This window comes from Peromyscus maniculatus, chromosome 17 (genome assembly GCF_049852395.1).
Source record: "Peromyscus maniculatus bairdii isolate BWxNUB_F1_BW_parent chromosome 17, HU_Pman_BW_mat_3.1, whole genome shotgun sequence".
Classification (NCBI taxonomy): Eukaryota; Metazoa; Chordata; class Mammalia; order Rodentia; family Cricetidae; genus Peromyscus; species Peromyscus maniculatus.
In genome coordinates, this window is record NC_134868.1 from 62,627,092 (window position 1) to 62,699,180 (window position 72,089).

Sequence of the window (72,089 nt, forward strand, 5' to 3'; positions counted from 1 at the left end):
TGATGGACATAGAATGAATGCAGAAAACACACATAGAGCAACCAAGGCACCCAGAACATGCAGTACTTCACTGCAGAAAGGAACAAGGTCTGTCACCTGGATGAGGAATGAATGTTGGTGGCCACTTCATTTTTCTTTACCGCATACCCACATCATCACAAAGAGCTATACAGTGAATGACCCTAATCTGCTGGAGAATACCACCCTTTAAAAAACAGCATTGGACCAATGAGACAGCTCAATGGGGAAAGGTACCGGACCCCAGTCCTGAGTCCCCACAGACCGGGGAGGAGAGAATGAACTTTCACAAAGTTGTCCTCTTACCTATCCACACTTGCTGTGCCGAGTGGCCCTGCCCCCTGTGCATAAACATGAACACAATAAGTAAATAAATGCAGTTAAAACAATGTTACTGTTGGAAGATGACTCGGTTGATAAAGTTTTGTCATGCAAGAAGGAAGAACCGAGTTTGATTTTGAGAACGCATGTAAAATAGCTGAGCACCATGGTACATGCCTGTCATCCCAGCACTGGGCAGTCAGAGACCCCTGGGACATGTTGACAAGCCAAGACTAATTGACAAGTTGCAAAAATTGAGAGAATCCAAAGTAGATGGCACCTGAGGAATGACACCAGAGAATGACCTCTGACGTGTGTGTGTTCACACACATATTCGGCCACACATGTGCAACACACACACACACACACACACACACACACACACACACACACACACACACACACACACACACACGTTGTCATACCCAGCAGGGATACATGTTTTGTATCATTTTCAGGGCATTTGGAACTTTTCCATACCATGGGCAGAAATGAAGTTTCTGCCCTCGTTGCATTAACAGTTCAATAGGATTGAAGTCATAGCCCCAAAGAGTGAGCTGTTCTCTGGAGTATGTGTTCTTTTTTTACTAGGTGGAGCAAACACCAAGAGCACCTATTTGCTCTAAATGTCTTGCATTAAGTTAAGCATCAACGGTGCCTTTTAGTTCATTCTCTCGAGTTTTACAGGGTCATATTTCCCATGACTCTGTGGAGAAGGCAGGACTTGGGAACAATGCTTTCAGATTTTCCCTTTCACCTTCTGTAGTAACATCCAGGGGGCTTAAGAAGGATCAAGATGCTGCAATTGGATGTCTCCTGTGATGTCTCACCTCAGGGCCACTACGTCCACAGAACAGGCCTAGCTGAATCCAGGCTTCTCAAGCTTCCGCACAGACTCTCTCACAGACAGACCCTGTGCCCTGGAATGAGAGCTGCCCCCACCTGAGTTCTCTCCAGCTCATGAGTTCTGCTTCTAGTGCCCTGTGTTTCAGGACCTTGGGAGCCATGTTGTCTAACCAGCCTCTGAGCAGCCAGCTTGCGGTCTCTCTGTCTAACCACAGGAACAGTCCTCTCTCCATGTGTTCTTGCAACATTTTGTCTCCAAAATTTTAGAAGTTTGGCTAGGATTAGAGTTCAGGAGGGTCCTGAAGAAAACCCTTAGCACCTACTACCTGCTGCTCTGAAGACAATAACTCTAACACACAGTGGGAAACAGAAGGTAGCTTGATATACTTTCCCTGTTTTGAAATCCTGGCACGAGTGTACAGTTTTCTTCAATATTCCATGGGGCTGTATCAGATCATTCAAAATTCTTAATTCCTGGAGGTGTTCAAATAAGCACATTTCTCTTTCTCTCTTTTTTTCTCTTACAAATATATACACCTCTTTCTGTGTCATAGACACTGAAGCCATGCGAGGCAAAACTTCCTGTCCCCTGGGGTTGACATTCTCCTTTGAGCAGGAGCAGAGGGAATGGGGGCCGATGAGATGGTCAAATTTGTTCTAACGTCCTCACCTGCTTACTCCAAGACATGTGGGAGCTTTGCTGAGGCTGAGCAGAAACCAAACACAGTTTACTCCCTGGCTGATTGTCTCTGCTAGTCAGTGAGAGTGAACTAAATATGGGCAGGGCCAGACTCGTGCCCGTGGTGGTTCAAAAGTTCCTGTCTTTGCACCATTTTTTTTTTTCTTTTTTGGTTTCTCCTTAGAAAGCCTCTGCAAATGGGGGAAGTATTTCCTTGTGGAGCCCCAGAGAGCTGTCTTTCTCTCCTTTCTCCCTTTTCCACCTGGGAGTTCATCTCCTTCCAGCTGGCATTTATTAAGCTCTTACTGGTATGTAACACTGCTCTGTCATGTGTGGCTTTCAATTAAAGACTACTGGAAAGACCGAAAAGGCATGGACTACAATAATAAGATATTCTCACCGTACCTTCATGTAGATGAGTTCTGCTGGCTGGGGGAAATGGACTTTAAATTAGACCATTAGCTTAGAAACCCGAGGAAACAGAGTTCTCCCTCTTCTGAAGAGAAAAAGTACAAATCTAGGCCATTTTAAGACAACACTGGGAGAGCAGGAGGGGGAAAATAGGACTTATAACCAAGTGTGACAGGCAGTCATGGCAACAGCCGAGGATTCTCCACCCCAGGGTGTGTTCAGTTCAGAAACAAAAGGGCTACCCCACAGATTCAGGGGTGGGGGTAGGATGGGGGAGTCTGGCCTTTTATCTTCTGAAAATTCTGCAGGCATTCTGAAAGGGAACATAGCCTTCCTAGAAGGGGTCTTTTCTTCCAAATTCCACTTCCCTTCCCTCCCTGGAAGTCCTCCTGGCTACACTTACATTACCAGATCACCCACTGGTGTGCTGTGTGGTACATGTGTTGGGGGACACACAGCTTTTGGGTGACAGTCCTGCCTTGGGTTTCCAGGCAGCTACTAAACAGTGCCGGAATTCATGGGGCCAGTGCAGGGCCTCTCCTGCCACACCCTGCTTCTTGTCTCTGGGGGCAGAGGCTAAGTCACTCTAGGACAGGTTCCTCGTCTGGTGTTCCAGTGAAATGGAACAAATCGCTTGATAAGCACTGAGACAGCCCGAAGTGAGAGCACAGAGATGAGATTGTAAACATGGAGGGGAAACTGCAGTCCAGGCTATCCAAAGACCTGTCAGGATGCTTGGCTTTGAACTCTACTGTTGACTTATCCTCAAGGGCCCAGTTTGCATTCGGTAGGCTACAACTGCATTGTCTCATTAGAAGGACATCATCTGTTTTGGAAAAAACCAAAACAATTCTCTGTTTTACTCCTTAATCACAAGGCCTGATGCTATCTCCCAGCAAGGCCCTGGGGAACAATGGCCAGGGAACTCTCACCTCCTCCAGTGCCCAGTGCCCACCCCCTCCCTCCGCAGCCTGGCTGCATTCCACATGCAGAGCTTGCTTCCTCGTCCCAGCCTGCTGGAATGCACAACGATGAAAATTAATGCTATTATTAAAGGATTTTTCAATTAAATGTGCGGTTTGGGGCCAGATGCTGCTTTCTCAAAGGAAGAGAAGTTTAAGTAAAAAAATCTGACAGATATTCGTTCCATCTAGCGTGGCAGAATTTATTGTAGATTGCAGTCTTTGATTTCTGTGGGCTTCGGCTGTCAGGTCCACTTGCAAATGGGCTGTGGGAAAGAGTTGCACTTTGGTAATTTGAAAACATCTGGGGCATCTGGTAGATATTACACCCGTAACTGCTGCAAAGTCTCGCTTCCTTCCAGGCCTCTCTCCATTGCCATACCCTCCAGTGGGTTATTTGCAGGAACCCCGTTACTTTCTACCTCCATTTCCCCCGGAATGACAATTTGCTTTATTCTGATGCTTCAGAATCCCATAGAAAAACCTAGAACTTAAGTGTTTGCATTCTTTCATGTACAAAGGACCACCTCTGACCGCCTTCGAGTTAGAGTTCACTCCAATTTTTATCCTTATGTTCAGAGATAATAGGTTATTTAAAAGTGAGTTTGGAAAAATTCACTTTCATGGTTTCTTTCTGAGGTCACTCTTCTCCTTATGTCTGTCTGGACCAACTACGTAGTTATTGCCAGGTGCATGAGCTGAGAGTCCGAATTCTCACACTTTTCACTAAAATCCAAGTCTTAGGATTTAAGAAACTATGTTGTAATTTGGAAAACGATAAAAGTCATTATAGAGTGCCAAATCCTATAGGAAGTCAAAGGACCGAGTGACCACGCACAATTAGTGTGGTCAAGAAAGTCTCTGTTGTGGAAGACACATTGGGATAGACCTGTGCCCAGAGGGCAGCCGTGACCCACGCAGTGATCCTGTTGGGAAGACCAGGCCAGGCAAGAACAGGAGGGGAAGGATGTAGGGGAGAATGGGATGGAAAAGAAGAAGAAGAGAGGAAGAGAAGGAAAAAGGAGAAGAGAACAGAGGGAAGAGAAGGGCTGGAGGAGAGGGGGAGGAGGAAGGAAAGGGGTGTCTCAAATGTGCGATGACCCACTAGGTCCCCAAGTTGTGATGTAATCGTGGATCCAGACATTTGAATTCCCTCAGGTACATTTTTACCAGGACAGAAATTGTGTGTGAGAATCCTCAGGGTGTGTAGCAGGGTGCCCCCTTTCCAGAAGCTCTGAATTCCATTATCTAGGGGTGTACGACCTAGGAATGAGCGTTACACAGCGTCAGCTCTGGCTGATGTTACTGACAAGGATTGAAAGCGCTGGAACCAGAGTGTTTCACAGTTAGTAGACCAGCCTTGTGCTCTGACCGTCAGGCTGCATCGTGCACCAGCATGAACGTTTGCCCATGACTGCCTCTCACTGAGACTACTGCTGCAGAGGTCTAGTTCATCTGCCTACCTCATTGATCCCAGGGAGACACTGCTAAATGCCAAATCAACCTGGATTAAACTTCTTCAAAGGCTCTGGGTTGCCCCACTAAATATGTGGTCATTAACTGGCTCGGGAAGAGCTGCCTCATCAGAGCCTTCCCATGTCTGCCTCCAGGTCCCCAGTGACAGCCCTCTTGTCTTTTCCTGCTGTGTGCACCTCTCTTTCTCTACCACCACCAACACTCTGCCTCCAGACTCCTCGAGCCCCACTTCCGGTGGGCGTGCGTCCCTCCTGCTCAGCCTAGCCAGAAGGCCTGCCTTTTGTAACCTTGGAACGGTGGCTGAGATTTTAGAGAAACGGTTTATTTCTCTGTTACCCGCTGGACGGTGAGCTCGGTGAAAATAAAAGTTCCCATTCTTCCCTCTGCTTGTCCTTCTAGGACCAAGCACTGAGTCAGCGGTGTGCATTCTGTAAACAGTGTTGAGAGGAAGAAGGGATGAGAGAGGGTGGAGGGATAAGGAAATAAACATATCCTCAGTGAAGCGTTGCCATGAAAGGAGCCAAGGGACATATTTCACCAATGCACCAAAACAGATATCATGACGATGTGCCTAGGATACAGCTCAATTAAAAATTGTATTTGTTTTATTTTCGGTGTAGGCGTGTGTGCCTGAATGTATGACTGTGCACCACATTGGCCCAGGAGCTTGTGGAAGAGGTCAGAAGGGGAGTCCCTGGGAATGGAATTACAGGTAATTTTGAGCCTCCATGTGGATCCTGGGAACTGAACCTGGGTTCTCTGCAAGAGCAGTAAAGGGTCTTGACCACTGAGCCACCTCTCCAGCACCCTAGGAAACAGTCCGTTTTTACTGTACAATGTGGTAAGACCATAACTAAATTACACCACAGGGTTACCTTTAAGTGGCTTTTATTGCTGGCCTTATAACACATTTAAAATATGTTCCTCAGGCTCACAGGCTACCCCACAAAAAGTTTAAATTTTTCAAGCATCTTCTAAGGACTTTATTTTTATTTGTTTTAATTATGTGTATGTATCTGTGTAGGTGTGTGGGGGGGCATGTAGGTATGAGTGTCCATGCCTAAGGAGGCCAGAGGAAGGTGTTGGATGCTCTGAGGGTCAAGTTACAGGAGACTGTGAACTGCCTGACATGGGTGCTGGGAGCTGAACTCTGGTCCTCTGCAAGAGCACTGTGCCCTCTCCTGAGCCCATCTCCAGTCCCCCAGAGGTCATTCTAATTTTCAAGATTGTTGTATTTTTTTAACTTATATTTAGAGATTATTTAGTTACTATTACTAGCAAATGCCTGAATAAATGTTTAGAAATTAAAACAGCAGACTAGTTAAAAATGTTACTATGCCTGGTGATAAAGATGTTGAAATTTTCTATAATAATATATAATATATATTATATATATATAAACTTATAGTTGTGAATATACATGCATACATTCACACACATATGTACATATGAATGTATATATTGTTGGCTCTGGCATTTTTTTAAAATTTTATAATTTAATTTTACATATCAGCCATGGATTCCCTTGTTCTTCCCCCCTTCCCCCAGCCCACCCCCCAAGCTCTGCATTTTTGAGCTGAGTTCCCCAGTTCCTATTTATTTGTCAGTAGGTTTTAAGAAAGGCAAAAGTGTCTATGGGGTCCTGCCACAGTCCATAAACGCCTAGGCCATTTGTCCATGTGCTGTGTCTGCCTGGGATGAGGGTTTGTAGGTTTCATGAGAGTGAAGTCGGAAATCTAGAGGACCAGGTAGCTGAGGTTGACTTGACTAGTTTACATAAAGTGTGTGCTTATCAAATAAATACATGTGACAAGGACATCAGTACAATAAAAGTGACTAAGCTTGGGAAGGAAAGTACAGCAGTGCAGGCTTTATCGCTTGAAATGGCTTTAGGTGTGACAAAGACAAGCAGAGCCAGATGGACATGTCCAGAGAGGCCGTCCTGAACAGGCCCTTGATCAAATTCCTAAGTGGCTTGTCTAGTGGACAGCAGGCGGTGTGTGAGTGATAAAAGCAGAATTAAGATGTAGCTCCCTGGTGTCTTATGGAGCCTAAACACACACGCACAGACACACAGACACAGACACACAGACACACACACACACTATACATACTACATAATTGCTATATAACAACACAAAAGTGTTAGAGAAGGAAAGAGACAACGCAGTGAAGACATATGGAGGGGCTACTGGGAAGTAGTGACTGGAGCTGGTTCTTTCCATAAGTCGGCCGAGGGGAGGGACATTAAGGAAGCAGGAGGGATGAATGCCACGTGCAAAGGAAGCCACTAACAGTGGAAGGTGGAGAGTAGTGGGTCCACGGCAATAACCGACCAGTGTACCAGACATGATGCCTGGGGAGTGAGGTACAGTGAAAGTTCTAGAATGTCAGTATTTGAAGCTGGCTTGACATTTCCCATCTTCCATACATGCAAGGACAGTTGGAGTCTGTAGTGACACCTCCCAAACCTCACTGAGACAGCAATACGTGAACTGGAGACGTCTGTACCACAGAAACCTCTGTGGATAACGTCAGGTGGGACATGAGGAGCAGCTTCGGGGGAAACATCCCCGTGTGGTGCATCAACTCCAGAGTCGGGCTAGTGAAAGAATACAGGTAAGGAAAGGAAACACCAGGGAGGAGGTATCTCTGGTCCCGTCTGACCTAGTTGTCAGGTCTCACGGTACCCAGGTGTTAATCCACAGCTGAGAATATGTGAGTGTGCGAAGATGACAGCCTTGACACACGGGCAGGGGAGCCATTGGAAAACTGGTGACAGTTGACCCATGGAATGCCTAGAATTTAAAGAAGCCAGAGAAAAGAGGGGGGCAGGGGCGCTAGGCTGCAGGGTTCAAATGCTGTGGAGGTCATGTGGGTGAGAAAAGAGTGTGGTCAGTGTGTGAGGTGATAAGGAAGGTGCCGCTTGACTGAAAGGTGTCAGCAGAAGTGAGGACCAGAGTATGAATTTCACAGACGTTAGGGTCAGCGGACAAGCGAGGGTGCACAGGTAAGGAATGTGGAGAGGTTTTTAAAAGTGGCCCAGGCTGCTGAGATGCTGTGTGTTGTCCAGGGCTGGGATAAAGGAGATTATGGACTTGCTTTAGTTCGAGAGAAGAGGTGCAGAGAGCAGAAGCTGGGGGTGTGCAAGTGAGAAGGAATAATAGCGAGACAAGGAGACAGAGTCCTCCGCGAGCTCACGGAAAAAGACAGAGACCTACTACAAAAGAGTATAGGAGAAATTGTAAGCTCGGAGAAGAATCACTTCAAAATACAAGCGCCGATATTCCTTGTATGGCATGATGCCTCTAGCGGAAAAAAGGGCTAGTTGAACTTGACAACAAACAACTTCATTGCAAAACAATGGTGTGTTCAGTGTTGGAGGACAGACTTTGTTGAGTGCAAAAAGAAGCTGTGTCGAGTTGGTTCTGATTGGCACAGGGTGGCTGTTTTACGTCTCTATCCTTCTGTAGCCTTCATGTTTGGAAGACAGTCATGAAGCGTCCTACATCATTGTAAAGAGGGTATTTCAAATGTAAAGTATTCATGCAGTCTGAAGGCAAAAATTCTAGCATGGCTTTTGTCTTAGTTATTTTTCCTGCTGATGTAATAAAATAATAATAGCAACTTAAGGAAGGGAGGGTTTGTTTTGCCTCACAGTTTTTCACACTTTGGGGAAGTGATTGAGATACAGTCTCACTATATTGCCTTGGATGGCCTGAATCTCACTATGTTGACCAGGCTGGCCTCGAACTCATAGATTCACCTGCCTCAGCCTTCCAAGCACTATGATTAAAGGTGTGTATAACCAAGCCTGGCTTGCAACCCATCCTGGTGGGGAAGACGTTTGAAGCAACTGGTTAAGTTGTGTCTGCAATTAGGAATCAGAAAACAAGGAATGATCATATTCCGATAGCATCCTCCCTTTAAAAATATTTTAACTTTATTTTTTAAAATTATGTGTACGTGTGTGTGTCTGTGTGGGGCTAAGTACACATGAGTTAGGGTACTTGTGGAGGCCAGACAGGGAGGGCATTGGATCCCCTGGAGATGGAGTTACAGGCAGCGTGAGTCATCCAATGTGGGCACTGGGTACCTGGGTCCTTTGTGAGACTAGCAAGAGCGCCTAGTCATCTCCTCAGTCTCAACCTCCTCCTTTTTATGCAGTCTAGGAGACAACCCCAGGAAAGGAAGCTGCCTTCTACAGGGTGAATCTTCTCACCTCAGTCAGCCTAAACAAGATAATCCTTCACAGGCCTATGAAGAGGCTAACCTGATCTAAATAAATCCCCACAGGTGTGCCTGGAAGCTTGCCTCCTTCATGATACCAGATGCTGTCAAACTGACAGTCACCACTAACCACCATGGCTCTCATTAGTCAGCCATGAGTTGAAGACTATGATGAACACCACCTGTTAGAAAATTGAAGCACTTCTGGGAACACTATTCTGATTTCTATTCACAAATATTGGCGTTACCACAGGACTCTTCCAGATTGGATATCCCATGGTGACCACTGATAATTTTACACTAAGTTATAAAAACAGTAACCCCCGTGTCCCAGTGACATCTATTTTCTAACCAACACTCCTGAAACCTTGTACTAGATGTCCAAAGACAAAATAAAGCTTAAAGTTTTTATGAATTAATTTACCTGAGAAAACATTTTCAGCCCTTCAAAGAATTAAATGAAATCACTTTGTTGTGATGAGCTCACACATAACACCATGAAGACAGTTGAAGGAAGCCATACAAAGGAGAACTTCCTTCATCCCAAACCATACATCTCAGTGAAATTCTGTACAGTTGGAATGGCATTTCTGAAGCCAACGAGCTCAGTATTTTTCACTTTTACTATTAATTAGAGTTTTATACATTTATCCCATCACAAAAAAAAAAAACTATGGCAGAGTTGAAACTGGAAAAAAAAAACTTTCTATACTCTTTAATGGCTCATGTGTCCTTTTCTGCATTCTGTCCTTTCCTGTCACCTAATATTAATTAACTTAATTAATTAATATTAATTAATTAATAATAGTTTCTTGGTGTTTTTCTAAATGTTACCCTATACCCATGCTTGCGTGTGTATGTGTATACATTATAGGCCAGTATCTACTTATAATCTGTCTTAACTATAAGCAAAATCAGTACTAAGAGAACTGTGACATCTACAAAAATGGGATTTGTAATGCCTTTAGAAAAATCTAGCATTTCTTTCTTTAGGAAATTAGTTTCTGTATGTGGGTATTCTGTCTGCATGTATTATGTCTGTGTATTATGTCTGTTGCTTGAGGCTGCCAGAAGAGGGAATTGAATCCCCTGAGACTGCAGTTACAGATGCTGTGAGCAACCATGTAGGTACTGGGCATAGAACCTGGGTTCTCTGGAAGAGCAGCCAAGTGCTCTTAACCACTGAGCCATCTCTATAGTCCCCTTTACCTGCTTGAGATCTCATCACATTAAGTCATACTCTTAAATATTTTAATCTGTCAGTAACTTTATATTGTACGGCTATATTTCAGGTGTGAACCTAAACCTGAATTAAATCACTTCTTTGTGGGGCCACATTATGCAAAGCACCTCAAGAGTGGACAAAGGATGGAGGGAAGGCTTTTATGCCAACTTGTAAAACCAAATTTGTAAATTTCCAGAAACTTTTAAGCTGGCTGATAAACACAGCAATGATTAAAATTTGGGTGATAAAGCCTTACGGTTATTTAAATTACATTTTAAAAAGACTTTAAAATATTCAGAGTTCTTCACCTCTTCAGTGTTTTCCAACATGGTATGTCTATTCCCATCTATGCTTTTGAATTGTATCTGCTTTATCTGCGTACTGAAGATACTGCTCACTGGTGCCACCCCACCCTTCCCATTCCGCCCTTGGCGGTACCGCATTGGCTGCTTGGACTCTGCCATGTTGGGAGCATTTGCATCACTGAAGCATGGCTGACAAAGGCTTTTTTCTTCCTCCTGAAGAGTAAGGGTTGAATGTTCACCCGCACTGCTCTGCATGTGAACTTCCCTGGCTGCTGACTGTGAAGTCCGTGCCTAGCGAGCGAAGCGAGAGTGCATCCATGGACTGGTGACCACACTGTGACAGCCTTGGTCCCATGCTGCCCACGCAGCGAGTACTATGTGCTGCTTGGTAAGGACCGCAGAACAGGCAGCAATCCGGACAATAAGGAGGCAGGGCATTGTTCTTGGCCTTTGGAGAGAGGTTGGGTCTGGACAGGTGAAGCTATCTGGGGGGCTGAGATAGAGAGAAGAGCAGTAATGAAGAAAGAAGCAGAAGTTTGGACTGGGTGAGCACCAGCTTTGCTGAGGGAGGAATAGGAGGGTCAAGGACGGCTCCGGCCATAGCCTAGGTTCCGGTGATGGGCTGCTGACACCTGCCCAGTCTTCGCTAAATTTTGACCAAGGACTGGCAAAGTCAGAGCCCTGCATAGCAGCAATGTTGGAGATATGGAAAGTCAAAATGGATGCTCTGTAGGGTGACATTCCTGCTGTTAGAAAAGAAATTTAAAGAGATTCTGAAATCTGTGGTTGTTATAGAAAATAGCAAGTAATACAGATATCCCAGCATAGTTTCAATGTGACATGGCTTCCACAGGATCATGTGCTTGAATACTTTATCCTCAGCTGATGGCACTATTTTGGGAGATCGTGTGACTGTGAGAGAGCGTAGTCTAGCTGTGGTTGTGGGATACTGGCTTACACTGTGTGAAGATGTGTCCCTGTGATTGGTTTCATACAAAGCCAAATGGCCAGTAGCTAGGCAGGGGAGAATAAGGTGGGACTTCCTGGGAAAGAGAGGAACTTGGGGAGAATCTAGGGCGGGTGGGAGATACCAGCTAGACATGGAGAAATTTGGACGTACAGAATGGAAGAGAGGTAAAAAGCCACATGGCAGAACATAGATTAGTAGAAATAGGTTAATTTGAGTTATAAGGGCTAGCTGGGAATAAGCCTAAGCTTAAGGCCAAGCTTTCATAATTGACAATAAGTCTCTGCTTCATTATTTGGGGGCTGGTGGCTGAAAAGAAAGTCCAACTACAAGCTGCAAGAAGTGAATTGCTGAGGATGGGTAGATAATTTCATAGTTTGGCCTTAGTTCTCGTCCTGTCTCTATTTCCTGATCCACCCAGATGTGAACAGATGTGAACAAGCTCCCACTGCCACAGCTGCAGGCCAGCTGCCTTTGCCCATTGTACCTTCCCTCCCGAGACACGTGCACTAATGTCTTCAAACCACGACAAAATGAACCTGTTTTCAAGACACTCCTTGTCAGATATTTGGTCACATCAAAGAGAAAAGTAGCTCACATGCTCCCCCAGGAGCGCTTGGCACCCACACAGATATGCAGTTTCAGAAACGGAGGTGAAGATGACTCTGAAATTAGGGCCTGGGCCGCTCCCACCACAACCTGTCAACCCCTCTGGGAAGCGTGTCCTCACACAGCTTGCCGCCTGGGTTTGGAAGCTGGAAGCTGTCCCTCACAGCAGTCCCCAAAAACCAGGCCATCTTAGACAGCAGATGCTACTCAGCCCATGAAGAAAGGGCTATTTATAAAGTGCCTTAGAACATTGGCTTCCAATGAGATGTCTTCAAACTAGGGTAACAAATCAGAAACTGGCTACGGATATTCTTCCAGTGTGTTGCATTTGTTTGTTTTGGCCTGGCTTATATATCATATATATATATATATATATCATATATATATATATATATATTCTCATTGAGACAACGTAACTTCTCTTTACTCTCCCTTCTCATATTCATTTGTTTACTTTTTTAAAGTCACGATTTATAAATATAGCAATTGCTAAAGAGCAGCATTCTGAGAAGCGGTCCATTCCAATACAGAGATATGATGGGAAATCAGGCTGCTGCACCCTGATTTTCATAGGCTGTGCATCCGATCTTATCCCGCAAGTATAAGTGGTTTACATTTAGTATGATTTGATATGATGTGCTAATATATTCCTCCTCTGGAGCTTGGGTTTGGAAGGGAAATATGGATGCGCTTCAACTCTATGAATTTCTTGTTTTGATTGTGTGTGTGTACAGGCTCTACCCTTACCCTGGTCCCAAACTGGCCTCACTCCTCCTCCTGCATCCTCAAGAATGCTGAGGCTGTAAGCTGAGCCACCATGCTCAGCCTGCCATGAGATCTTCAACAAGTCATGGTTTCAGGATTCTGAAGCTCAGGGAATTCATCTAAAAAAGGGGGTGGGCAGTCAAAATTCAGACTTCTCAGTATTTATCACATAGCAAAATAAGTTTTAAAATAAACATTTACTAACTGGTAATTCCACATGTGTAGGTAATGCATTTTGACCATCTTTTCCTCTTGGAATAGGAATTTTATAACTAAAGCATTTTCCTCAATATTTTGATATGTTACATACACGTGGTAGATAGTGTAAAGAATTTCATCATTTGCCAGGGAGATTGTGGAAATGTATATTGATATGTGGTGCTACATGAAAGAAAGTGAGCTAACCATTGAGGTGTCTCTCTGAGGTGTTCATGAAACATTTTACAACCTGAATTTGAAATGCCCTTTCTAGCCCGAAAGCCACTTAGTTACCTTAGCAGGGGTAAGAGATGGGATTTCTGCCTGGTCCTCACAATCTCCATTGTATTTCCAAACCAGGAACTTCACACTGCCCCTTCGACATGGACTTTGGACTTCTGGTGTACTCCTTTCCACACCTTATGAGGAAGCAGAATCCCATGGAGAGACATTAACTGCTGTAGATTCCCCTCCACCTAGCTGGGGCTTCCCAAATGGCTGGAGGAGCCTGTGGTATTCTGACACAAGCTGGGATTAATTTAGGATCAAAGTTGCCCCTCCATCTGTCTGTTTTCAGGGATGCAGCATGGCTTGATAGCACCTTCTGGGAGCACGGTTACAAATCTGGTTCACCGTCGACCCTTGTTTGGGAGCACACAGGTTCCAGGGGAAGTGATACTGTTCTTGAGGCTGATGCTGGAGACACCCTGACTGCTCTCCTGTCTTGTGAAGTCACAGGTTGGCTCCCTTCCCTATGGCCTTCCCCATGCAGGCATATTTGAGGAACTGCTGTGTAGATCTGAGGGCAGCATCTGCTCCACAGACTTTAATGGACGTCCCTCCTGCCTGCCAGAATAACGTATGTCACTTTACTCACTATATTACATCAATTTCCAAAACCAGTTCCCGAGCTCCTTAAAGATTTGAAATCCCTCCTGTGATGGATTTTCCCTTTCCTCTCTGAAATATGCTTTTTGAAAGATGGCTGATGTCTTTGTTATTTCTCTTATTGTTAAGCAGCGTTTTAGCTGCTAATATATTTTCTTGAGGCAAGCGATTGCCAAGCAACTGAAAGCATAAAGGGAAATTTGTACTATGTAAATGAGGGACTTAATGCATTAATTAGATGGATTGGAACATTGTATTTCCATGTGTTTCATGCCTTAATTCTCAAGCTGAGGGTTGGAGCTGTTGAGAGGGAGGGGAGGCTATGAAGGAGTTCCAAGTGGATTTTGGAAAACAGAGTGCTGGGGTTTTGAAAAGCTGTGTGGTCATGGTGGGAGCCAAGTGAAGTAGGAAAGAGTGATGGGTTCTTTCTCAACCACGTTGTTATGTTGTAATGAGGCCGTGTCAGAGAGTTCTGAAGGGCTGCTTCTTATCCTGGTCTCTAATAAATGAGGACTGTGTTTATTTCCCCTTTCCGCAGTGGTGGGATGAACCAACACCCTTTCCTCATCTCTGTCAGAGGGAAGCCCAGAATCAAAAGAATTTAATCAGAGCTGGCATCCTGACGCTGGCACGGTTCATTCTGGGTAGCAAAGACAGCAACCAGTGACGGCTCCCTGTGTCTCTTGTCCCACAGCCAAGCTTCCTCTAGGGCAAGAAAGAGCCACTGCTCCTTGGTCTATTACTGGTAGAGGAAGCGGGGCAGGGGAGAGTTTTTCCTAAGTGGCAAAGCCAAACTCATGTTAATGAGAGACAAGTTTTCCTTGATGTTCAACCCCCCCCCACCTCCGCTCATCCACTCATTGTTTACTCAAAGCTTATCGAATGCTTCTGTAGTTATGTGTTGTGTATGAATGGGAAAACTAAATGCACATAGTCCTATTCTTGTGAATCTTATTTTAATTCCAAGTGTGAAATACTCTCAGGAAGGTGTTGCTGGAGGGCTTCTCTCCAGGTTCCCCAAGCCCCGCAGTCCCACAATCCAGTTACAAAATAATCACTCAGACACTTATATCACTTATAAACTGTATGGCCATGGCAGGCTTCCCGCCAACTGCTCTTTCATCTCAAACTAACCCATTTCTATAAATCCATACCCTGCCACGTGGCTGGTGGCTTACCGGCATCCTCACAGGCTGCCTCTCCTCGAGGTGGCTGTAGTGTCTCTCCCCTCAGCCTTCCGCTTCCCAGAATTCTCCTCTCTCCTTGTCCCACCTACTTCCTGCCTCGTCACTGGCCACCAGTGTTTTATTTATATAGAACAATATCCACAGCACTTGCCCTTTTTTCTTTTTCTTTTTTTTAAAAAAGGAAGGTTTTAACTTTAACATGGTAAAATTATATATAACAAAACAATTACTGAGGAAGAATTATAGTTACAATATTAAAGAAGATGTCCTATCTATCTTATATTTGTGAGTTTAAGGTTTTATATCTAACTTATCTTTTATCATAACTGAGGAAATTACAACTATCTAGTTTTCAACCACATCAAAGACCTGAGAAGGAACATAATGGTACCTGAGAAATGGTAGATGGATGCAAGCAACTTTCGGGAATCTTGCAAGAGTAGACCAAGACAGCTGGCAGCCTGGACAGTCACCTAATGTTTCTCAGCATTATTGGTGCATTCAAATTGGCTACAGGCCTAGAGTATCTGACAGACCATTTTCAGAAGCAGGAATTCTGAAAGACCATCTTACCCTGTCTTGGCAGAGTACAGTGGTCGCTTTCCTTGTGTCCTGCTTGTCCAGGAAGGACAGCATTGTATTCGTACTGTCAGCCATCAAGGCAAGGGCAGTTCTTTGCCCAGTAGGCCATTTTGTGCCAAGAAGACAAACTTCCAAATGGAAATGTCTTAGAAGCCCAACATTCTCTCGGGATCAAATTGGTGCAGCCAGGAGCAATTGTGTCTCATGTCAACAGAATTTTAAGTTATTTAAATGCCATATTCTCTAGGTCTATGAAGTGTTTGAAGATTACCTATCTATCTGAAATATATCTATGTATACCTAGAAGACTTAACTAACATGGTTACAAATATGATTATCATAAATGACTAATTATTAACCTATTTTTAATTATCCATTACAATTTTAAATGAGTTACATAAACATAATACCTCAAACAAGAATAGAAATATATATATACAGTACAACAAAATTAACTTCAAGCCTGTATCAATAAACTAAAATTTATACCAATGTAAAACATTTTAAGCATAAACTAAAATCTATACCAATGTAAAACATTTTAAACAAGTTGTTCTTTAAAAGTAGGTTGATTAATCTACCCTTTTATCTTATCATCTCTATATCCTCCTATATATCTATATCATATCCCCTTTTCTTTTTTAGAAAGAGATCACATTTATAATCAACCTATTTTAAATAAAAATATTGGTTTTTCTCTGTCCCACACCAGAGGGCTCTTCTGATTTGGGACACAAGAATCTCTTAACCTTTTTTTTTTTTTTTTAAAGCAATATGTCTGGGTTTAGAGGGGGAGTGAGCCAATTCCACCTCTAAAGCCAGCTTGGTATATTTGGGAATTTGGGCGTAGCATCTCTTACTACTTCCTGCTGGAGGGGGGTGCTGTATCTTATGCGGATGCAAAGAAAATTTTAGACCTATGGGGTAGTCCGTGAGGCTGTATTGTTTGAACCAGTTGCCTTGAAACCGCTCTGGATGCTGGATCATCTGGGCCATGGTGTCATCGGAGACCTTTCAGGGGGTCTTGGCTGTTGAAACCTGATGTATCTTAATCTGGAACAAATCCATAGCCTCTGGCTTTCTGTGGAAACAAAAGCAGAACCTCTTTTCCAAAGCAACATATCCTTAAATCCAAATTTTGAAGTCAAGGTACCTTTAAAATATACATTTTGGCATAACTCAACAGCTTTTGTAATCAAATGTTTTTCTTCAGTTACAAATATCAAAGACAACATAATCCAGATTCTCTGTGTGGTAGCCATCTTTACGTGGCTTATGTTTTATATTACCTCGAGCCTATTGCTTTAAACCGCACCATTCTAAGACTGAAACAGCGCTTTGGCTGCTGGCTCCGCCCACTTCAGCTTCCCAACAAGGCGGTGGTGCGTTTTCCGCCAGCTCTGGGAGTCATCAAGTCTCAGAAATAGTGGGTCTAAGCTTTTATCAAAGCAGCATGTAGCCCAGAAACCTTTTTTTTAAAAAAATACTAGTAAAGACTAAATCTACTACACAGCATAATGTGCCGCTGGCAGACACCTCATTCCCGCCATACTGCCGGTCAAACGCACACGCCAGGAACCCGCCAGTGTTTTTTGCGCTGTCTAGCTGCCCATATGAGACAAGAAGCAGGAACCTGTTTTTGGCTCTGTTTAGAATTGGTTATTAAATATTCTCAGGTTTAAGGTGGAAACTCGAGCCGTTGGGCGCCATTTGTAGCTGGAGGGCTTCTCTCCAGGTTCCCCAAGCCCCGCAGTCCCACAATCCAGTTACAAAATAATCACTCAGACGCTTATATCACTTATAAACTGTATGGCCATGGCAGGCTTCCCGCCAACTGCTCTTTCATCTCAAACTAACCCATTTCTATAAATCCATACCCTGCCACGTGGCTGGTGGCTTACCGGCATCCTCACAGGAAGGGGCTGTGGTTTAGATGACATATTACAAAGGGACGTGGCAGAAGCCACAGGGAACCCCGAGAAAGTGGCCCGAGGAGGAGTTAAAGTATCTTGAAATATCCACAGGGAGGAGCAGGGCATGTTTAAACTTGGGTTCATGACAAGAATCAGTGAAATATTCACCAAGACTCTACAAGGCTATCAGTGATGTTGGAGTCAAGAGCATGAGGCAGGAGAGAGGGGCGGGACTTCTTGTCCCCAGTCTTGTCCTTTCTTGTACCTCGTGCTGATCTCAGACCATCCTTGCTTCACCCCAGGAAGTAGACCTTGTGTTACCATCTTTTATAGGTGGTCCATCATTGTCCAGTAGGCTACGGGATCCATTCAGACTTGTAATTTTAAGTCACAGATCTCTAGATCCCGAGTCTCCACTGATTTCCTGGATTCCTCCTCACTCCAGCTCTGTCATCCTAAGGTGGCCCAGTCATCTAATTCCAGACTCTCCAGGTTGTTCTGTTTCCTTTCTCTAGAAAACTGTCTTCACTCGATGATGTGGAGAATGGCTGTCCTTTCCTTCCTGGGAGTCGTTCAGGTCAGTGGTTCCTCACACTGCTTCCTCACTGATTTGCGCCATCATCAGCTCCATGTCTGCTCTTTCTCCTAGACAGGAAGAGCCATGCTTCACTGCCGTGTCTTACAGCTGTGTGTTTTTCAAAGCGTTATGTTCTTTTAAAAAGGAAATAGAAGAAGAACATCCATAAAAATTTTAAGCAAAACCGTTTAACTCTCGGGAGAAGGATCCCTGGGTCTCCGTTAAGCTAGCGCTGTGCAGGCTGTCCTCACAGCTCTGGGACAGTCCCCCAGCCCTCTGTGCCAGGCTGAGGAAAACACCAACGAGGCAACTGGACTTCACTGGGAAAATGCTCGCAGTTGTTAAAGTGAATCCTGGCAGGCTACCTACCTCTGAATGTGTTACTTTTTCTTTTTCTTTCTTGTTTGTATAATTTCCCCCAGGCCACAGAATATGGACAAGAGTGATTAGTGCATAAAATATCACTAGGAAAATGAAGAATGAGAATGCAAACCCTTCTCTTATGCTGTACTGTTTATATATGCTACAGAGAATTTAAAATTAATTTCACATTTATTTATTTATTTGTGTGTGTGTGTGTGTGTGTGTGTGTGTGTGTGTGTGTGTGTGTGTGTGAGTGTGTGAAGTACACCTGCCATGGTGCTCCTGTGAAGGTCAGAGGACAACTTCTGGGAGTTTGTTCTCTACTTCCACCATGTAGAACTCAGAGATTTAACTTAGGAAGTCAGGCTCAGTGGCAAGTGTCTTTACTGATTTATTCAACTCTCTGGCCCATAAGGGAGTTTTATAAAGAAATCTTTAATGGTGACACATGTGGCAGTTTGTGTCTGGAACCTAATAGAAACCTTTATGGTATATCAATGTGTAACACGAACCACTAAATGGTTTTATTAATAAAAGACAAACCCGGAGCCAGGTATTGGGGTCAATGCTGAAAGATCAGAAAGACAGAACAAGCCACAGCCAACCTCACCTCACCAACTCCTCAGCTGATTCTGTTTCCACAAATCCTCAGACTGAAAACCTCTGAGTGCTCACTGGAATGGATCTCAGTGGAACTGCTGCTAAAAAGCTGAAAACCTTAAAAGCTATAGTTCCTGGTCCTCACACCTTATATACCTTTCTGCTTCCTGCCATCACTTCCTGGGATTAAAGGCGTGTGTTTTTCCCAAGCAAAGACATGAGATCTCAAGTGCTGGGATTAAAGGTATGTGCCACCACACCTGGCTCTGTTCCTCACGTGGCCTTGAACTCACAGAGATCCTGATGAATCTCTGCCTCCGGAATGTTAGGATTAAGGGTGTGTGCCCCCACTGTCTGGCCTCTATGTCTAATCTAGTGGCTGCTCTGTTCTCTGACCTCAGATAAGTTTTCTTAGGGTATCAATATATCACAATATATCAACCACATCAGTGACCGTATTTCATGGAGGCATCATACAGTTGGACAGCACATCCTACTTAGTAGCCAAGCTCTAGCTGTTTCAGGGCCCATGGCATCCAGTGACACTGGGAAGAGCAGGAGAGGGCTTCTTGCTCTCTTCTATTCCTCAAGCTCCACATGCAAATACCGTGTGGCTGACCACTGTGCTAATCACACAATACATTTTGCCCTCCCTTTCCTCCAGAAGCACACACATCCTAAAACCATACCCATTAGTGTCTATGGTGATCATCCATATTACCAACTGCATCTGACTGGTATGTTCAAATCCCAGCTAACAGTCTGTCAGGACACAGTATACTCTGGTGTTACTTTTAGGATTTAATCTTTGGATGACCATTTCTACTTGGATGATTTCTAATACTGGCTGAGAAGCTAGACTAATATTACTTCCACTTAGAACATTTCAAATCTCAGAGGTGTTTGTGTTCTTAGGTATGTTGGTTTGTCACAGAGAATGGTTCTAGTGAACTATGAAATACAGCTTGGGACCAGGATTGCTTGACAATGTGATACAAATATTGGAAGTACAGCCATGAATGTTGTTGTGGGACCCATTCCTCTCCTGTTCTTGGTAATCCTTAAAAAGGGTTGTAACCTACTGTGCTTTTGGCTGGGGTCAGGACCTGCTGCTCTTACAATCCACTCTATCAGTTTCTGCGCTCTCCTGCTTTCCTTCAAATATCTTCTCCACCAAGTCGTGGCTCATCCAAACACTTACATGAATGAAAAATTCACCTGCCTCAAAGAGTGGAGCTGAAAATAATGAACAGGATTTGCGTGTTCTTCTTGGGGAATGACAGAGTAGAATCTAGAGTCAAGACCTCATGAGTCTGGCATGGAGAATCCTTCCAACTTCTGGTGCAAGGCCAGTGTACTAGTGTGCCCCATTTCCTAGCACAGGTCCACTGGTGGGTAGGACTTGCTTCTTTACACCTGACCTTGTTTGGAACAGCGTCAGTGCTCATCTCTTTAGTGAGTGAGTGAATGCACAACCAGAAAAATAAACTATTGTTTTGCTCTAGGTTAAGCAGGAATGAAATGTTGCTTGACATTTTTCAACAGATTATGTTTCTGTCATGTAGACAGAATCTGAAGGTCAGCCCTGTGGGTTTTCTGTGAAGAGAAAAGAACAGAGTGGAGACTTAATGTTTACATCACCTTGCCATGTTTATTCCACCTGAATTAATATGCCCTTCAAAACAGTGAAGGGTCTAGCTCATTATATTCATTGTTAACTAATTTGGCTGCAGCAAATTTGTTATTTTCCTTATTACAAATGGGAGTAATTTATAATATATTGTGAGTTGAATGTGTGCTGGCTCTCTTTTCTATGGTGTGATATTTTTCCTTTCAATGTTTTAAACCCTGAGATCTAATTTAAACAATGGTAGAAGATACATTTTGGATAAATTCCTAAGAACTATTTGAAAAGAATAAAAGATGTATAAAACCTGTTTTTTTCCCTCTCGAATCAATATGCAAACTGATTGATTATGTTATACAAAATTGAATTTCTTCATGAACAGAGACAATTTACAAAGATATTTATTTTATTTCATGGATATGAGTGTTTTGCCTACACATATGTCTGTGTACCAAGTGTGTGTGTGTCTGGTACTCACAGAGATCAGAAGAGGGCATCGGATTCTCTGGCTCTGGAGTGACAGTTGACTGTCATTCACACATTGGTACTGGGAACTGAATCAGGTCCTTTGTAAGAACAGCCAATGTTCTCAACGACTGAGCCATCTCTCCAGCCCTCAACCCCAAATCTCCACAGCAATGCTGGGCATCAAAGTCTGTGAACATGAGTTTAACAGGCACAGCAGAATTACATTAAAGTAGTCCCAGGAATGGATACTTCACATCAGAAACTTGGAAGGCTACCCAAGAGTCTGATGGATTGTCAGCATCTAAAACATTTATTTTTAGTTTAGTTTTGTTTGGCTTGCACACACACATGTGGAGGTCAGAGGACTACTTGTAGAAACTAGTTATCTTCTACCACATTGGTCCCTGGAAATGAACTCTGGTTTTCAGGTTGGTGGTAGCTGCCTTTACCTGCTGAATCATCTGGCCAGTCCACAAAAGTGTAGAATTTACATAAAATATTTCTTGACTATTTCTGGAAGCTCCAATAAGTATCATGATGAAAATGCCCATAGATCACTGAGCAACCTGGCTACCAGGATGCCCCTGAGATAGCCAGCCTGGCTTCATTGTCACCTGTTCCCTAGCTCAATTCTTTTTTACACACCTGGGAGGTGCCTCTGCCACTCCTGATTCCTTATTCCAATACCACCATATTCCAAAGTTCAAGGTAAGGGCGGATGTGTCCATGATTTCCCATGCTTAGGGTGTGGGTTGAGGGCAAGGTCCTTAGGAGTGTTTCCATTTCCTTGAGTCACCTAAGATAAACCCACTGCTTTAGTCCTGTGAGGTATCCCCTTCACCCACCTCTTCTGACCAAACTGTGGCCGGAGGCTAACACACTGACAAACCTTTCCAGTATCATCTTTCTAAAAATGTCCCTTCTGCACAAAAACTCCTCATTACCAAATATTTTAAAGAGAAAAGCTTTAACTTTTGCACATAACTAGAATCCCCTGTGTATGTGTGTTTGTACAATTGTGTAAGTGTTTGTATATGTGTGTTGTTTTACAAGCAGATTGCAGCAGGCACCTCAAAGTGAGCAGCAGACACTTCCATTTCTTTGATGCGGGTGTTAAGTCTTTTAATCTTGAGAAAGGAAGGTATAGTGCACAGTACCAGTGTCACTCAGCATTATCAGTGACAAGAGGACAATGTGTGTGCTGTTCTCCAATTAAAGGGACTTGGGTATGCAAAAGAGAAACAAGGAGGAAGTTACCAAGGTTCCTTCATAGAAATCAGGTGTGTGCTGTTAAATATTTACAAACTAGCCTCACCTCCAATGAGGTAAACCCTTGACTCATGGTACTCTGACTGTGTAGATAGACACTCTCACTTTGGCTGATATAAGTCATCAATGTGACTTGAGTTAGCTTGCAACATTTCCAGGTATTTATCGTAAGTAGTCTGGTGGTGGCTGGTAGGAGCACATAATATTTAAAGGGAGATTCAGAGCCATGGAAATAAATGTCCACTTGCAACATTCCATCCAGGAGCAGGAGACAATTGGTTCAAGTCCAAAGGCAGTTTGGGGCCAAAGAGCTGCGCTTCCCACAAGGCTGCTCAGAGCAGAGGTCTCGGTGGGGCAGCACTGCCTCCTAGAGGATCCCTCTCCCAGGGAAGCCTGAAGGGGTGGTTTTTGTCCCCAAATTGAACTGGGGGGGGGGTCACGGTGATTATTGGATAAGGATCAAGGATAGAATACATCCTGCCAAGATCAGATGTGGCTGCACAACAGAAAGTTGTGCCGAGTTCTGCTAAAATTTCTTAGAGTTCATCAGATAATCTTCCAGGTTTGTTTGTTATTGTTGCTGTTGATTTTTCTTTTTAGGAACCTGCTTAAAATTACTTGGAAGTTAGAATTACATCCTTCTTCCTTCCTTTCTTTTTCTTTCTTTCTCTTGAATGTATAATATTTTCTTTTTGCCTGGAGTTTAATGAGTAGTCTAAGAATGAAACCCGTGGGCAAATTGAGAGCTATTTGCAGTTTGGGCTTCAAAATCTTGGCAAAAGGTATGTTCATTCAAGTTATAGGATTTGAGAGTAACATCACATACCCATGTCTGGTAGTGTCTGCAACTGTTGCAGCCTTCATGTGTGTGTAGATACCTGTGTGCAGACACTTAGAATGCTTTCAGTCTTTTAACCTGAGAATCTAAACCAGAAACACATATTGCTCATTATTGTAATTTATTATTTATTGTTTTTTTATATAGGGCATCATATTGTTTTAAAGTATTACTTATGTAAGTGAGATCTGTCCTAGTTAGCTTTATCTCTCACTTGACATAGCTTAGAGTCACGTGAGAAGGGACTCTCCATTGAGAGACTGCCCAGGTCACATCTGCCTGGAGGCATCTGTCTCTGTGTAGACATCATCTTGATTGTTAGTTGATGTAGCAGGATCCAGCCCACTGTGGGTGGCACCATGCCTCAGGTAGGTGCTCCCAGGTGGTATCAGAAAGCTAACTAAACATGGGTCTGTGAGTGAGCCAGCAAGAAACATTCATCCATGGTTACTGCTGTTCTTGCTTGGCTGTGAGCTCCTTGGTTAGAGTTCATGCTCTGTGGAGTAGCAATCATGTCTGCCCTTTTCCTTGCCCTGACTCCCCTTGATGATAGACTCTAACTTTCGAGCTGATATAAGCCTTTTCCTTCCCTAAGTTATGGCAGCAACAGAAAAGCAAACTGGAACAGGCACTATTAGGAATCATTTTAGGCTGAGTACAGCAGATGTACACCAGAAGTACTGATGCTCCATTTCAAATCTGCACGAACGATTGCTACCTGAGCTGATTATCCTGGAATCACTCAAGGGGTGATGGCGGCTTGGGGGCAGCTCACGGGACTGAGCTAGAAGCTGTGTTCCCTACTGCAAGCATTCGAACAAAAGGCATCCCAAATTCAGGTTGTCTTATATCAGCTCTTACATGTCTACAAGGGGATGGCTGAGGTGACCCACAGTTTGGGAAGACACTTCTGTTGTATTACTAGTAGGAGCCTGGATTACTCTCCTGAAAGGGGATGTGTTGAAATAGAGAAGAAGGACAAAGTGCACAGATCATGTTAGCATTCGTCAAATCACCAAATACCAGAAAATTAAAAGAACTCACTTTAGTAATGTATGTGGATGCATGTGCATGTACATATATGAAGGTATGTACTCACAAGTATATGCATGTGTATATAGGGTGCTTGTGGTGATATTTTGTTTGTATTCTAACAAAATTTGCCTGAAGATCAGAGGACAGAGACAGCCACGCAATTAAACAGAGTCAGGCTGTCGTGGCACACACCTTTAATCCCAGCATTTGGGATCTCATGCCCTTGCTCCCAGTATTTGGGAAGCCCATAGGCCTTTAATCCCAGCACTAGGAAGGCTGAGACAGGAAGTGATATGGCTGGGCAGAGAAAGGCATATAAGGCAGGGTGGGGTGGGGTGGGGGGAGACAGGAACTTATTCCTTTCAGCTGAGGACTCAGAGGAATTCTGTCTGAGTATTCATGGAGACAGGATCTTACCCTTTTGGCTGAGGAGCTGGTGAGGTGAGAAGTGGCTGTGGCATATTTCCTCTGATCTTTCAGCATTTACCCCAACATCTGACTCCCGGTTTTTATTATAAGATCAATTAGGATTTGTGCAACATCTGGCACCAAACGAGGATTTGTGTGTGAACTCCAGGAAACTAAGGCCAAAGAGTATTTCATTTCTATCCCTAGCATTGAGGAAGTTACCCATACAGAATGGAGAGCAAGACTGAGGAAATACAAAGCTATGCTAGGATAGTTCTCATATCGTAAGATGTATATAAGTCCTGTGAAAGTATAGATTCTGAGCTTGTAGATTGGGATGGAAGAAGAGGCAGTACATGTTTATTGAGTTCCTGGATGGACCAATGGTGCCAGACATACATAACCCACGGAGACCCCACAGAGCACTCTGGATACCTGCAGGCTGGGGCCAGTGTTCTCAGGACAAGAATAACTGTTCAAGAAAGAGTTGCCATTTCTTCTATTTCATCAATGCAGTGCAGGTTATTCATTTTGTTGTTTGGAACATTTGGTGATCTCTCCACGCCCCCTCCCACGGCATCACTCATCATTATAGAGGTTATTTGTATATTCTTTATGTTCATGTTTCCTGAAGTTGTAGTAAGGTGTGTAAACACTGAAGTTGATTGAGTTCCAAAGTGATTGTTCTAATCCCAAGTGTAGCCACACTGTGCTGCTGTTCCTGCTGGCCCATAAACAAAAATCACAACCCTCAGAATTTATGAAGTTTGCAATCTGAAGCATGGAACGGTATCTTGGTTTGGTTTTGATTTACAGTTCAGTGGTTGCAACTGAAGTGGAGAATATTTTTCTGGCTTTGAGTCATTTGTGTGGATGGCTGTTTGTGTCCATTGCCAATATTTCAATTCTAACAATATCTGTGTCTCAGCTGCACAGCTGCAGTCCCAAATCTTCATGTCCTTACGGTATTCATATAGAAACCTAATCCTGAATCAAACAGTGTTAAAGGCAGAGCCTTTGAGAAGTGACCATTTATAACTAGAACCCGCTAGCATGGGATTCTTGCTCCTAAAATCAGGCCTCAGAAACATAGTTTGCTCTTTTCTTCTTTTGAGGCAGAGGTGAGAAGAAGCCATCTTTGAGGCAGAGATGATGCCCTCACCAGACAAGCAATCTTCTGTATCTTGGCCTAGGACTTTTCAGTCTCCAAAACTATGGGCAATTCCCACCCTCCTTTTTTAATCAGTAGTAGCTTATCAAGCCTAAGGTGTTTTGTTCTAGCAGCCTACTGGACTGAGGCAGATTCTGTTACAACACTTCTAAAAACTGCTCTATGTTGTTTGTGCTGTGTCTTGCTCATTTTCTGTCTCTCACATACTCTGCTGTCTTTTGGTGTACAGAAATCTTAATTTTATTGGAGGTCAGTGTTAAAGAAAATGCTTCAAAGTATTTAAAGTATTAGAGATTCCAGGTACCAGGCTCTTCATATATGTGTCTACCTTGCTACAGATTTAAAAAGTATTCTTGTATGGTAAAATTTTCATTATTATGAATAGATGCTTTGTTAAATGAATAACTAAATCTTTACCTAACATGATGCTTGCATGGTTTTTCTCTTAATGTGAGGAATCCCAGGTTTTCATCAGTGAAGTCTCACTCTTTTGTATTCCCAGAATCAATACAACTTTGCCTTTTACCTAAAAACAAAACAAAACAAAATAATGATATCTTGGACCTGCTAAGTCTCTATTGAGAATTTTGGATTTTGGGTCTCTGCTCTTGAGTGACATTGTTCTGGATTCTTGCCATACCCTCCTGCACAAACCTGGTTCTGTGCCCTGGAGACTCTTCTTTTTCTCTTTTTGGAAGCGTTCATGTAACAGTGGGAAAACATGGAAAAACCCTATAAACCCTGCTGGGGCAGATGCTTTTCTGATGGAAAGATCTGAAACTTTTAATGAAAGTTCAAAAAATAAGTTAGCATGTATCTATCTATCTATCTATCTATCTATCTATCTATCTATCTATCTATCATCTATTTATTTATTCATTCATTTATTTTATCCATCCATCCATCCATCCATCCATCCATCCATCCATCCATCCATCCATCCATCTATCTATGCCTTCCTATTTCTCCTGACATCTGTTTTGAAACTTCTGGTTTTTTTTTTTCTTTTGCCTTAGTCTATGGACATAAGCTCATTCATAGTCCTCTCTCCCCCACCACTTCATCCTCTCTGGTGATTTCAATCTCTCCATTCCCTACCTTTTCATTCATGGCCTGCCATGCTGGCCCCCACTCCTTTGTGAATACTGTCATCTCTGGAAGGTTAAGTCAGCTTTCTTGAAGAGCTGGTCTTGGGGTCTGTTGGTTTTCTAGTACACCGCTGTCCCTACTTTGGTAATGTCTACATTATTTCTCTTCCCCACCTAATTTATTCTGTGTGACTCTTTTGTACTGCTCCCCAGTTGTTGGGTAATTTCTCCAGTCCATGCCCTTTTTAAGGATCTAAAGAGCTGGGATGTAGCTCAGTGATGGAATGCTTGCCAACCATGTCCAAATCCCTGTGTTTACTTCCCAGCATACAGGGAACGGTGACAAACAGCTGTGTTCCCACACTCAGGAACAGAGGCAGGAGGTCATCCTTAGCTACATAATGGGCCCTGTATGGATGTGCCAGTATTTACGTTCATTGTTACTGAATTCTCAGCATCATTTTTCATTGTGTGTGTGTGTGTGTGTGTGTGTGTGTGTGTGTGTGTGTGTGTGTGTTTTAAATCAGTATTTAGAAATGTATGTGGATTTTAATCAACTTTTTTTGGCTACCATTTTCTACTTTATCTTTATTTTTGGCACAAATTCTTTGACGTTTTGGATACTTTCTTCTGAACACATATATGACAATTGGGAAGGGAGTATGGGACTACTTGGGAGAATGTGTCCTGTGTGTTCGGGGTTCTAGGTATGCTTGCTGTTAAGTCCTGTGCTGACCTCCTTCAAGGTCTTGACTACTAGTTTCTGTCATTCTAACTTCTCAGTGATTGAGATACCCAGCTGCTGTGAGTTAATCAATACCCCATAGCTCTATCATTCTCCCTCCTTATTTTTATAAACCTGGCTGCTGGCATGACATCTTTACTGGGCTTTGGAGGTGTGGACTATTACTTTGTCACCCTAGTGTTTCCCTGGGTGGCAGTTGCTGAAGGAACCGGTGTATAAATGGACGCTCTGGGAAGGCCAAATGGATTTATTAATCTGACTTTTTGTGTAAAATGGAATACCACAGTCACAGGGTGATCTGAAAGCCTGCACGGGAATGGATTATGCCTGACAAAGCTGGCCATTAACCATAGCTTCACAATAGGCCAAGGATCTTGTAACTTCAGTACTGGACCCTCCATCAAATCGTGTTTACTATCATGGTGGGGTAGGGTTTCAGATGAAAGCAGTGGGAGTTCCAGGGTCTGGAGTCATGCCTGTTAGCTAAGTGAAAGGCATTTCACACGTTTGCTTTTATCAGTTTATTCATGCTGATAGGTGCTTTTAGAGAGAATTCACAGTTCATGAAAGGCTCTGAATGAAAGGAGCCCGGGGAACAAAGTCTTCTGTCATTTGTAGACTGTGCCTTCCATGGCATCAACAGTCCCACAAACTTCTCTGGAGTGTTTGAACACATAAATGGAGAAGAATCACGAGGAGTGTTTTCTTGTATAACTTGAGTTCATTAGATTAAATCAGCATTTGGTCTCACACATTGCTTCCAGGCACATATTTAATACAGAGGCTCATTTTATAGGAAAGTTAATGATTCTTGAAATCATTCAAGTGTGTGTAACGTTTTCAGAGACCCAGCCTTCACTTTGCTCCAGTTGAGCATCACTGTGACTCAGACATGCTCTGTGCAGAGGACTCAAACCAGCAACAGCTGCTTGAGAAGTAGAACAGTGACCCCATGTTCGCCGTTCCTCACTTAGCACAGCAATAGCCCTCCAAAATCTCTGATGCTGTATTGCTGTGTTTCAGAATTCTCCTTTCAAGTCCCCACTGCTTCTTAGTCCCACGCCCTGCAGATTTGCCATCAGACACCCTGTTTCTACCCTGGGTCCCAGAGCTACTCTTTGCCCTTGTCTTAAAAGAAACAAAAGAAAATGAAACAAAACCAAGCCCCAGCTTATTTTAGGTGCTATCATAAATGATCTCAGAGAGATCTTTGATTTAAGACCATTCTTGAATGGGCAAGAAAAAATCGTAACCTGAACTCAGCTATTTCATTGAGTGTCTCTTCACTTCCAGAAAGATTACCCATCACTGATCTGAAAATCTGTGTTCTAAACTCCATGTTTTCTCCAAAATTTTCATAATGTGTTGTAGCCAGAAGTTTTCTGCAGTCCCGCCCGGCCCCGCAGCCACTTATAAAATAATCATACAGAGTTTAATATTATTTACAAAATGTATGGCCTATGGCAGTCCTCTTGCTAGCTAGCTCTTATATCTTAAATTAACCCACTGCTATTAATCTATGTTCGCCATGCGTTCCGTGGCTTTACTGGAGTCCCATTATATGTTGTTCCTTTGGTGGCTGGCTCAAATCTCTCTAGTCTCCACCCTTGGATTTCCTGCCTGCCTCTAAGCTGCCTTGCCATAGCCCAAAGCAGCTTATTTAATAACCAATGGGAACAGCATGTATTCACAGCGTACAGAAAGACATCCCATAGCAACATGTTCTAAAAGTGTGGAAGGTTTGCCGATGTGTTTGTGCAAAAATCAAGATGCCCAACATTTGCATGAATCTGAAGTTCTCAGGGAAGCATATGCCAGTCTCATTATGAGTTTATGAACTGTCCTTGTATTTAATATATACACATAACTCCTGACAAGTCCCTGGCATTTTCATGTCTTAAATCTATCTCTGTTTTAGAAAAGTCCTATTTTATTTTTAGTAGTGCGCATATGTGTGTTTGTGTTGTAGATATGGGTGTGTGTGGGTGCAGGTGCCTGTGGAGACTAAAGGAGGGTGTCAGATCCCCTGGAGTCACAGGCAGTTATGAACTACCTGATGTGGGTTCTGGGAAGTGAACTTTGCTCCTAACCACTGAGCCATCTCTTTAGCCCCAAATCCCTTAATTTATTGATTTAAAGCGAATGAGAAGGAAATGGAAATAGTATATATGTTCATGTGGTTTGATTTATTCTTGTGTAATAGCAATGAAGTATTTTAAAACTAGTTCAGATACTTTTAAACTACAACCTTTATTGTAGGTAAACATTAGTTATTTAAAAAGTTATATGTTATCTTAAAACAGTGTAGAATTATAAGAAAAAAATTTTAAAAATTAAGCTAATTTTAATTTGTTCCACAATCAAGTCATATAACTAATATTACTGTAATTGCTTGTATTCTTTCTTTCTTGGAAATATCAACACTTTTTCTATGATTTTTTTTTCTGAGTAGAATTGTGAAACAGTGATGGAGGCATTTAATTGAAGTGCAACCCTAATTAGTTTTAACAATTAAAACCCAGAGTCAGATATTAGGGTAAAAGCTGAAAGATCAGAGAAACAGAGCAGCCAGGCACTAGAGACTTTTTACCTCTATGGAATCTCAGACTGAATTTGGGAGATCCTGTCTTTATTAATTCAAAGACTGAATGGGCAAGATCCTGTCTCTGCCTGCCTTATATTCCTACCTCTGCCTCCTGAGTGCTGGGATTACAGGCATGTACCACCACCACCAGGCTCTGTTTCTCTTTTAGACTGATTCAGTCTCGTATAGCTCAGTCTCGTATCTACTCCTGATCTTCCTGCTTTCTCCTCCCAAGTGCTGGGATCAAAGGTGTGTGCCACCACTGCCCGGCCTCTATGGTTAACTAGCAGAGCTCAGCCCTCTAATCTCCAGGCAAGCTTTATTTGTCAGAGCACAAATAAAATATCATACATTTAATGTAATAGTTACAAAACTAGCTATATAAAACAAACACACAATAAATATTTTATTTAGCTTGGTTCAGTCTTTTTAAATGTGATCCTCTTATGATTAGTTCTGTTTGGAATAATAAGAATTGCATCTAGCTTTCCTGTCTGGGTTTCTCCCATAATGCACCTAGCTTTCCCATTTGGGAATCTCCCACATACTTCAAGTTTTCCTGTACTTTCTGTCTGCAGTAATGCTGATTATTTAGTTCCACACTTCTGTGTATCTGAATTAAAATGAGGGCTGGTTCCTTCCTGGGTTGTTCCTTGTGTTTACGAAGGCAGCTGGGCTGGGGTGGGAACTCCCAGGGCAGTGTCTCTGACTTTTCATCTTTGTTCCTTCCTACGCTGTGTGTAGGACATCTCACTCGTCTCCGCAAGGAAGACCACCTTCACAAGCACACTGTTGCCACACTTTTCCCCTCCTCATCTTTGATCTCCCAATTTCCTCTCTTAATTGTTTGCAGAAGTCTCTTGCCACTGGCCAGTTTTGAATCAGTGCTGTAAGTCTCTTCCCACAGCCTCTGTTTTATGTCTAGAATTATGAGCAGATCATTAAGTTGTAAGAATGGAAACACTTCATCATAAGCATCAGCTTTACACAGATTTTCAATGTTCAACTCAGTACTTCTTTAATTTATGTTGATTTTATTTTTTTAAAACCTTCTTTCCATTCCACTTTAAGGTCTAGTTTTGCACGCCGGGGATTGCCATTTGCACACTGGGGGTTGCCATTTGCACACTGGGCATTGCCATTTGCACACTTCATATGTGATCATGCAGCTGAAAGCAAAGGGTATAAATGTTGGTAGCCATGAAAGGTTGCTGGATGTGCAGCAAACAAAATTTAAAAAAAATTCAAAATTAAACCCATAATAAACCTGAGGTGTTACTGCTGGTGCTCACCCATTTCGCACCATGAAACTTCGCTACAGCCTTGGTTCTGAACACCCAACATACACACTCCTATTGCTTATGGAGCCAATGTTTTCCTAGCACCCAGCGTACATTCAAGACTTACACACTGGGTTTGACTTGTTACCATGTGAATAACAAATTAGTGCATCTTTGGGTTATATATTTTATATATATATATATGTATGGAATGCTTGATTTAAAAATTTGCAATTTGGGTTACTGACTTGAGTTACATTAAAAAACAAAACAAAAAACGTTAACTAAGTTTTGCCTAGGATTAGGACAGCATTTCTGACAATTTATGAAATGGCCCTAAATATCTTTCTGCAACTTTGTGCAACATATTTATGCAACGAAGCCTTCTCAGCATTGACAATTATAAAAATCAAAATATCAATTAACTTTGAAAAATGGTGAGGATGCTGTTAATTTTGTCATATCAAATATTCAGCCTAAATTTAATTATGTAAAAATAAACAACCATATCTATTTATTAAAGGATAATTTTCTTTTATCCTTAATAAACAGAAAATGATGTGTACACTATGGAATTGTTTTAAAATAAACTTAAGGCTAAATTTTTAGGAATTGATTGACTAGTATATCTATTATTACTCATGTACTTGGTGTCTCAGTCAGTGTTCTGTTGCTGTGAAGATATGCTATGACCACAGCAACTCTTATAAGAGAAAGACTTAATTGGCACTTGCTTACATTCAGAGATTTAGTCCATTATCAGCATGGCAGGAAGTATGGCAGTACATAGGCAGACATGGTTCTGGAGAGGTAGCTGAGTGTTCTACATCAGAATCCATAGGCAGCAGGGAGAGACAGAGGGATCTGGATCTGGTTTGAGCACTTGAAACCCCAAAGCCCACACCAAAGACACACTTCCTCCAACAAGGCCACACCTCTTAATTGCTGTCAAGTAGTGCCGCTATCTAATGACCAACATTTAAATATATGAGCTTATGGTAGCCATTTCTACTCAAATCACCCCACTTGGGTTGCATGAGACTCTGTCATGTGAAAAAGAGTCAGGAGTGAAAGTTGTTTAAGAAGGCTTGCTTTAAATTGCACAAAAATAAAAGTTTGAATAAGAAGTATTTCAATGAAAAAGTCGGTTATGGTGCTGGAGAGATGGCTCAGCGGTTATGAGCATGGGCTGCTCTTCCAGAGGACCCAGGTTTGAGTCCCAGTACCTACAGAGCAGTTCCTAACCATCTGCAATTCCAGTTTTAGATGTCTAATGCCCTCTTCTGGCTTCTTTGGGCACAGCACACACAGGGTGCATGGGCATACATGCAGGCAGAACACTCATACACATAAAATGAAGGAAAATAAGATGTCAGCCACAGTAAATAAATAAAAATACAAAGACATACCTCACTTGGCAAGGCAGGAGCTTCAATTCTCAATTATGCCAAGTAGGAAAATGTTAGTGCAGATGCTGTGACTACAACACAAACCAGGAGCAGAGTGAGAGCTGCTGAATAAATACACTTACGTTTTCTGTGTGTGGCACACTTTCTCCATGCCCTTAAGGCCAGGATTTTTTTTTTTAATATTCTGTTTCATTCTCATCTCACAATTTTACATGCCTTAAATGAAGACATTAAATCTAACAGCCCTTTATCTTTCCATCTTACATAACAGGGAGATTTTCTTAATGGGAGGAAATAACATTTAGAACCAAGAGAGACTTGAAGTATATAAAAATGTAGGGTTTGCCTAGACAAAACTCGTGGGCATAGACCTGGGATGAGATGAGCACCTGGTATATTCAGAAAATTGCTGCTGGACTTACATCTCCCAGACCCTCCAGTGACCTGTGTGGAGGGGGAAAATCTGATCTCCCAGACTCTCCAGTGACCTATGTGGAGGGGGAAAATCTGCCAGATCCCAGGGGCAAGGCAGAGTGAGGCAGCTGATGAGCCAGTGATAACAGTAGTGGACTGATAGCACTCTTCAGAAGTGGCTTCCAGAGCTCAGCTCCTGGAGAGAATCCTGGGATCTGAGCAAATCCCAGCTCAAGTGGGGGTGGGGGTGTGGGTGGGTGGGGGTGTGGGGATGGCGCGCACCACGAGTGACTTAGAGCAGAGACTAAGGTTCCTGCCAGTGAGCTCAGTTGGGAGTTCAGAGTTAGGTGCTGTCATTTAGGGGAAGGAAAACAAATGGGATTTTTCTTTTTGGGAGACAACTTATTGATCGTTGCAGTGTATTAACCACACATTCCTGTGTATCTTCTCTGTGAGTTGTATCTTCCTGTAAGATGCAGTGCTCCTGATAGCTATTAAACAAAATTGCCAGAATCCACTGGTGTAATTACAGAAATACTCACCTCCAGGGTTTCTGTATGGAACAATAAGGGTCATGCTACAATGCTCTTCCTTGCTACAAATATCAGATGTAATGTGGATTGAAGGGCAAGAGCTTGGCTGTTAACTCAATTGTCTGAGAATACCCTGGTTCTTTGTGCTCAGCCTGAATAGGTGAGATAAACACATTCTAAGTAATTTATAGAAGAGAAGTGACTCCTGTGATTTGAGATGTTGGGAAGAAAAACAAAATGATGAGTAGGTAATGTAGGCGAATTTCTAAGCAAGTCTTATTAAATGAAAAACATGGAGCCAAATATAGGGGTGAAAGTCTTAGAGATCAGGGAAATAGGAATAGCCACCAGCCAACCTTCCCTCACCACGCACGCAGCAGCTTCCAAAAGCGAGTTACTTCCTGTCTACATGCGCCCTTATTGCCTTGCTGTTCTGCCCTCTCATTGGCTCTTAGCCCAGCTACCTCACTTCCTTGTCCCTGCCTGTCTGTACAGACCTCCAGGTCTCTATGGTTGATACTGGGATTAAAGGCATGTGTTACCAAGCTTGCCTCTGTTCACTAGTGTGGTCTTGAACACACAGAGACCCTGCCTGCCAAGTGATGGGATTAAGGGCTTGTGCTACCACTGCCTGACCTTTGTGTTTACTTAAAATGGCTTGCTATTTCCTCTGATCTCCAGGCAAACTTTATTTATTAACATACAAATAACATATCACCACATTTCAGCACAAATAAAATATCACCACAAGGTAACAAACCCATCGTGTGGGATGAAAGCAAAGCATGCAGTATGACCTGTGTCCTTAAGAACAAGGACACAGTCACTTTGGACAATTCTGGGGGCAGCAGCTATGAGACAGAGCCGTTTGTTCTCTGAGGGACTTACAGACCCTCCTGCCAGTTGTTGCCAGGGAAGGAGCTTCCTGACTTCCTAGGTGACCTTAGTATCTGGATATGGAGAGATGATTACAATATGTCCTCTGTATCCACTCCTGAGAGCTCAACATGTTGCTCCAGGCCTGGGAGGTTTAACACCAGCAAGGAACAATGTAGCCAGTCAATCATGATTGTCTGTGTGCCACTGTGACTCCACAGGATGGAACTGGGCTCACGAGTCACCTGACTGATGCTTCTCCTGCTGCACCGGCTCTCTCCTCTTCCGTTTCAGCCGGGTCACTGGTGATCCCATTTGGGGGGCTTTTCTTTCGTGCAGTTTCTAAAACCCTTTGTGTGAAGCACCAAGTCTGGCACAGCTTGGTCCTGGAAACCTGACTGAGGTGACAAGGGAACGAAGAAAGGACAGACACACAGACATGTACAGAAAAGCTGGGGTAGTGTGGAGCAGGCGTGCTCTGATGGAGAGGCACCGACTGTAACAAGCTGGTACCCCAGAGCATTTGTTATGTGTAGCACAAGGGGGTAGCTAGTCTCAGTAGGAGTTTAGTATCAGGCTGTAAACATCTGGGAGGAGGAAGCTGTGGTCAGCCAGTGCTTTCTGTACACTCTGTCAACATTTGCACATGGGCCAGAGGAAGGTTTTGCTAATTCCCTGAGCCTGATCCAGGGAAGGCTTTGTCAGTTCCTGTGGGTCTGAGGCATTGGTTCTTGTCAATATTACACATCACTTAGGACTTCATCTGCTCCGTACATATTTACTCAGGGCTCCCTCTATTCTCCATGGTAAAGTTTCTTCCATTTGCAATCCGTACTCATTGCTACTTGTTTCACAGAGCACTGAAATGTTCCATCATTCAGCCTGCATTCCTGCTCCCGTGGGTCTGATGGTTCTCGTTTCCTGAGACAATGTTGGAGATAGACTCAGAACAGACACAACACTTACAGAGCTTCTCCAGGGTGCCTGCCCTGGAAGCAGGGAGGAGGAACTTCCATCTTTCTTCACAGCATGTTCCATGGAACATAATCAGAAAGTAAATACTAAAATGTCCACCCAGAGTGAGTGGAGAGATGGCTTAGCAGTTAAGAGCATTTGCTACTTTTGCAGAGGACCTGGGTTCAGATCCCAGTTCTCAGCGTGGGTTGTTCACAATTGCCTGTATCTCCAGCTCCAACATCCTTTTCTGGTTTCCAGGTACCCACATGCATGTGTGCTTACAGCCAGCCAGCCAGCCAACTGCACACACACACACACACACACACACACACACACACACACACACACACACATCTTTTAAAAAGGGACACTCATTTTTTTCTCTGTAACTGGATTATAAAGTGTTATCTACCCCTCCCCTACTTTTTGCAGAATCAGATGTTTATAAGATGATTGAATATGTTTATCCAAAACTTTGTGAAAATCATTTTTGAAGAGTAGCCAAATTAGTCAACTTGTAAAGAACTTCCAAAAGTTTATAGTCTGGGGATATGACTCAGTAGTAAAGTGCCTCCCTAGCCTGGACAAGACCCTGGGTTCCATTCTCAGCATCATAAACAACAGCAAAAATCAAGACCCATAAACAAACAAAATATAAAGACCATCTTTAATCAATACATGGCTATATTCTAGAGCATTGCAGGAAGGCTGTTGAGAAAGTATTTTTCTCTAAAAGTTCCGTGTCTGTTGGCTGTCTCTATGATTTATCCCACTAGGAAACCTTGACAGTGTTCCCAAGTAAACTCTGGTGCAGGTGCACCCATCTGAATGGGTCTAAGATTTTTTTCCCTTATTGGTTTGTCTGACTGGTCAAAGAAAAGTCGTCCCTAACCCAACAATCACTCATGCCAATTTCAAAGCGGAGTCTTCTGCATGCCTGGGTTGGGGTAGTAGGCTAGGGTAAGAAGGATGAAGAAGAGGGTAGGACCTGTGTGTGTCCTGGGCCACCGTCCTCTGAAGAACATTACCACTCTCCTCCCTCACTCAGCCAGTGCTTTGATGCTCACATTTCTGTTTTCCCCTCTCCTCCCCTCCCCTCCCTCTCCTCTCCTCCCCCTTCCCTCCCCTCCCCTCCCTCCCCTCCCCTACCTTCCCCCTTCTCCCCCTTCCCTCCCCTCCCCTCCCTCCCTCTTCGCCCCCTTCCCTCCCCTCCCCTCCCCCCTCTCCTCCCTCCCTTGCCCTCCCTCCCCTCTTTATTTTGTAATATCTACAGGTGTGTGCTTAGAGTTTGAAGGGATTTCTTTGTGCAGATCCAGGTTGAAATTCTTCAGTCAGTCAGCTCCCTTCTTCCTCCCTCAAAGGCGGCCTTGTTCATGGCGGAATTTCTGAGGTTTTAATTTTGATGCATTTTCTTTTTTTCTTCTCAACTGGACTCCGGGAACACCATGGGAGGCAAAGCGTTTGGTATAGGCTTCATTTCTCTGGACAGCAGTGGGATTGGTCAGGTGCCCTGAACCCTGGGGCTCTTGCGTTTCTCCGGCCTTTTGAGGATAGTGCTGGCAACTGTGTTGACTCTTCCAAAGGCACGTGGTGGTCTTTGAACTTGGAGACAGTGTCTCCTTCTGGAGCAAGAGGCAGCTTGTCAGCGGTCCTCCACGTGTTCTGTTCAGGTTCTGTTCAGTGAGTGACTGAGTTTAGACACAGGGGCTCCGGGTAGGGAAAAGTCTGGAAAAAGGCTTCACTGAAGCTTTTGCAGTCACATAGCTCTAGGCTTTCTGGCGCCTTCATTACAAGAAATTGTACAACTTTATTAACTTATTTTTCTTAAAGCTGGTGATTATTCATGCAAGTGTGCTAGAGCAAGCCCTTGGCTGGAGGACATCCTAGGAACAACGGACTCAGGAGGGTCTACTCCTGCAGAGTTTTCTGTTTCAGAAACATCAGCTACTTTTCTCCAAATCCCACAATATGCTCATTGTCTTCCTTGGCTCTGGAAGCCAGGGAGGGAAGGATTTTCTTTCTGTTTATATCCTAGGAGGAAGTTCTAAATGTTTCCTTTCTTCATCCTTGCATGTAAATAAGTTTCTTAATTCTCATATTTGTGTAAAGAAAGCAAAGGAAGTTGAATCGGAAATACACATAATCCAGGCCTTTAAAAATACTCAAAATGCTTTTTTTTTTTTTTTTTTAATTTTTTTGCGCTGCTCATTTTAAAACAGGAAAATGGCATGGCTTTTACTAGGTGCTTAAATTAAAACATGAAGAACTTAGAAAAGTAGTTGTAATATGATTTGTGGAGGCCTGAGACGTGTAGCTGTGGGGACATGGTCAGCTTCTTTATTCTTTATTAACTTCAGGTATAGCGACCAGCTTCTTCCACCCCACTTTCCTGCTGTGTTCATAAACTTGCTAAAGCTGGGGGTGTGGCCTCCGGATTAGTTTCTGAGTGTGAAGAGAAACAGAAGCTCTGTTTAACCCCATGGTTTTGTGCCAGGGTGGCAGCTCCTGAGGATGCCTGTCACCCCTGTCACCATGGAATTTTTGTTTCCAATTATAATGATCCTCTAAATAATTTGAAAGAACAATAATTAGATGTGGGTTTATTTTTCCCTCGCTGTGTGGTCTTATCCTGTAGACTTTTAATTTAATCGAGTTAAGTTATTTCTAAGCTCCTAATTTGTACATTTTCTGCACTGAAATACTAACACCCTGTTGACCTAATTCTGTAACTTTTGCCGTCCCCCACTGGTTTATCTACCGTCAAGTCATTTCTTTTTTCCTTCTGTCATTTTCTCTGCACAGCCGATCTCATCCCGGGACCACCCATCTGGAGGGAGGGCTTCGGATCTCCTGTTTCATCACACAGTCTTCCAAAGTCATTGGACATCTAATTGTTAAGTCACCTGATATTAAGCCTGCCTCATTAATTGATCTGTTCAAATAGACTTAAATGAACCCTAGCGTGACCTCTATACATCCCAAAGTTCATTCAGCCGTTTGTTTGTTTTACACCTGTCAGTGGGAGCTCCTATGGGAAGGATGGCTGAGTTCATCAACTGGTCAGAGCCAATCTGTGACAAAGCGGATCTCCGGACAGAGGTAGACGCATCTACGAAAGGACATGTGAAAACAAGGATGGGCATCTGTGACCATTTGTGTGCCTGTCACTTGAGGCTTTCCGTGGGACTGCTCATGGCACACGTGCTGCTGGATACAGAGACAAAGAATACATCATTGCTTTGTGTCTGGCCAAAAGGGGCTTCAGTGTTGGCTGCCCTCAATGTGTGGCTGCTAAATAATGTCAAATACAAGAATAACATGTATGAAGTTTACAAATGGAGCGAGTGCAATGACCATAAAAGTATTATTTTAACAGCTTTGCGGAACACACAAGTTACCATCACATTCACCATTTAAAATACACACTTCAATGGTTTTCAATGACTTAGAGATGTGTGATAATCAGAACCATATCTTAATTTTTAGGACATTTTTATCACTCAAAAAAGCAACTTGAAATACTTAGCCTTGTTCCAATCCCCTTCCCCAAGCGTTTGGGGGCCTCTGATCTCTATCTCTGTAGATTTCTCTCTCTTAGACCATTCACTTACAGGGAATTAGACTCCATGTGGTCTGAGGCACTTTATTTCAAAGTTCGTCTTTGTTGTAGCATGCAATAATACATCATACACATTTTACTTCTAAAAGACCATGAATGGTCATAGCACATTTCACCACTTTTCAGCTGATGGACACTGAGATTGTCACTTGTTTTTGACTACACTATTTTTAAACAGTACTTAGAGATCAAATATTAAAATGATGAAAGAAGTTATAGACTGAGGGGTCTCCCAGTGAGGCAATATATTTATTTTCTTTCTCATGCTAAATGTAGTATCTTTGCATGATCATGCTTAAACTTTTTACTTCAGAAGCTTGGTTTGCCTTCCAGATCAGTACATAAAATATTTCTCATTGTTTGATTTTTAAAAAAAAAACTATTGAGATATAACTGACATGCAACAAACTGTACATACTTTTAATTTTGAGATTATAATTATGACCTTTATCCACTCTCTTTCCTCTCTCCAACCTCCTCCTATATTCACTCCCGACTCTCCTTCAAATTCATGGCCTTCTTTTTTCACTAGTTGTTGCTGCATGCATAAATGTATGTGTATAACATATATTCCTAACATTACCTGTTTAGTCTGTAAAATTTTACTTGTATGTATGCTTTCACGGCTGAATGTTTGGCACTAGATAACCCTAGGGAAGGCCATCCCTCTGGCTCCCAGCTTTCCTCAATTGCCTGTAGTTCTTTGTGTAGGGTCGAGACCTCATGGACTTGATAAATATACAACTTGATAAGTGTATGCATATGTATATACACATGGAAATATCACCCCTGCGGCAATATGAGCATGTCCACCACCCCAAAGCTTTCTCCTGCCCTTTTCTGAATTCATCTCTCATTACTGTTCTCAGGGACCACTCATCAGCTCTGTGTCACTGAATACTGGCTTGCGTTTCCTGAAATTTTATACAAATGGAGTTATGCCACGTATGTATTTAATTTTGTCTGGCTTCTTTCATGAAGTATAATATTTTGAAACCGGGGTGTAGTGCTGTGTATCAGTCATTTGTTCCTTCATTGTTATGTGCCATAGTCTATGTGGATGCGCCTTAATTTGTTTACTCCTTCACCTGTGACAAGCATTTGAATTAGGTTCAGTGTTTAGTTGTTAAAAATGAAGCTGCATTAACACTAGGGTACATCTCCTGTTTGGAAAAGCTCAACCCTTTCTCCAGGAAACATCTAAGAGTTAAACAGCCTGGTTTTATGTCTGGTTCACATTTGCTCACACAAGGAATTGCTAGGTTGCTTTCACAGTTGCATCATTTTCTACTCCTGTGGTAGTGTGAAGAATTCCAGGTCACCACTACCTCCCCTCACTTTGATCGGTCAGTTAATTTTAAATATTCTTGATACTTAGGCAGGAGAGATTATATTAGGATATTGAAGTAGCACAGTAGCTGACGAGACTTTTTGAGGACATTTTTTTTAACGCTGCTTGGCACAATGTAATGCCTTTTCAAATATTTTGGTGGATTTTATTTGGTAAAACCTTATTTAAAATCCTGGCATGTGTATTCATGAGCTATGTTGGAATGTAGCTTTATTTCCATAGAATGTTTTTTATAGTTTTGCTGTGGAGTAATTCTGGACAGAGAGATTCCAGGTTCTAGATTCCCCCAAGGATCCAAACCAATAGGTTAATTTGAGATGTTTGATTTGGTTACCAAATGTTTAGAAATTCACCAAACACTGGTCTATTATTGATTTTCAAGCTAATTTCATTATGTTCAGAGAAAGAGTGTGATTTGAATCTTTTTAAGTATATGAGAGGTGTTTTATGGAAAGTTTGGTGAATATTCATCTTGGTAAATATTTTGCAACCAGTTAAGATGACTGTGCATTCTTTTGTTGGGTAGAGGGTTGTATAAATGTTCAAAATGGTTGAAAATAAATAGTAAATGATATACAACCTTAATTATTTAGATGCAATTTCCTACCAGTTACTGAGATAGTATTAAAATCTCTCAATAGAGATGCATTCATCGTTATATATTTATTCTCATGTACTTTAAGCTCTGTTATTGTGTGTATACACACTGAATTTTGATTACAATCTGCTTTGTTGTTTTCTCATGTCTCATTATTTAGGAAGTTTTGTAGGTTGGAAGTTTTCACTATAGTTTTAAAAGGTAATTATTTCTTTAAGATTTTCTTCCATCCTCCCTTTCTTATGCTCCATCTCCCTCAATAACTTCTCTCATACATATATTGGATCATATGACATCATCCCATAGCTCATTGATGCAATTATGTGCTTTTGGATTCCTCTTTATCTTAGTATTTCATTTTGGATGGTTTTCATGTGTAGATGTAAGTTCAGAAATATTTCTTTTGCAGCATTTAATCACTGGCTAGTTATGTCCAGTGTACTTCACTGTTGCTCTAGGGTTCACTTTTGAGTGGCTTTTAAATCTTTAAAAAATATTTCCCATGTCTTTGTTTGAATATTGTGAACATATGGAATATTTGCTTATAATATCTGCTTTAAAGTCCTGTGCTAGTTCTAGAATCGGCATCATTTAGGGAGCCTTAAACTTTTATTTATCTATTTGTAATATTTTTCCCAGTTCTTTGCTTTTTTTCCCCTGTTACTTTTGTTCAGAAATCAGACATACATTATAAACTTTACCTTGCTCAATGGTGAATATCATTTTAAGATTCACCAGGCAGGTGTAGAACAATATTTTATTGGGGTCTTGCATTTCCTCATTACTGAGACGTTCTTCAGTCTTCTACTGTCAATCATGAGGTTTACCATTCTATAGGCATCAGTCAGGTTTTTTTGGCCCTGGGCCCATGCTTGACTCTGGTACTAACAACTGTTCTAGGTGGTTTTATGTTAGTCAGTTTTTAATTTCTATAAGAAATATCTGGCCGGGCAGTGGTGGGGCAAGCCTTTAATCCCAGCACTTGGGAGACAGAGCCAGGTAGATCTCTGTGAGTTCGAGGCCAGCCTGGTCTACAGAGCGAGATCCAGGACAGGCACCAAAACTACACAGAGAAACCCTGTCTCGAACCCCCCTCCCCCCAAAAAGAAATACCTGAGAAAATTAACTGATACAAAGCAATGCTTTGCTCTGCCTCAGAATTGTGTCCTTGATCTGTCCATCCCATTATTGGATGGGCACATTTCTTTGGGGCATCTGTCAGAGAGGTAGAATGTTCTGGCTGAATGAAATGGCCTGCCCTGTGACTGGGAAGTGAGATTTAAAGGGGAAGAGACTTGAGTCCTATAGTCTGTCCTTACCCTATCCCTCGACAGCCTGAAGACTTCCCACTACGTCTTGCCTCTAAAGGTCGTCTTACCTCCCTATTAGCACCAGCTTGGGGACTAAGCTTTTAACACAAAACATTTGGGGAAATTCCAGGTCCAAAATATCTGGGATAATTTTCCTATATCCATGGGCTGGTCAAGCCAACAAGCTAATCAATTTTAGACTCTTATTCCGCATATGTGTTTCCTGGCATCTGCTGTTTGGCCAGATATGTGCCTTATCTATTTTTACTGTTGTTGATTCAAATAGAAAAACATGCCTTTTTGCATCATCTTGGCTGGAAATGTAGGTCAACATCTAACAATTGAGTTTTATTAACTTCTGTGGACTTCTTATATTTTATACAGCTATTGACTCTTGCTAAATGACATTATTTTAATTTTTTACTGTATGTGTGTTCATGATGTGTATGTGTAGGTATGCATGCCACTGCATGTGTGCAGAAGTTAATGAACGGTTGTTCGTGATGAACTTGATCTCTTCTTCCACTTTTATGTGGGTTCTGGGCTTGAACTTAGGTTGCCAGGCATAGTCTTAATTTTGCTTCCATGCAAATATGATATTAGGTTTGAGATAACTGAAGCCAAAAATAGGTGCATTCTTGATTTTGGTGGCTACTGTTAGATGTCTGTCTACTAGCAAATATGCTAGTCTGTGTTCCCTCTAGTAATATTTTATAACAGCACACTTTTTACAGACCTTAGTAATTGTCCCCAAAGGAGAAAGCTTCAGTTTTTCAATGAAAATTTTACTTAATTTCTATTCACAATCTACTTTCCCAACAGTTTTGTGACAGTTTTAGCAACAAAATAATCACAAGGCTAAGTCTGTTTACAGAGTCGATGGCTGACTAGATTTAGAATTAGGTCTTCTGCAGGCTTTAGTTGTCTATTTTTCATATTAAAATTTCAAGAAGCGATAGGATACAGCCATAATTTCCCATCTGAAAGATGTGGTTCTTTCATTGAGTTAATTCTACTTTCTGAATTTAATGGTCAAGTTTATTTGATCCCTTCTGAAGATATGCATCTCAGAGAGTGTTTTAATCATTGCACCCTGCCCCCAAGGATCTAGGGGTATGCTATCCCAAGTGAAAACCATTATGATATTTTTGGTACTCTAGTTTATCTCAGGAAATGTTCCATAGGTTGAAAATAAAGTAATCTAGAAATGTACTTGGTACTTTTAACCTACAGAACCTCACAGCTCGGCAACACAGTGTACTGTAGAACATGGACTATTTGTCTTTATAATACAGGTTGCTCAGCATTGCTCAGCATTGCAAGGGGGAGTCTTGTTGCAGATGGATAGCCTGGGAGAAGAGCAAAACCTTTAAGATCACCTATACACCATCGATAAGGCCTCAAACAATGTGAGCTGGGTCATCATAAGTCAGCAGCTGTATAATTATGTGCATCTTTTTACTACATAGCTTTATTATCTTGTATTTTTCTCCTACAGCATGAATGTGATATATATGGGACCATATTGTAGGACCATTAAGAAGCATATTTTAAAAAGAACTTCTGAGTTGACAAGGCTTAAGCAATACTTTTTTTTTCTACAAATATACGGCTGATATAACCAAAGTTACATTCTTATTCATTTTCTTTCATATATTTGAAATATTTTCATCTTTTTCAACAGTTTTCCCCTGTTAATTCAGAAGGTATTAATGGCATTAACTGCCACATAGTAGATAAGAACAGCTGAGTGTTAAGGCAGAAAGTTTATGATAGACACCTGTCCCTTGGGATCATATGGTTATTCTTAGTTGCATTCATGAAGAGGTTTTCTTCCCTCCCTTCTTTCCTTATCCCCTTCCTTCATATTTTGTTGATTATATCCAAGGTCTTATTGTGTCTCATCCATTGGAGGTTTCATCCTCTGACCCTAGAAATCATAAAAATTGGATTATTGTGAATAGAAAAGAACCAAGAGAGCTTGGGACAGTTTTATACTTATTCTTTATCTATGCAGCTGGAACAGAAACAATCAGAAACAAAAACCATTTAGATCTCAGATCAACATAGCTTTGCTACTCCCCTAGAAGAGGGATTACTTTTTCTTTATTTTAACTCCCTTTTCAAGTCATAATTTCAACACAAAACATGGATTTACAATTAAACAATATGCGTCATAATTACTTTTCTGCATGATACAACCTAGGGAAATATCTTTGAGGAAAATTACTAAGAAATCCCCAATGTTTTCTTTTTTATGACAAAAGAGATTAGAATTCTTCAGGTAGTAGACCAAAAATAAGAATTGGGTTCATCAACGACACAAAGTAACAGTAGCATTACAGGGAATTGCTTGGGGGTGATTACAAAATGCCTGTAGCTTTCAGGAACACTTTATGATTTATCTGCCACGTCAAACAGGATAAAGGAACTAATCTAAAGCCACTTAGAGTTATATTTATAAAACTAGATGGATGAATATTTAGTAGAGGTATTCTGTGCATATATATATATATATATATATATATATATATATATATATATGCTTAATCAATGTAATTATCCATTCACCAATCGCGGCCTTGGAAAATTTTTACCTTAAGGTCAAGTGCATTTTTCATGCCATCTGTAAGAATGTTGTCAGAGAGTATATACCTAATTTTTCATGATTATTACCCTAACCTTAAAATACACTTATATTTCTAATGCCTCTGATATTCTAATTTAGAAATGATGCCATTCAACTATCACCATCAAACCAACAACTACATAGAATGATTTGTAATCGAGTCCCTTGATTAGTGACTGCCACCTCCCAAAGATTCTCAGCTATTTGCCATATGCCAAAGAGCAATGTGTCACGCAGACCTGTGAACAGAACTAAAACCAAATAAGGTGATTTGTTGGCCATATCAGGCAAGTAGCAGAGCCCAGAAAATAGAAGACAGACACTCATTTTAGGTGCTGCATCAATAGCACAAAGCTATCCCAGACTTTATTTCCTAACTATATCTACCCATGGAGACAGAAACAGGGAGACTCTGGTGTTTGCTGGCCAGCCAGCCTAGCTGAACCCTTTGCTTCAGATCTAATAAGTGACCCTGTTTCAAAAAACAAAGAGAAGAGCTACTCACAGGAAGCTACATGTGATGCTAACCTCTGGCCTACTAGTGAGGACAGCTGTATACACACACACACACACACACACACACACACACACACACACACACACACAGGTAAGAGCAACTTTCTAGGCAATGGAATTTTTTTTCTTCAAACTCTTTAATATTTTTCTTACATTATTTATTTAATATCATTATTATTTGTGTATGTGTATGTTTGTGTGTGTGCACACATGTATGTGGAAGCTAGAGGTTCATGTCTGGGCTTTTCCTTGTTTGTTTTCTACCTTATCTTGTGAGATGCAGTCTTCCTTCTGAACCTGGAGCCCACCAATAGGTTAGTCTGTCCAGCCCAGAAGCTCTAGGGACACATTTTCCAACACTGAGTTATAGATAAGCACTGGTGAGTGTGTCTTTTATGTCGGTTCTGGGAATTGGAACTTGGGTCTTCAAAGACATCATGGCAGCAAATTCCTCTCCCTAGCCCCTCGGACATTGGCTCTTGATCTAGATAGAATGGCTGCACAGAGGAACACCTCTGTACTTTAGACAGGAAAACCAGCCTAGATTTATCCCTGGCCACTGGCAGCAGAGTCACCCAGCACAACACAATCATTTGGGTAAATTCAAAAATCCCGCCTCTGTGTCACAAGCAACACAAATTAAATTAAATTGACCGGGCCTGGGAGTTGGATATTAGCCATTATTACTTATTTTTTCTCTCTCTCTCTCTCTCTCTCTCTCTCTCTCTCTCTCTCTCTCTCTCTCTCTCTCTCTCTCTCTCTGTCTCTTTCTTTCTCTCTGTCTCTCTTCTCTCTCTGTCTCTGTCTCTCTCTCTCTGTCTCTCTCTCTCTCTCTCTCTCTCTCTCTGTCTCTCTCTCTCTCTCTGTCTCTCTCTCTCTCTCTCTCTCTCTCTCTCTCTCTCTCTCTCTCTCTGTGTGTGTAGGGCATGTGAATTCAGAGGCCAGAGCAGGATAGCAAGTGTCTGGAGGCAGCAGGTACTGAGCAGTTAAGTACTGCTCAGTACCTGCTGCCTCCCTAGGGGTAATGCTTCAGGGTAAAGCACAGACAACCACCCCTACATCTATCTTCCTCAGTTTCTCCTTATTTTCTTGAGATATCACCTCTTACTGAACGGGTAGCATATCATTTTGGCAAGGCTGACTGTCCAGGGGGCTGTTGGTACCCACCCATTTCTCCAACGCCATGCTGGGATTATAGGCAGAAATCTTAGGTGGATGCTGGGATGTGGAACCCAGGTCCCCATGCTTACAGTATAAGTATTCTTATTCACAAAGCCATCTCCCCAACCTAGTCATTTTTTCTTTAATCATCCTTGTTAAGGACAGTTTACATTCACAGCAACAGTGAGCAGAAGGTGCTGAGGATTTAGCCAGGTAGCCTCCTCCTCACAGTCAAAAGCTTGCATTGGATAGCACATTTATTTTCACCGCTGAGCCCACAGGGCCCCACCCTTCCTGCCTTCATGTCTGTAGAAGAATGAGACTATGCAGCCAAGTTTAGAACCACTGATAAGTCCATCAGGCTCCATCAACACTCACGTTCCTGTTAATGGAACAGAGTTCTTCATGGCAAGCCCACGGCTGTGCTACGATACTCTTAAAATTTAGAATGTTATACCAGGATATGACTATTCAATATACTTTAGCTAAAACAAAACTTTTCCCTCCAAAAATAATCATCATCAAGTGTTATTACTTTGTGTGTGTGTGTACATGTGTGTGTATTTATATCAGTTATTATTGCTGTGACAAAACACTGGACAACTTAAGAAAGGGGAGCTTCCTTTGGCTTTGAGTTTAAGGAGGGATGGAGTCCATTAGTGATGGGGAAGGTGTGGCAGTAGGGGCACGAAGCTACTGGGCGCATGGACACACACACACACACATACACACACACACACACATACACACACATACACACACACATACACACACACACATACACACACACATACACACACACATACACACACACACACATACACACACACACACACACACACACACACACACACACACACACACACACACACATTTGTACCTGTGCTGTCTGCACCTGCAGGGACACAAGCAGGCACTGGGGATGTAAGTCCCAACCCTACCCTCAGCGACTCACTCTCTATGGCGAGGCTCCACTTCCCAAACATTTTATAGCTTTCAAAACAGTGTCCGTAGCTGGAACCAATTGTCCAGTCACATGAGTCTATGGGAGACATGGGATATAAAAGGCAGGAAAAACAGGACAATGAGACAGTGGTGAGGGCTCTGTGACACAGCTGTCCCCACTGAGGCATGACCAGTTTTACTAGAATTGATGAGTCGGGGAAATTTCAGGAGGTAAAGTTCAACCCAAGGCAGAGGCTGCCCTGTCTTAATTAGATTTCTATTGCTATGACAATGGCCAAAACAACTTGGGAGGAAAGGGTTTACTTCAGCTGATGCTTCCAGATAACAGCCCATCACTGAGGGAAGTCAGGCCAGGAACTCAAGTCAGACAGGACCCGGAGGCAAGAACTTAAGCCGAGACCATGAGGGAACGCTATCTACTGCTTTGCTTCTTCTGGCTCGCCCAGTTTTCTTTCTTACACACTCCAGATCCACTTGCCCAGGGGTGACGTGGTGGGCTGGTGCCAACCATATTAATTATGAATCATCAGTCAAGAAAACTCCCCATACACCAGCCTGCAGGCAATCTGAAGGAGGCATTTTCTCAATTGATATGTCTAAATCTGTGTCAAATTGACAAAATCCAACTAGCATACCTCCCTCAATGGGTATCTGTGGCTAGGTGTGCTGGATGCCACCTCCAGGAAAGGGATAGCATTCTGTGAAGGTAGGCCAGGTGAACTGGAATTGGATTTCATTCTTCCATAATTTCTACTTTTTCAGAATAGGTCACAAAGTCCTCAACTGTTCCTAAAGTGAAGAGTTTTGATATCATTATACCCTAAAGCAGCTAATAAAGCAAAACAGCACCAACAAAAAGGTGTACAGACGTGAAATTAGAAAAGGGAAGGAAACCGCAAAGCATGAGAGACTGGTGGGCCTCTTCTGAGTTGATAAGACAAAGAGCACCTTTGAGAGTTTAAAAGTTATATTCTTTATATATTTTTGAAAGACAGGCTTAAACACAGCGCAAAGCTTATTGGTCAGGAGAGTTAGGGTTGAACTGAGGCTGGATGAAGCCTGAGTTCCTGCCATAGTCAGCTGGCACTGTTGTGATGGCCCCTGGTGAGGCTTCATGCCATGGCAGAGAGGAGAAAGGACAGAAGAGTTTGTTTATAACATGGCAGCCAATATACGGAGAAAGGTGACAGAGAAGGGGCTGGGCGCAAGATATATCCCCCGAAAGCACGCTCCCAGTGACCAGCTACCACTCACTGGAGCCCACTTTTTAGACCTCAGCCACCTGTCAGTAGTCTGTCCACAATGGTTATCCAGGAGTGAATCAACCCATTCATAAAGTGACAACCCTCTCTCTCTAAGCACTTCCCAAACTCACAGTCTCTGTAGACCATCTGAATCAGCAAATAAATCTTCAATACATGAATCTTTTGGCAGATACTTCATATCCAAACCATAAGTATGTACAATCTATTTATCGTTCCTTCTCCCCCCCCCAATTTGACACTGTGTTCAAAACATTGAGATAGAGAAATCCATTTCTATAGTTCATTCTTGTCTCTACTGTATAGGCTATACTGAAATGTATTTCTGCTCATTTTTTTTGTTTTGCATTATATTCCAAGGCGTTAATGCAGACATTTAAATATGAACAGTGCTTTATATTAAACTAGTCTATGACCTGTATGGCCCCCATCCATCTTTGCATTCATCTACCTAGCCTGCCAATCTTCATTTATTCTACTAATTCAAGAATTTACTGAATTACTTCCAGACAGCAGGCGATGTTGGATTGCCAAGCCTCCAAAGATGAGGAGCAAGGAACTGCTACTTTCCTCACGTTCACACAACCTGACTCTGAAATACACTGGTCAGAAAGCAGTGGTGGCATCATCTGATGAGGTACTGGTTGCTCCAGGACATGTTGCCTTGCTGTTAGCTCAGCTAGTGGCTGTGTTCCAGGCATGAATGTTTCTGGTGTCTCACTCTTGGCACACCTTCCCTACAGACGTGTGCATGTTCGCAGAGCAAGCTTTGAGAAGACTTGTCTTATCCCCACAATTAAAATAATTTAACCAAAGGCATTTCTTTGTAAGTCTTTCTTCTCTTCCTGGATAATGAGATAAGAGTCCAAGCAAGTTCATAGCCAAGGGTGGTCAGGAACTCTGAGGTGGGCATTATGTCTTTGGTACTTTTGGCATTTATGAAAATTTTTGATGGATACATTTCTCTACTAATAGGACACCTTTAATAATATGAGAACTCAAAGTGGTGATAGCCTACAAATATGAAAAACTATTGGCTAGTTTTAGCATGTGACACCTTAAAAGTATAATCTTTTTTTTCTTCATCTATTTACAGGTTTAAAAAATTTGTTTGTTTGTTTGTTTTTTGTTGTTTTTTTCTATCAGCTTCTCCAAATACATCTTGGAGCAACATGGGATCCAAGTGTACAATTACCCTGGTGAATATTTTAATTAGTAGCTTGGCAGTTGATCCTCTCACCATTAATCAAGCTTGATTTAACGAGGGCTTGGAACACTTTCCGTCAGCCACAGACAATTGTGGGCCTATTACAGAACTTTTGGTTGGCAGGGTGGTTAACCTCATAAGCCTCAGATTCCTTATCTATCAAATGGGGTTAAAAACCCTATGCTCATGTGTTTGTTCAGGCTACGAAACTAAGGAACATGCATGAAAGTGCTCCTCATTCCATGCAGGCATTTTCTAGTTAGATTTCCCCAAATAAATCCCTGTGATATATTTCCAAGTCTTCCACAAACATTAATGCACCAACTATTCTTAGTCACATGGAGTAGGTAGATCCCTGTTTACAGGAGAGGAACCCAGAGTGCAGACACACATGTCGATGATGCAGGGCCATCTACCTCTGAGAAAGTCCTAGGCTTTGAACCGTGCTCTGTGCAGGGTGGGTGCTTGCTTGCTTGCTTGTTCTTAGCACCAGACTCAGAAATACCTCCCAACAGCTTCAAATAAATACTCAAGAGAAGGGACTTCCGATGCCAGGGAATCACATTTCTCCATCCAGTTTCTAGAGGTTCTGCCCTCCAAGGCTGTGCCATGGATGGATAGGAGGCTCATTAATCTAGAATTCATGGTCTGTCACAGTTGGCAATGCTGTTTTCCTAGAACCCTTCAAAAGTGTCAACGAAGAGCTGATAGCCAGTGGGTGGGAGGAGACGTATAGGACACAGCAGCATGACCTGGCATTGGCTGGCTTACACACTCACCTTGTGCAGTCTCCAGGACGCTGCTGCTTTGACCAACAGCCTCATGATGTCTCCATCTGGGAGGTGATTTGAGGGGCAGTCACTGACTCCCTAGTGTGTGAAGGGGTTAAGGCATCTTGGTGTTTATAAAAAATCACACCCAGAAGCACATGTGCTCTCTTCAAGTGGGGATTTAGTTCAAAGCCGGTGATTAATGAATATCTTAGAGTATGTTTATGTATAGCAGTCATGTAAACTCTGTTTAGGGTGAACAAAATAGTCATCAATTTGAAGATAAATTTTCTTTCCTAGTCAAACTTTCCAGTGTTCCTTAAACATGTTGTTTATGTAAAATTTATTTATAGCGGATTTTTACACTCACTCAATAATCACGGAAGACATATATATATATATATATATATATATGAAATGTCTACTTTTAATTCCAGCTAACACCTTTGTTATTTATACCAGCATGTACAAGTCTCTCTTTATGCCATAACATCTGTTGCTGGAAGGATGCTTTTGTTGGCAGAAATGACTAATGTATTTTCGAGCAAGCAAAAGAAGAGATCAATCATGAAAGGGAAAGCAGTCACGTCCCATACGCTGCCTGCTCTGCAGGCTGGAGTCCTCCTCGGCACACAAATGGGAGATGCAGTTTGAAGTGGCTCCTAATCTGTTCAGAGATGGCATGAGGTTGAGAAATTGGGCTGCTAACCCCCTCATGATCTGGCAAGCCTTTAGGGTCCTGGGATTTATCTTATTTATCTTATACATCTTATGAAGATGTATCTGCTTGTGATATGGGACACATATTTATCGTTACCCATCATCACTCTTGATATTATCAACTTTTAAAATGAAATTAAATTTTAGTCAGTTTTTAACTAATTAAATAATATTAAAGGTAACATCTCTAATTACTGTGACCTGACCAGTAAACTCGGTCACTTACCTGATCATGCATGCTTTCTCTTAACTGAATTGTTGTCAAAATGAATCAAATAGATACAATGTTGTTCTGAATGAAAACTTCTGTTTATATAAAATCTAGTTCTCATTTTTGTGGACCAGATGTCTTTAAAAAAATTAACATCTTCCATTTGTGAATTGTGAAAAAACTTGGATAATATAGAAAAACAGAATGAGAAAAAATAAATATACTGTAACCTACCTCTTGAGAACTCTGAATTCAAGGCCATAGAAAGGAGTGAGAAATACAAGAGGCATAAGGACTAAAGCAACTACTTGGGCCAGCAGTGGTGGTTCATGCCTTTAATCCCAGCGTTCGGGAGGCAGAGACAGTGGATCTCTGAGGCTAGCCTGGTCTAAAAAGCAGATACCAGGACAGCCAGGATTGTTACACAGAGAAACCCTCTGTTGGAAAAATACACACACACACACACACACACACACACACACACACACACACACACAAGAAATTACTTGGGAGGCCATTGTGTTTATAAAATACTTAAAAGTATTAAGTTTTATGACAGTTCATACAATAGTTACAAATTTTCATTAGCTTAAGATGTATAGTTTTAGTTGAAAAGCAAAAAAAAAAAAATTCTGGAGTTACGAAAATATTTTATATTTTCCAAGTCACTATTTGACGGACCACGAGGTTCATTGGTAGTGTTAAATCATTCTTAATACTTATAAATCCCATGGAGACTGGAACAGCATCTGTAATTCTGAAAGCAAGGCAGCCAAATGCACAGTACTGTGGTATGGAGTGATCTCAGTAGTTTGGAAAAGCAAATTTGGAGGAATTACTGGTGTTGGTTATCTATGAATGTTCTTCAGTCATTGTACTTAGAAAAGATAACATCATACCCATGAGTGGTTATTTTGGTTTGAATGTGAAATGTTTCCTACAGGCTCACACATTTGAGTAGTCAGTCCCTAGTTGGTGGTACTCTTTGGGAAGGTTACAGAACCTTTAGGAGGTGAAACTTTCCTGTAGGAAGTGTGTCATTGGGATTCAGATCATAGAGCCTGGTCCTACATCCTGTTCTCTCTCTTTGCTTCCCATGTATGGATAAAGTGTGTGATCACTTCTTGATGGTTAGGCTGGCCTCACACTCATTGTCTACGATGATTGACTCTATCCCCTTTGGAACTGTAAGCCAAAGCAAACTATTCTTTGAGTTGTTTTTATCAGGGTATTTTTATTTTTGGGGTTTATTTATTTTTTATTTTATGTGTATTTGTATTTGCTTACATGTAAGTACATATATCACTGGCGTGCCTGGTGCCCATAGAAGATCCCATGAAACTGGAGTTGTAGGCAGTTGTGAGTTGCCTGCTGTGGGTCTTCTGCAGAGCCATTTCAGTAGCCCTGTGTTGGGGTAGTCTATTACATCGATAGGAAAGAACTAGTACAGTGATGCTGTATGAAGTAGGACATGACAAGAAAGGTAAGGGCAAGAACACACAGCCAATTTATTTCCAGATCCCTTACAGTAGAGAAAAAAGAAAATGGATTCCAAAATGTATAAAACATAGTTAAATCCAATTACATGTTGGGATATTGCAGACAAATATGATCTCTAGGCTGGAATTACACTGATTCTTTAATTGCTTGCTGTATTAGATGGTTCCTGCACACCACTGGAGATCATTGTAGTCTGAATCACCCAGGGCTGTCTTGTGCTCTGCCTAAGCTTATGGCCAGGAACTGGAGGCTTTAGGCTGGTTCTCCCTGGCCCAAGGAGTTCTTTCCTTTCTACAGAGACTCTCAGGCCCTGCTCTTTCAAAGCAGGTGCCACACAAGGTTTGGTTCTCAGGACCTTGCTCTTCCCATCCTACACATTATCCTATGTCCATTATTGTCTGGAAACCACACTGGTGACATGTTGGTTCCCAAATGGGGCCTCTGGCTCTTTTGTGTTCTTTATGCTTCAATTCTTTTTCCTCACTTGTGACTTGAATGTCTTGGAGGTCTCTAGGTCATATAAGATGCATGTGACACACATGTAATGACAGTGGTGAATTGCCCAAAGCGGGGAACCTTAGCAGACCTTTAGGACTATCTTATTTTAATAAAAAAATTTCAACAACAAGTTTTTTTTAATAGTCCCATGAGCTATACCATTTGCTGGTGGTCATAGAGTAAACTTTCCTACCAGGATGATTTAACCTGTCAATGAGTCATTGACCATGGAACTGGGAAGAGATGTTCCAGTAGTCTCCTGATGAGTGCGCACAAACTGGCAATAACACACTGCAGGTAACTCCAAAATTAATTCTAGACAACAGGAAAGAAGTCATTTGTGTATTTGATAAAAGCAAGTTAAATGAAGGATAACGACTCAATAAAGACGTGTGAGACCATTGAGCCTAAATTTGTTGTATTCAGAGAACATGTTCCATCCACAGAATATAGGCTTAGCTATTTATGGAGTGGCAGTGAGATAGTTTTAATTTCAAACAAGAAATAAAAAATATCTCATGAACTTGTACAGAAGTTAAAGCAACACAGATTGTATAATAATTATGGGGATGAATAGCTCATCAAGTTAATACTTAAAACGTGTTGATTGATGGAGCATAGTCAGCTGGCTAGAGGTCTCCACTGTCAACCTATTGGGCCCAATCCTCTGATCCTCTCAAAACTGTGTGCTGTAATTATAATTTTTGCTATTATTAATGCATGGAGGAATAGCTATTATTGAGGATGACAAAGTCAGGGTTCAAAGAAAAATTTGGCAAATTAAAATAACAGATCACCATAACAACAGAAATGAAATGTATTGGCAGCATTGGGTTCTGCATTTAAGTTAAGAAATAGTCGACAAAAATTCAAGAGTGATCAAGCTCCGCATTTGCCGAGAGGAAAATGCATGGGTTTTAGGTGATTTCAAACTCAATGTAAAGCAATAGAGAATATAATTGCTAAATCAGCCCAAACACCTGTAGGGTGAATTTAAAGCCAATGCAGGGTTGAGCAGCCATGGAAACCCCAATATTGATGCATTTGGCAGAGAGAAAGTCCTTCGGGTACGACATCCTGCCAGGCCCTGAAGTCCCAGGTACTCACCTCTTCTCTCCCAGAAGTCCTACATTCTTACTTCATCTCCATGTTCTCGCCTACCCTGTTCCATACACCTAGAATGCACTTGCCATTCTCTCAGGTTTAAACTTTTCTATGTCAAGTTTTCCTCACGTCAAAAATCAGAAGTGTTTTCCTTGTGCTGTAGGCATCTAATCAACATAATTTTTCTTTCTTCAATATTTAGTGCCTATATTTCATGTTTCGTAAATATTTATTGCTAGTAGTTTAATAGCACCAGCTAGACTCTGCACTGCAGGTACTTGATTTGGGTACTAAGACATGACATGGCACTTTGAGAGCAGAGATCATATCTTGTCACATGAGTGTGTCTTCTAATACCTGGCAGACTCCTTCCAGATGGGTATTGATTTAATGGAAGGGAGTATAAAATATACTTGATAAAACTTGAATTTAAAGAAAGTCCAAGAACTGGGCTTCTTGAGGTTTGATGGGTTTGTTCATTCATTTCTAGTGGGGGCTACCTCGCTTGAATTATACGCTTGACCTTGGATTCTTAGAAGTATGCCTTAAATCACTTACAAATGGCTTGGTCACCATTTGTGACCAGACTTCACCATACTATGAAGATTCAAAGCTTTTAACCCACATTTTACTGCAGAGATTTGAAGAGCTTGGCTTAATGGTTTTTGTGGCCTGTGAATTCTTCTTGGAGGAGATAATGTATTATACATTAAGTGCTGATACTGCAGTGTGTTATTCAGGGGTTTTAAACAACAGAGATAGCAAGGCAAGTCTGTTTTTGATGACTCATGGTGATAAAGTCAGTCAAGAATGTTGAGTTTGCTGGAGCCTCCCTGTTTATCCTTTTACTTTTCTAGTTATGTCAGAGAAAATCATGGTGTAGATGAAGATGGTATCATCTCAGGAACTTTTTAGGGTTTACCTCCAGGCAATTCAGAATCATCAGAGATATATATTTGTTTGTTTGTTTATTTGTTTTTTTAAATTAATTTTTAAAATTTATTTTACATACCAACTGCAGTTTCCCCTCCCTCCTCTCTTCCCTTTTCCTCCCCCACACCTCCTTTCTACACGGTACCCCATCCACTCTTCTGAAAGGGTAAGGCCTCCTATGGGAGTCAAAAAAGTCTGGCACATCAAGTTGAGGCAGGACCAAGCTCCTCCCCACTGCATCAAGGCTGAGCAAAGCATCCAACCATAGGGAATAAGTTCCAAAAAGCCAGTTCATGCACCAGGGACAGATTCTGGTCCCATTGCTAGGGGCCCCACAAACAGACCAAGCTACACAACTGTCACCCACATGCAGAGGGCCTAGGTCAGTCCCATGCAGGTTTCCCAACTGTGGGTCCAGAGTCCCTGAGCTCCCATGAGCTCAGGTCAGCTGTCTCTGTGGGTTTCCCTGTCATGATCTTGACCCACTTTGCTCATGTAATGCCTCCTCTCTCTCCAACTTAGCTCCCAGAGCTCAGCCCAGTGCTTGGCTGTGGATCTCTGCATCTGCTTCCATCCGTTACTGGACAAAGGTTCTGTGATAACAATTAGGGTATTCACCAATCTGATTACAGGAGAAGACCAATTCAGTCACCCTTTCCATTATTGATAGGAGTCTTAGCTGGGGTCATACTTGTGGATTCTTGGAGGTTTCTCTAGCACCACATTTCTCCCTAATTCCATAATGGCCCCATCTAAGATATCTCTTTCATTGCTCTCCCTTTCCGTCTCACCCCCCCCCAACTCCCCATCCAGATCCCTCATGTTCCCATCCACATGCCTTCCCCTTTACCCCTCCTCCCCACCCCCAGTTTACCCAGGAGATCTCATTTATTTCCCCTTTCCAGAATGATCCATGTGTCCCTCTTAGAGTCCTCCTTGTTACCTAGCTTCTCTGAGGCTGTGGATTGTAGCCTGGTTATTGTTTGCTTTATATATATCAACTTGTGAATGAGTACATACCATGTTTGTCTTTCTGGGTCTGGGTTACCTCACTCACATGATTTTTTCTAGTTCCATCCATTTGCCTGCAAATTTCATGATGTTATTTTTTTTTTAAACAGCTGAATAATACTCCATTGTGTATATGTACCACATTTTCTTTGTCCTTTCTTCGGTCGAGGGACATCTAGGTTGTTTTTAGATTCTGGCTATTATGAATAGTGCTGCTATGAACATATTTGAGCAAGTGTCCTTGTGGTATGATTGAGCATTCCTTGGGTATATGCACAAGAGTGGTATTGCTGGGTCTTGAGGTAGATTGATTTCCGATTTTCTGAGAAACCACCATACTGATTTCCAAAGTGGCTGTACAAGTTTGCACTCCCATCAGCAGTGGAGGAGTGTTCTGCTTTACTCCACATCCTCTCCAGTATAAGCTGTCAGCAGTGTTTTTGATCTTAGCCATTCTGACAGGTGTGAGATGGTATCTCATAGTTGTTTTGATTTGCATTTCCCTGATGACTAAGGATGTTGAGAAATTCCTTAAATGTCTTTTGGCCATTTGAGTTTCTTCTGTTGAGAATTCTCTGCTTAGATCTATACCCCATTTTTAAAATGGATTATTTGGTATTTTGATGTCTAGTTTCTTGAATTCTTTATATACTTTGGAGATCAGCCCTCTGTCAGATGTGGGGTTGGTAAAGATCTTTTCCCATCCTGTAGCCTGGCGTTTTGTCTTATTGATCGTGTCCTTGCCTTATAGAAGCTTCTCAGTTTCAGGAGTTCCCATTTATTAATTGTCGATCTCAGTGTCTGTACTACTGGTGTTATCATCAGGGGCTTATTTTGTACAACTCCAGAGGCTAGGCACTCAAGATCAAGAAACCAGTAGGGTCTGTATGTGATAAGCCTGGCTTCCTATTCCTAGATGGTGCTATGCCACATTGAACTACCAGGGGAAAAGAAGGGATGAGGTTGCTCCTGTGTTTTCCTTTTTAGGGCACTCATTCCATACATCAAAGCTCTGTCTTTATGCTCTGAGCACCACGAAAGACCCCCCACCTCTGAATATTATCATGTTGGTAACTAGATTTGAAAAGTTGAATTTTGGGTAGCACAAGAATACAGACCACAGTGCTTACTCTGTCACAGTCCAGGAGCAGCAAACATGTGCACACTGATGTGTTTATTTGTTTTCTGTCTGTTCTAAGGAAGTGAATCTATACAGCAAATAGGGAGGGGAAAACTGTGACTTTATTAAATTTTTGTTAATTGTGAAATATTCATTGAAGGAATTGACAGAATGGTCATTAAAGTTTTTTTTTATATCTATCTGTCTATCTGTCTGTCTATCTATCTATCTATCTATCTATCTATCTATCTATCTATCTATCTATCATCTGTCTATCTATCTATCTATCTATCTATCTATCTATCTATCTATCTATCTATCTATCTATCTATCTATGTACTATCTGTAGCTGGAGTTTTTCTGGTCCTGCCTGGCCCACAGTCAGGACAAATCTCTCTCACCCGCCAGTCCCACAGCCATTCAGACCCAACCAAGTAAACACACAGCGACTTATATTATTTATAAACTGTATGGCCGTGGCAGGCTTCTAGCTAGCTGTTTTATATCTTAAATTAACCCATTTTTATTCATCTACAAGTTGCCACGTGGCTCGTGGCTTACCAGTTACCATCTTAACTTGTTTTTTTCTCACGGTGGCTGGCAGCATCTTTCTTTTTAGTCTTTTATTTCTTAGAATTTTTTTTGTCCCGCCTATATTTCTTGTCAGTTACAACTATCTATCTATCTGTCTATCTGTCTCTATCTGTCTATCTGTCTGTCCATCTGTCTATCTGTCTATCTGTCTGTCTGTCTGTCCATCTGTCCATCTGTCCATCTGTCTATCTGTCTGTCTGTCTGTCTGTCTATCTGCCTGCCTGCCTGCCTGTCTGTCTGTCTGTCTGTCTATCTAATCTATCTATCAATCATCCATCTATTTATTGGCTTTGTTTGGTTGTGTATGTGAATGCCCACGACATTGTGTAGTTGTGAGGACAGAACACTACTTGTGGGATTCAGTTCTTGCCTTCAACCATGTGTGTTCTGGGGACTTGAACTCAAGCCTGAAGAAGCTTGATGGTGAGGCCTTTACTTGCTGGACCATCTTGCAGCCCCTAAAATGGTGATTTCATACAATATTATTTATAGACAGTGTGTTGGACCCTTGTGAGTGGATGGCTGTGGATTGTGAAGGTGAAATTGAATATGTGAACAAGGAAAAGCAGGAGTTTAGTAACCAAATACAGATACTGCAAGATTGACTTGAATTAATAAAAATGTTAATGGTTCTCTTGGCCTGTCTCTTCTGCCCTGATGGATGGACTGGCAGCATCTTGGCACAGTGCCGAGAGCATGAGAGCATGCTAATCACACTGGGACAGCACAACATTCCTTTGAATCTGGGATCAAGAGTTTCTTTCCTCAAATTTTCTCTGTAATATTCATTGTGCTGTTGATGGGAAGATGTCAGGTGGGGTTTCTGCCAATTTAGCATCTGAGAAGTTGAGTCACAAAGCAGTTCAATGACTTTTCTGAGGTCATGACCCAACTCAGCAGGAAAGCAGAGAGAGTACAACCCTTCTTCACAGGGAGCTATAATTTCTATCACTTTGTAGTGTTATGTTCAAAATAAAAATACAACCTGGAAGCATTTCCTCTCACAGGCTGCCTCTTTTTCTCTGGTGATGGCAGCTGTAACTCTTGGTTACTTGTTTATCTCAGATCAGAATTTAGCTCCGAGAATTTGTAGAGTTTGCATTGCCTGGTGAGTCCCATCCCCCACTGCTTACTCATGCACTTTTGACTAATAATATTAGTCAGACGGAGAGAAGATTGTGCTGGGGGAGAATGAAGAAGATTGAGGGACTATGTCATTCTTAGTGCACAAAAAGGCAAGCTGAAAAAAGGGAAGGGAAGAATGGAACTTTGATTGTTAATAGAGGGCTTAAAGACTGAGATCATTGTCAAATGGCATTTCAGTTGCACGTGCGATGTCTTCTTTAAGATGCATTCAAGAGATGTGTGCGAGTATGTGTGTGAGCATGGATGTCTGCACACACACAGGAGATGAACATGCATATTGCTTTATGTGGCCATCTCTGCGGCTTTTCCAAGTGTTTGTAATACCTTAATAAATCAAGCCCCTCTGTCACTTTGTCGTGTAAACCAACCATCAGTGTAAACACATTTGACTTCAGTCAGTTTATTTTTCTGTAGATAAAATATGAAGAAAAATTAAAATGAATTATAAGGGAATGACTACAGTTCTAGCCAACAAGTAGGTATTTATAAAACCCAGAAACATTCTTTCATGGGAAGCAAAAACTAGAACACTTGAGGAATCTATTTTTTTTCTAATTGGAATGAAGAATTTGTAAGTTATCAGTAAGAGCCATTTTTCCCCACTCAAGATAGAAATTCATGCTAGCCAACCAAAAGTTTAAATTTAGGAAAAATTAAAAATTCAATCCTGCCAATATATGTACACTTAACCATGTGCCACATGATTTTGGGTTTGTTTTCCTACATTTGTGACTTGTCTTGAGACAAGGTCTTTCTATATGAACCATGTTGATCTGGAACTATCTAATACAGACCAGAGGTCCTGGGTCCTCTATCTCCCTGCCTCAGTTTCCAGGCATGACTTCACTTTTTAAAAAGAAAATTGTATGGATGTGCTGTTGGTATCATTTATAATCTACTTTTAAATAAAAAACTCCCTTGAAGGAAATCTAACATATATATTATTATTACTCATTGATATTGATATTATCATCATCATTATCGTCATGGTAGTTACAGGTTAGCCTCAAACTTGACAGTTAGTTGAGAATGGACTTGAACTTCCACTTTTCCTGCCTTTACTTTCTGAGTACAGGGATTACAGGTCTGCACTGTGACTCCTGGTTTAGGTTGTGCTGGGATCAAACCAGGTGTTTGTGTATGTCAGGCCAGCACTCTACCAACTGAATACATTTCTAGCCCTATATCCAATTTGATTAATAAACCTGCCCTTCCATAGCCATACTATAGTCTTGACTTTTGATGTGTTGATTAGCAAAATAATCTCTCCAGGCTCCCTTTCATAGTGCAGGATTTCACATCACACTGGAGGTGTGCATGGGTGTAAAGCTTCCTGCAGTTGCTGACAATTTCCAACATCGTGTAATAGATGTGCATTGCTGGCTCCTTAAACGTAAATAGTGGTTCTTGCTCCTTGAGTTTTTTAGTAATGAACACAGGTTTATGTGTTCTGGTGGTGACTCTGATGGTGTGATTTTCTTCCTTCCTTCCTTCCTTCCTTCCTTCCTTCCTTCCTTCCTTCCTTCCTTCCTTCCTTCCTTCCTTCCTTTCCTTTCCTTCCTTCCTTCCTTCCTTCCTTCCTTCCTTCCTTCCTTCTTTTTTTCTTTCTTTCTTTCTTTCTTTCTTTCTTTCTTTCTTTCTTTCTTTCTTTCTTTCTTTCTTTCTTTCTTTTTTATAAATAGAAGTCCTTGTGATGAGTTAAGTAGCTTGCAGTCTATTACAGTCTCATGGTTCTATGATGACATATTTGTAATTTGGCTTTAAATGTAAGATTTTGTATGCATTTTGGCCTACAGTTGATGCAACACGGACACCGTTTTTCTAATTTGTTACTACTTTTACTAAGATGTCAGTGGTAGCATGTAGAAAATCATTGCTTCACAGAAGAGAAACATATTTTGAATCACAACTATTTAATATTGTTATTATGATTTGACAGAATGCAAAATAATACTGCTTAGAAGGAGAACCTGTGCATTTCATAATAGTAGAAGAGAATGGAGGGGCTGGAGAGATGGATTAGTGGTTAAGAGCACTGGCTGCTCTTTCAGAGGACCTGGGTTTGATCCCCAGCATCCACATGGCAGCTCACAATTGTCTGCAATTCCAGCTCCAGCAGATCTGATACCCTCACACAGGCATACATGCAGGCAAAACACTAATGCACATAAAATAATTAATTAAAAAGAGAATGTTAGTGTGTTACATATTTATACCATTAAAATCCCTATTTACTCCTAATCATGTGTTTCCCACTCTCACAGCAAGGCCTGCTTCTGCTATGACTGTGTTTGCAAAGTGTTCTCTTGCTGGCTTGTATTGCCACACCACACTTTCTTTTAAAAAATATGTCTTGCCTTTGTTTATTTGGTGTATGTGGTGGAGCGCATAGCATGTATGCCACTGTGGGCATGTGGATGTCAAAGGACAATTCGGAGAGTTGCCTCTCTACTGTGTCAGCTCCAGAGGCAGAGCCCAAGTTGTTAGGCATGGTAGCAAGGACCTTTCTCCACTGAGCCATCTCAGCACCCTCTGACTTTTTCTTATGCATAATTAATCTGGAACAATACAAACAGGTAACGCAATGCTATTGATTTCAATGGGCAGCAGAGCCAGAAGCTCTTGGGAAATCTGTGCTTTCATTTAGAATTACCTTATGGTCATTGTCTAGGGGATTGAGCTGTGCAGCTGGGAATATGAAAACTCATCCATGTTTTCACCAAGTTAATAAGAAGTTATAGAGCCATACTGTGTTTGTAGTGTGGAGACAAGAGCAGAGCCTCCTTTCCAAAGCAACACATCCTTACATCCAAATTTTGAAGTCAAGGTACCTTTAAAATACACATTTTGGCATAACAACAGCTTTTGTAATCAAATGTTTTTTTTTTTAAGTTATGAATATCAAAGAGAACATAATCCAGATTCTCTGTGTGGTAGCCATCTTTATGTGGCTTATTTTTTTTATATTACCTTGAGCCTATTGTTTTAAACTGTAGCATTTTAAGACTGAAACGGTGCTGTAGCTGTTGGCTCCACCCATGTTACCTTTTCAACATGGCGGTGGTACGTTTTCCGCCAGCTCTGGGAACCTTAACTCTCAGAAATAGTGGGTCTATGTTTCTATCAAAGCAGCGTGTAGCTTAGAAACCTTTTTTTGTTTTGTGTTAGCAAAGGCTAAATCCACCACGCAGCTTAATGTGCCATTTGTAGAGGCCTCATTCCCGCCATACTGCAGGTCGAGTGCGCATGCCAGGAACCCACCATAGTAGCTCAAACATGCAGGCTGTCGCTAGCTTGAAAGAGACAACTAGGAACTGTTTTTAGCTCCGTTTTAGAATCTTTTTACTCAGGACCTGTGTAAGTCTCTAAGTCTCTGAGCTCAAAGAACCGCTTTTTGAACTGAGAAGATGGCTGACTTGGTAAAGTACTTGACACAGATGCATGAGGACCTGAATTTGGATCCTTACCACATACATAAAAAGTTGAATGTGGTGTATACCTGAAATCTCAGGGCTAGGAAGGCAGAAGCAGGAGGGTCCCTTGGCTGGCCTAGCCAGTCTAGATGGATTGGTGAACTCCAGGTTCAATGAGACACATTGTCTCAAAAAGATAATGTGGAGAACTGAGGAAGACATGAGACATTTCTGGCCGTCAGCTCCACAAGTGAGTGCATGCATGCATACATACGTACCATTACACACATGCCACACAAATGAGCACACACACACACACACATGAATTACATTTTTCCTGGACCATCATTACAAATTGTAACTGTAAAAATATGAAAAGTTGAGTAAAAGGAACTCCTTAAAACAGGCTATAGTAATCTAGCACATTGCTTAACGGTGTTAGAGGAGCAGAGTGGTTTCCCGTGTCCAGCTCAGGACTGTATAACATGAGGGCAGACTGGGTCAAGGCTACTGGAAGTTTAGAATATAATCCACAGGCTTGCTGTGAGGCTGAGAACACCACCACTGATAAGAGGCCATTATCCAGAAACTGAATTTCTAGTGGTCTTTTGGCAATGCTCACATAAAGCCCTAAAACAGAATCATAGTTGCCAGAGAGCAGTTAACCCACTTAAAATGGCTTCATTGGCTGGCTTGTATTTCATTTTTATATAAATCATGCTATATCTTCATTAATAGTTGAGTCATTTATTCATGTAATTTTATAACTATGTTTTGAAGTCAGAATTTTCATAAAAATTACTTTCAGATAACTGTAGAACACAAAAATAAAAATCTTTCATTATGTGTGTATGTTTTATAATTTTCTCTGCTGATATATTTCTGTGCACTATAGACTCACATGGCCAGGCTACATACTCAGTCTTAAATATGTCAAGGCTCCTTTAGGGGAGGCTTGGGATGTGGGCGGCTCTTAGCCAACAGTCAGGAGGCTGGGGAATTCAGGAGGGTAATTGATTTGAAGAATAAATCAGCAAGTTCACACTGGGGCTGGACAACAAAGCTTCCCTCAGCATTTTAATAGATAGACAATCATTAATTTTACCCCAAATTACATGCATGCTTATAATGTTTCAACAGCTGCTGATTAATTGTTGAACAGCAATAATGGGAGGTTGAGAAGACCTTGTTGATAGGAAGTTTGGGAGGGTCAGCAAATTTACGTGGAACACAGCTGTCCCTTCAAACCTCCAGCAAAACTGTTGGATCACAGCTTTGCCTTGAATTTTGCTCTTATGGATTATAGGATAAATTTCTCTGTCTCTTTTTAATTAATTTGCTGACTTATCACTACAATTTTGCATGGTTTTATGTGGCTAAACTTTGTGGTTTTAGTATTCCAAGAATGGTCAAAGCCTGCAGACGGGTGCATCCATGCTTGTTATTTAAGCAAAATGTTTGAGCTAAGGAGATCTGTCTGTTGAGGCTGGATGACACTGCGTTTGAAGAAGGCAAGGTGCACTGTTTTCTATGCTGACATTTTTTAGATGATTACCTTCTTTGAACATCAGTGTTCTACCTCCTTGTGAATAACAGTCCTCATTTTGCCCTTTACTGCAGTATATCAGGAGGGAAAACAAATGGTATTTGAACAAAGAGAAGATGCATTGAGGTCATGCACTAAATATTCCTCTCTCCTTTCCTTTCTCTGTTATTCTAAATAAATGTAAGATCAGACTAACTTGTTTGATTGGAAAGCAAAGGGAGTTAAACAATGTTAGGCTTTTATTATCAATTGTGTTGTTTCTCTATTTGCCTGATGTGATTATCAGAAAGCAAATTGAACTAAATTTTGTTAAGTGTTTCAAGGGAGAGTCCACTGGTATCTGTGTCATTAGTATTTTTTAGATGATTACAGACATTTACAGAATGTACAGTGTTTATCTAAAACTATGTGTATTCATGCATTTAAGACATATGACACTTTCATTCAGTAAGGTTATACCTGCACCTAAAATTTCTGGATTATAAGAAAATGGAGAAATCATGTTGGGAAAATATATATTTTTAATCAACAAAAGCACCAATGGCAGTGTCTTTTGTGGATATTTTATGTAAATAATAGGCAGCTGAAAAGTGACATGGGCACACAGGTGCATTTGACCTTGTGACAGAGCTCAGTGGCTCAGGAGAAGAGGAACTATCTGCTTTCCTTCACCAACGTCATTCATTTGTTGCACAGTTGCAGAGGACAGAATCTGGACCTGACAGAACCAAGTCTGTGTGTAAGGCAGGATGGAGGAGGACATAGGTCATGGCTGTCTCAGCTCCAGTCACATGAAACGTTTCTAAGGACAGGGCAGGTTAACATACCCACTTTGTTTTTCTTAAATTTTTGGGGTTGAGTGAGTTGTTATGAGATTATACGAGCAAATGAATAGCTTCACTGGAGGTAGAAAGGATGTAGACATGAGATCATAGTTCATCCAATGAAGGGAAATGATTTCCAAGTCTGTCTTAGAATAAAATATGGTACTTGGCGCTTCTGGGGTGAGCTAATCTTTTTGAAGCAGAAGTGTTTTCTCCAAGCAAATATTACCTGCATATGGAGAGAGAGAGAGAGAGAGAGAGAGAGAGAGAGAGAGAGAGAGAGAGAGAGAGAGAGAGAGAGAGAGAGAGCTTAATGCTCCATGGCTTCCATGAAAATGGATTTCTGAGTGCAGGAGCTCAGTCCTCATTAGGGTGCCTTGTGGAGTGTGGACCTCCTTATGCTTTTACCTTTTCAAGTGTTTATTTTTATGTTTAAGGATAAGCAATTTCCTGTAATAGACCACAATTACGATTCTACCACTCTTCCAGTCCTGAGCACATTTTCTGTGAAAGATCCTGCATGTGAAAGCACTTTGTAGACTCCAAGTGAAATCCCAAAGCAGGTGCATGAATTGATGATTTTACTGAAGTCTCTGTGTTATTTCCTAATGGACTTTAAATTATTGGAAGCAAGAATTGTCATTTTTGCCTTGAACATAATAGACACTCTGAAAAGACACTGAGTGGTTACTCAGCTCCAGCTGTGTGCATTAGGCATGTGGCCGCCAGCCTTAGTGGGAGGTAGACTCCGAGAAAGGATGCCCTTTGCTTCCCCAGTGTCAACACTTGGGCTCTTCTTCCTGCTTTCTCTCCTCTTTGCCCTGTTCTCAAGCTATGGGGCATAGCCTTCTGCCCAGTCTTGCTTGCTACACATCTTTCTCACCATTTGCATCAGCTTTCCACTATGAATTTGCTAGTTTTGTGTTGCAGGCAATGACCAGATTTATTGGCCTGTGGATTTCTCCTTACAGTTTCTGTTACATTTGTCTCCAGAAGCAGGTCTTACCTTGTCTTCTTTCTTCAAGGGAAAGGAAAGTCTATCATTTGTATTTATCTTCTACATGTGTTGTCTGCCGTATCTGGATTGGTTTGTTAGGGTATTTCTGTGCTCAACCAAATGCCAGGTATCTGAAGATAGATGATAGGCTCCAGGTTTCCTGCATGGAGTAAAAAAAGAAACATGGCTACCCGAACCTTCACAAACCTAAGGGGAGGGCTGAATGTTAACATGTAATCCCATAGGGAATTAAAAGGAAAAGTGTTATCAATGGTGGGAAATATGTCAAAAAACACAAATAGCATGTAAGTAAAATAATATGTCAGAGGACAGGTGAGGTTTCCTCGGAGCAGTGTTTACAAAGAGACTTATATTTTCCATTAGCTGAAGCAAGAGAAAAGGGGTTAGAAACCACAGTGTCTGTATAGGGTTAGAATCAGCTGAGAATCTTGGCTAATGGGAAACAGGCCTTGAAGCTGCTGTGTAGTAACAAGGAAGACAGGATAGCATCTGATGAGTTTATGAGGCCAGGTTGTAGTCACATGCTGAGAGTCCTGATTCTCTGTACACTCTCTTGCTTATAGCTTGTTTATTTTATAAAAGGTGAGGCAATAGATAGGACTGTTATGATTCAATATACTCTTTAAAATGACTAAATACAGCTATTCCAAACTACTGAAGAATAGAAGAATTGATTAGAGACAACCAAGAGAAGCATCAGATATTCCAGTGGAGAAGTAAGAACACTTACAACCATGGAATGGAGTGATGGAGGGACAGGGACAGGTCTGACATGCAGTTTCCCCCAGTGATAAACACTATTGTTAGCATATGGGCTGAATAAGAAAAGAATGCAGCCAGGCACCATTTGGACTAGTGGGTGCATTCAATCATCCTAATGCCCAGGAAGTGGGTGCAGGGAAATTTTGAGCCAGAGACCAGCCTGGGCTATATATCACGACCCCATTTCAAAAAGTTTACTCACTGAGAAGGGGCAGAGGGGCTATGGATTAGAAGGCTCATTCCTAGCAGGTAATGTAAACACCTTCAGTGAGATAACCAATAGCTAGGGGAGAATTCTGGGTAGAGATGAAAGGTGAGATCTTGCACTAGGAAGCTGACACCTAGAACATTAGAACTAGGAAAGCTCTTACTTATTTAGAGTGCCCATGATAGCAATCCCTGGGCATATTTTGGCGATTCTATTTTGAGTATAATGTAGATGAAAAATTATTTCTCTAGCAGGCACTGATGCCTATGAACCTTGCCACCCTTTCCTGCCCATAAAGCTCAAGGCTCTCTGCTAATCAAATTCACCAACTCTGGACCATGTGCAGGACTGAGGCTCAAGAACTTCATTTTGGGGACTTATTCTAGTTTAATTTCTGTTGCTGTGATGAAATACCCTGACAAAAAGGAACTTGGGAGAGAAAAGGTTTATGTCAGCTTACAATTCCGAGTTTTGTTCTTATTGTGGAAAAGTCAAGGCAGGAACTCCTCAAGGCAGCTGGTTATATCACCTGCAAGAGAAGAGAGAGAATAAATTGCTTGCTTGTGCTCAGCTCTATTTCTCCACATTTATACAGTTCAGGAAATCCTGCTCAGGAATGATGCCACTCACACTGGGCTGCATCTTCCCACACCAATTAAGGCAACCAAGGCAGTCACCCACAGATATGCCCACAGGCCAACTTGATGTAGACAATCCCTCATTGAGGCTCTCTTCACAAGTGATTTTTAGATCGTATCAGCTTGACAATGTAAACTAACATCAGAGGATGCTTGTTCCTTTTAGGGTTAGCAATAGTTGTGCATATGGGGTTGATTTGTGCAAACAGGAGTGAGAGAGTTGTTACAGGTGGCTGAAATAAAATTTAAGCCTAACTGACATAGAGATGGTGGAAAATTAGAATTGATATGGTATCAAGTTTGGGGCATAATGTCGGGTGTCATATCTGGTACATTAGCCTTAAATCTGATTCTTATTTTAAGAAATTGACTTGTGCAGTCTAATTAATGAGTGTTTTATCTGTTATTGGCTGTTATCTAAATACACAGGACTGGCAAAAATCTCCATAGGAGATCATGAAATGTGAACAGAAAGGTTAAGATAGAGAAATATCTAGTGCAGTGGAAAGATGTCCTTTATAGATAGATCTAGCCTGAGGGACTTCTGTGGTCCATGGGGCAGGAGTAGGAGAAAGGACTGACAGAGAGCAATGTTCCATGGAACATGCAGAGCAGAGGTCGGATAGCTCTGTACAGAAGGAAAAAAACAACAAGGTGAGTGGAGACAAATTTCAAGCTCTTTTGTGTCTGCATATACTGCTGAGTTGATGAAAGCTCTACCACATGGCAGATATGGAACCTTGGCCATATTTATAACCTATATATTTTTGCCCTCACCCCATAGAGAAGCATTTATAAAGGCTTTTACAGTATGCTAAGCACAGAGTTTTCTCTCCAATATTAAGTATTATTGTTGGTATATTAGTCATAGTGAGGTTACTTGAAAAGGCCTTTGGGGCTGAGGTGGCAGGTTACTCAAGGTGCATATGAATTGTTTGGTGAGAGACAAAGTTGGCATGGGGAGGAGGATAGTGGAGCTGGTGTTAGTAGCCTTGTGAAACGTCAGGTAGCTTACAGGGGATCAGAGGCCAGGTAGCCTACAGCTGGATTCAGGGGCTAGGGGAGGGCTGAGCAGTGGAACAGTGCACTTTTGATAGGAACAGAGAGAGAATGGGATTTTTCTGCAGGGCTAGAGGGGAATCAAGCAGAAGATGCAGTTTTCAAGGAAGAGTTGGAGAATATAGAAAATTATATGATTATGGAGCAAATGGTTTAGATGTCACTGTAAAGGCAGAGGTCTGTGGGACAGTGTTCAGGTGGCCCTGCAGACCTACCCTTGAGAAAGTTCTTCCAGGTAAGCCAGGGGCACTTGAGGGCAGACAGCCTGTGCTGAAAAGTGGTCTACTTTGATGGTTGATGCTCTCCATCCTGAATGCTGAGACAATGGTTGCAGCAGGAGGTGTATCCTCTCTTCTTGGTGCCTCCTCCTTACATTTGACTTTCTGAAGCAAGGCCCTGGGTACAGCCCAGCCTTGACTGTTGTGTGTTTTACCTGTAGCCTGGTGATCTTGATGAACCGTTCTCCTGTAACTTGAGTTCCCTTAGCCTTCCTTTGAGACCTGGCTTTGTTTTGCATATGTAGGTCATTCCAGCAAGTGAGATCCTCACTAGCAAGGAGATGTCACTCATCATACTTGCTGCTGTCCCACCCCTACCCAGTGATCCTTCTTCCTTTCCCACACCTCCATCCAGATACCACTGTTGTAGGTGACCAGTCCAGCCTCTACAGAGGTAATACAGGGAAGTTTCCCCTTAAGAATCAGTTCCCAATACAAAACAAGTCCTGCATTCTGGAACATTCTCTTAAGGAAGTGTAATTTTAATTTTAAAGTAAAAGCAGATATAACTTTATTTTAAAATAGTAGATATTTGTAGTAACCAGTGAACAAATACAGAATATTAGTTTTTAAATCAACTAGGTATTACTAGAAATTCTATTTCCCTTCCTAAAATAACCATATCATTGACGTTCATTATTCTAAATATCCATGTAACCATGTATAAGCTTTATATAAATGGTAATATTAAAGTCCTGAGTATTTTGTAACTTTATGTTTTTTTAACAATTGATACTTTACACTTAAGTAAATATATACTAGATGATCAACTATACTCTTTTTTTTTTTTTTTTTGGACAGGGTGTCTCTGTGTAGTTTTGGTGTCTGTCCTGGATCTCGCTCTGTAGCCCAGGCTGGCCTTGAACTCACAGAGATCCGCCTGGCTCTGCCTCCCGAGTGCTGGGATTAAAGGCATGCGCCACCACTGCCCAGCTTCAACTATACTTTTTATAAAATTTTGTGTGTGTACTAGTGGAAGGCCATGAACTGTGAACTAGTGGCTGTGGAGTCCCCATGGGACTGGACTAGGCCCTCTGGATATGGAAAATGGTTATTTGGCTCAAATTGTTTGGGGGGCACCCCGGCAGGAGGTTCAGGATCTGTTCCATGGTCTATGGGCAGGCTTTTGGGAATCTGGTTCCTGAGGTGTGATGCCTTGCACAGCCTTGGTGCAGTGGGAAGGGGCTTGGACCTTCTTAGGCTCAGTGTGCTGGGCTTTACTGACTCCACATGGGAGACCTTGATGTGGGGGATGTGGGGATGTGGGGTGGCTTGGGAGGGAGAGCTGGGGAGTGGGAGGAGGGAGGAGGTGGGATCTGTGGGTGGTATGTAGAGTGAGTAGAAAATTTCTTAATAAAGAAAAAACTTATATAACCCCCCCCAAAAAATTTTGTGTGTATATATGAGTGTATGTATGTGCATGTGTATGTATGTATATATGAGAATTCAATGTATATATGTGTGTTCAGAATGTGTGTGAGTATGTATGTGTGTGTATGAGATGTGTGCGTATGTGACTATATGTATATAAGTGTTTGTACATGTGCACATATAAGTGTGCATGTGCGCGCCCGTGTGTGTGTGTGTGTGTGTGTGTGTGTGTGTGTGTGTGTGTGTGTGTGTGTATGCATGTGCCAAGGCATGCCTGTAGAGGTCAGAGAACAAGTTCAGTCTTCCACTGTGTTTGAGACAGGGTCTCTTGTTTATCACTGCACAGACCACCCCATATGTTGTGATATGAGACTGTGCTACTACACTGGCCTTATTGCACATGCCAATGATTTTTTTCTACAATAAGATACACTTTCAGGAAGTACAAACACTTTACATTCCCACTTGTGTTGGTATCTCCCTCATAGTTAATAGTGGAAAGATGTTTTAACCACTTTTTACTGAAAAGAGAAAATAAATACCATTCCACTTTCGCTATTTTACTCTTTGTATGAAGGGCTAATCTGACATGTTTACTGACCATATTCATGTCTCTCTGTGGCCAAATGGTATGTTAGACGTATTCACTGATTTTTTTTGGGGTGGGGGGTAGATGGAGGACTGGGCTGGAAATCAAACCCAGGCCATGTACATGTGAAGAAAGTGCTCGGCCATTTATCAACGTGCCTTCAAGACAAGAGTGTGCCATGTAGCAAAGGCTGGTGTTAAACTGGTGGCCCTCCTGCCCCTAACCTTCAAATGTTGATGTTACAGGCTTTCTTCCTAACTTGAACTTGTTTGAAGGTTAAACCTGTATTTTCTAGATTATTTGGCAATTGATCTTGATTGTGTGTGGGTGTTT

At 41.8% G+C, this 72,089-nt stretch overlaps 1 long non-coding RNA gene across 2 annotated transcripts; it reads left to right on the forward strand.

Annotated features, from left to right (window-relative positions):
* The first annotated feature begins 6,313 nt into the window (after positions 1–6,313).
* Positions 6,314–50,051, forward strand: LOC121823410 (uncharacterized). Of its 2 annotated transcripts, XR_013045440.1 has the most exons (6): positions 12,495–14,887; positions 17,589–18,159; positions 38,627–38,923; positions 40,313–40,388; positions 43,998–44,111; positions 49,746–50,051. It is a non-coding gene; the product is annotated as an uncharacterized LOC121823410 (long non-coding RNA). The 2 variants fall into 2 exon arrangements; XR_013045441.1 differs by lacking the exons at positions 12,495–14,887; positions 17,589–18,159 and adding an exon at positions 6,314–7,723.
* Positions 50,052–72,089: the final 22,038 nt, after the last annotated feature.